Source organism: Schistosoma haematobium, chromosome ZW (genome assembly GCF_000699445.3).
Source record: "Schistosoma haematobium chromosome ZW, whole genome shotgun sequence".
In the NCBI taxonomy this organism is placed as follows: Eukaryota; Metazoa; Platyhelminthes; class Trematoda; order Strigeidida; family Schistosomatidae; genus Schistosoma; species Schistosoma haematobium.
The window spans coordinates 13,478,361-13,550,449 of NC_067195.1; the positions used below are offsets into that span (position 1 = coordinate 13,478,361).

Below are 72,089 nucleotides of genomic sequence, written 5' to 3' on the forward strand. Positions count from 1 at the left end.
AGGAACTGATACATCTTAATTAAAACTGTGATCCGGATGAGGTAGTTGTTAGGACAAAAACTGATGGAAAATAAAAATGTTTTACGCTCTCCAAAATCCTGAGAACTACATTAGTTAAAAACATTGATTTATCTATCGATTTTAATGATATCTGATAGGGAAACCATAAGAATAAGTTTTACACAGAATTAATACAAAACTCATTCTGTCTGTTATGCTGTAAAAATTTCACACTTAGTTAATACATGAATATTATACTGCATAAATGGTAAAAGCCGAATTTAATACAAATAATTCTCCAGAAAATATAATCTCTTGTCATAAACAATTGAAGAAAATCCATTTCGTAGGTCATTTGTTTTTTAATTTAAACTTTTTTCATCAGATCACCAACAACAATGTCTCAACAAATCATTCGTTTGTAAAGGCTTCAATCTTCATGTTTCTGATGTTAAGTACTTCAGTTAATATGTTTTTTTGGTTTATGTACATCCTGAGTAGATGATCTCAACACTACCATTAAGTCACAAATTCTTAGGAGCAAAGTTAAATAGTGATTAACAGTGGAATTTAGGACTCGAATTTTGTCTTATCTAAGATTCATCATATGGATGTACCTGTACCTTAGTATTCACAACAGAACTCGAATCAAACGGTTTTCAACTCATATCAATAACGTGTTATCTACTTTAATTAGAATATGAAGATCAACATTAAGTTGCATGTATTTCAAAACTGAAATACATTTTGACAATTGGCATAATATTGGCAGTTTATAAATTTTTTCTTTCTTTCACATTCATCATTCATCACTCATCTTAGTAATGAATTATTTTGGTAGATAAACTTTAAGTGTAAAAAACAATTCCACATTTACATACTTGTCATCTTTTTATGAAACCATGTGATGTAATCTTACGATAATAACTTGTATAGTTTATTCTAATCAAAAATAAATTCTTTCACTTGGTAATCATTAACTTCACATGAAGATTATAAAGGCAAATAAATTTCACTTGACAATGGTAAAATTCAATAAATACAATCATAATCTCACATATTTATCAACCATTAACTCATTTAATTAATTCAACAAATCATTGGAAATCGATAGTTTCATTGGTTTGATATCTTTCCTTGGTGACTGTGTAGAGGTTTTGTATAATTTGTATGATGACTTTATACTCAACAACAGTGTACAACTATAAATCGACAAAGAATCAAACCTGCTAAGTTATCTAATAGAATCTGATAATCGAATCATCTAGTTAAAGTTCTGATGCCTTACATTTCTCAATCACAGTCATTTTATAAGATGATAAGAATTTTATAATAGATTTTTATCAGCGAGTTTCTGTTTTAGTTCCGAATTGATTGGTAATGGTGAGAAATGAGATTTCAGTGATCGAGTACCTACTGATCGTCACAAATACTAACAGTCCTATAACAAAAATAAGTGATTATCTTGTTATCCTTAAGTTTAATAATATGAAACACATTTTGTATAAAACACCATAAGATGGAAATCATAAGGTGTTGATCAAACTAGATAATTCATAAGTTTCCTAGGTTTCCTGTGTTAACTAGATCCAACTGCAAGTAATTCATGGTCAGTACATGAATATGGGACTCCGAACAAATTTCAACCAGTATAGAAGTCAGAATCTTCAATACTAACGTCAAGGCAGTTCTAGTGTACGGAGCGCAAACTTGGAGAACTACTACAACCATCATCAAGAAGGCACAGGTATTTATAAATAGTTGTCTACGCAAGATACTCAACATCCATTGGCCGGATACCATCAGTAACAGCCTACTGTGGGAGAGGACAAACCAGCTTCCAACTGAGGAGGAAATTATAAAAAGACGATGGAAATGGATAGGACATACATTACGCAAATCACCAAACTGCACTACGAGGCAAGCCCTAGCTTGGAATCCCGAAGGGAAGAGGAAAAGAGGAAGGCCAAAGAACACATTACTTCGGGAAATATAATCAAATATGAAAAGGATGAATAACATCTGGGAAGAGCTGGAAAGGATTGCCCAGGACGGGGTGGGATGGCGAATGCTGGTGAGCGGCCTATCCTCCCTCACAAGGAGTAACAGGCGTAAGTAAGTAACATGAATTCTCCACCTAGCCAACATTTTTTGTTCATTTGTCTGTATTACAGTTTGTAAAACTGGAAACAGAGGGGCTCATCAGTATACACTAATATATGGAATTCTACAATAGGATAAAATAGATGTTCAATGACTCCAGATTTTAAACAGTTGTCTAGATTAATTCAGTTCACGATGTAAACTACATAATAATGAAACCTTGGAAATAGTGAAACATAAATTATTTATGCTTACTCAACTAATTCATGCACTTGGAATGTTTGCGTGTAGTAATGTTACCATGGTAACATTATTGGTGTATATTCCATTTCAAGAAATACTTACAGAGATTTGCCAGTAATTTTTCCCTTAATGACCAGAAAAAAATGAAACGCTGCAACATACTTTGTATTATAGATAAATTGATAATTAAATAAATAATCAAAATGTGGGTCATTTCTAGAGTTCCACGTAACTCAGGACAGAAATCTTTTAATGAAAATGTGCTAATTTTTACTTTGTGATGAAGTTGTTATTTTGAACTTAATGTAGGTCTATTTTTTTGTATTATTCAATAACAATAGCTCAGAAAGTGAAAATTGTATGATCGTTCTAGGTATGATTATTACTTATTAAGTCTGAAGACAAATGAATTATGAATTAAGGTTTTACTAGTGTGTTATTTATCAAACATGATGCGTATAAAAACAGATATACGAGGCAGTTACGGTTAGAGAAAAAGAAGCTCCAACACATTGATGATTAAGTACAGTGACATTTTCAATGTATCTAGAAAGCTTATAGGATTTTAATTACAACATAATCATTAAGTGATCATTAATAGGTAAAATTTCGTAAAACGGATTTATAATGATAGTTTAATTTGAATTTTGTCAGTCAGTGAAAATCATTAAATGCTGTACTATTGTCTTATCATATTTTGAGATTTATCAACGGTCAGTAGTCGTAACCCATCCAAGGATACAACTAAAGTTCTTTTAAGTTTGCAACGATCGTGTTACCTTTAGATCAATGAATAATATATTCCGATTAGCATTCTCAATTCACATCAGGTCATTATATTACACGACCTCAATTAATGTATTCGGTGACTGACTTTCAAAGAAATTGCACATAATCTTTCGTCAACCACTGTTTGTTGCGAAGTACACGAGGACATACATGAATATCAGTGGTTTTCAAGTATCATACGGACCAACTAAATTTTAAGGTAACTGATGCTTCTTTATGAGATTCTCATCCACGTCACCTGCCCAGCTACATAGTCTGAGATGTCACTGAACTATTCAACCAGCTTCTGGTTAACTGTAGGATTGAAATATTTACAATTAACCAATTACAGAGTGGCAATCAACGTAATATTTGTCTAGTTCTTCAGTGCCTATGGAATTTCATTGATACATATGCCCAATGTCCAACACTCTTTAACCAAGTAAAAGCATATAACTAATCTCTTACAAATTTCGCTGACTCTCTCGATGAGATCAGTTCCAATTGTATGGAATCTTGACATGTCACCTTAACATATTTTGATCACAAGTGTATTTGGCGAATTACTTTTTGATAACTCATTTAATTCAATCATTTTGTTTTATCTCATTTTAATGCATTAGTCCACTATCATGTTCATAATTATTTCTTTCTAATATCACTGTTTTTACTGTTCATTTGTTCTGATTTCTTTTTGAAAAGTTTTTTTTGTCTGGATCATCCAGTTTTATTTTTCATAACATAATTATGACTTAGACCACAAATATACAAGTGGAATCGGGTGAATAATATCGATGATATCGATGACGTAGATTATGGTGACACAAACTATAAACCAGGAGTTCAGGATTGATAGAATATATAATACGACATTTTTATACGATTATTAACTATGTCCAATCCACTAATAAACAAATTCATGGTCAATAGGATGATTATACTTTGATGCAACAGAATGATAATATACTAGCCAATCACAACTTAGTTATTCTACATATATATTAAATTTAACCCAATGGTTTATCATATGGTACAAAGATATATTTATCCTGGTGTAACGAAAATTGGAAACTTCGACAAAACAAAAATGTTTCGTTTAAAAAGTTTCTTTTTGAGATTTGCAATATTTAAACTGCTATTTTAACTGAGAAAACAAACAACAACAAAACATAATAGTAAAAGTGTTTGGAACCATTTTGTCTTAAATAAATGAAAGGATGTTTAATACACTTTTACAATGTGAATTTCAACAGTAATAATCAGAATATTAAACAAGTGTATTGAGACTATGTTAATCTATTTTATAACGTATAGATTAACTTTTAGACAGTTAATATTCGTTACAAAAACTATTGGGCATTATAATGATGTTATTTTGTACAAACTAGTTTCAACTGTTCAATAGACCCATAATATAATGATGTAAATAAAAACAATCCAATGAGTATAAGTTAAATTTTATTATGTATGGTCGATGTTTAACTATCTAACTTCTTATTTGATTAACATCTATAAATAATAAATGTTTTATGGAAAACGTTCATATTGTAGGTAACCAATTAAACTAATCTACCTTTATATCACATTAAGTCGGGATCCTGTGATCCAATTATTCATGTTTAGTTAGCTTGTGATATAATGTTCAAATTACTATATATCGTTACTGATATCCAATAGTTTTGCTTGTGACTTCCTAGATGATCTAACAAGTTTTAGGAGTCGCATTTTAATGTCAAGTAATTCAACATCATAATTGTTTTATTTTTGTAAAATTTGTAAAATTAAAAAAAATAGAAACAGCGCAAATGGAACATAACAAATTATTTCTTAAATGTAAAGAATCATAATTCATAGAGAAGATAAATAAATCAATCTGAGTAGAATTATATTATCAAAGTTGTAAGTATCACTGGGAAATAGTTGTAATATTGTTTGGATTCAGACAAAAAATAGTATGGTACATGACTAAGAATTTTCTGAATCTCTTGAAACATGTATATTGTAAGCTGAAGTTGATAGTTTGATAGTTATTCCAGAGTTCTTCCTTTGATATATGAATTTATGGATATTATTTGAAGTGGAGATCGATACGTTGTTGTTTACTTTTGAATGATATAAAATAAGGGTAATGCTACTAATAGAAATGGAATGTTTAAAAGTGGGTAAGTTAAAAGGGAATAAAACGCCAAATATATTCTAAACATTTACGAAACATCATATCAACTGTAAATATGTGTGACATTCAGCTTACTTTAGGCTGCGTTTAGCCTGAAGGTACCTTGAAAGCTGGGGAACTGTGAGGATCAGTTGTGTGTGTTAGGTATTGTGGAAGACAATAACTGAAGTGTAGTAGGAAGCAATTAAATTAAGAGTCAACATATGAGGTGTATGGGCTAGTGAGGTAGATATTTTACTATTGAACATCTTCATTCATAGTGCTCTTAGTTTAGAACAATCTTATTGGATAATCCATTCTACTGATCAACGAGTGAGCACAAACCATTAGATCACTTTTATATGGTACTTTTAAATGTTTCAACAATGTATATAAAGGGTAAAATTTTACCTAAAGATTAATTCTTTGTAATTACAGGTTGGACAGTGTTTTAATATTCTTCTACTCAATGAAACATAAGATTCTGCAAGTAACAATAACATATATAATTACTTCCCGTATTATTAGCTCAAATCCCATTCGATTCTCGTACTTTCAAAAGATAACCCTCCTTGAACTCATCTGACTTAATTTAATTTGGTTAACGAATATTGCGTTGCTAACAATACATTGATTGACTAAAAATATTAGCTTAGGAAAAATACAAATTTCTAGTGACCACACCCTGGTAAACAGTTTTCAAGCATCATGATATAATAACTCTTATCGATGAGAATTGTAAATTGTACAACTGTTAACCGATTATGTAAAAGTTACTATTTCTTTGAGAATAGTACTTTCAAAACTAAATGAAAAACAAGAAAGTTGCAATACATCATTAATAAATACACAAACTGAGACATTAAGGCTGCTGCTCATTCTTTCAAAATTAATGGTTTTCTCAATTACAAATACCTACCCGGAGAAAACAGAAAATGGGACATTTTGCATGAAGATCATAGGAAAATTCAGGGGTATATGAAATAGTTGCTGATTGTAATAACCAACTTCTATAGATCTGAATGATCAGCTTTCCGCTGACAAAATTTCTAAAAAAAATCAGAAGTCTAATATCATTCTGATTTTGAAAGCTTGTCAAAAATATCCAAGACCACAATTTCTAAATGAGAAAACTTACAATAGATATCAGTGCTACACAGAGATGATAAGAAACTATTTCTATGATACAATCAATATATTAAACGCAGAAACCCTATTTGTAACTGATCAAATGTTAGATTATGTAAATATTTGTTTACTAATTATTTGCGAATAAAACTAGATTTTTTTTAAAAAGATGTGCAAATGAATGAGTAATTTTTGGAAATATATTCTCTCATCTGAATGATTTAGTCATAGAACTTTTATTGCTTACCTCAACAACATTCTTTAAAGAAGATATTAGGATTTCTTCATAATGAACTAACACACTGTTCTGTAAAAATAGAGTTAAATTAGCTGTTATCCATAATCGTACTGATGTCGTTTATACATATATTTTGAATGCCTTCTCCCTTACTCTAATCTAATAATTATCTATCCTTAATGACTAACGTATTGAAATGGGTTTTGTATGTCTATTGATTTATAATCAAACACTTATGCAGCGTTTCCAAAAATTTTCTTGATATTCCCTTAGTCCGAAATTTTGACGTTTTCCTAGTTAACTTCATATCTATTGATATAAGCGAATATAAGTCGAAATGTTTAACAGTTAATTGATGCTCGTATAAACAAAGATAAGACTCAACAATTTCGAAAACTATTCTTATTACTAAGCATGAATGTGTAACTTTTAACTGTTCAAAAGTAGGGTTCTTTTACAAGTCCTTACTTCAAAAATGAAGCCTCATTATTAGCGTAAATGTTGTTAAAATAAAATATGCGAGAAATATATCTGCTACTCAAATCCTTAATCTTGACTTCCCAGTCACCTTCTATATCCCCAGACTACTCCTACACTTAAGTCTCGAAAGAAAAGGAGTGAAGTAAGAATGGGAGGTTTATTTCAAGGTTCAAATATGTACAAAAACAGGGTTACTTATAGATCTCCGAATGACCCTGACTTCCTAAGTCTGTCGAAATACACATTTAGTAAATAGAAAGCAATTATCGACTCAAAATTATGACATATCTCTCGTTCTTCTAAGTAATTCTGGAAAGTCTCTATTTGAGGATGATTGGATGAAATCTTTTCAACTTTTTCTCTGTTAATGAGAGTTTTCAACAGTGTATGTAGTCTTTGTCACCTTTTGAAGGATCTGGCAACAAAAACCACTGAGACAACACCCATTGTACTTGGTAGGTCTAGAGGTTGGGTGTTCGTTCAAGGGACCGAAGCCCACGGGTTCTATTCCCGCTTGCGGGATCCTGGATGCACACTTCTCAGTCCAATACCACGAAGAAATGGGCATCCAGTGTTTTCGGGTTCCTAGTAGCAGTGTAACATATGTCGATTCATGATTTAAATAAAATCCAACCATCTCCACAACGCTTTACTACACTAATCACACAAACTATGTAACCTTCAATATCATTTCATGCAATTCTATTCAATGAGTAGTTAGTATATTTTAACATCTTTTTTCCAATAAATGAGCCATCCAGATAGGAAAATAGTGCTACGAATGAGACACACTTAACTACAATTTATTGTGTATTTTTAGTGGAACTCAATTCACCAGGACGAAGTTTGTATACTTGACCTTTCAGTCGGATTGGTGTTATTAAACTATTCGAGTTGAAATCGCGTGCACATATTTCGTTCACAGATTAATAAATGTAAAACAGTGAACTGTAGTGTTGAGTGCAGGCTGTTGATGAGTCTCGCTTTAAAAACCGAAACATTTGTGCTTTAATCTGGTTGATTCTAAAATTAGTTCTACAACACATAAACTATCAATCTCCACTAAAAATACCATGTAATCAACAATTAAACATATATTTAATAATAAACCATATATATTTGTTTGTTTATATGTGAATCTATTATTTAAAAAAAATAGAACATTTGTCAACAAAGGTGGGGAAAAGATTAATAACGAAAAAATATTAGACCGATCGAATGAAAATATTGAGTATTTTGCTAATTCGATGAAAAGTAAACAACTTAAACTGGTGTTTACAACCTCGTGATCAACAAGATCGTCTCTATAATAGTAGTAAATCCGGTAATGAAAAAACGTCACAAACAAATAGTTATCTATACAAAAGAATGATGAATATGTGTGTAAAAGAAATAACAATAGTAACAGTAATACACAATAGAGTAGTTCTTATGTTTATATGCTGCATAACAGCAGATATTACTACTAATAATAGTAAACGTTGAGTTGATGCTGATATTTATCAAAACAAAAAAATCGGAAATGTGTATTTTGGGTAATGAACGTGACACAAATCCGTCCGTCAGCTGTTGTTATCTGATGTATACAGGTCTTTAATAATGTTTAGAAATATTATAGAGCATTAATTTGATGCTTACTTCTGTTCACATCAACATACCTAAATAAATTGGATTTAAAAAACAGACAACCGATGAAAAACAAGCAACTAATCACTAGTTCTTTACAAGGTATGTATGCTTAAAATTGAATAATATTGAAAACAACATAGAAGTCAGTAAGTAAACTAAAAAAGCATCGAATTTATCAAGGAAACAGACGAGAGACAACATCCCAGTTAGATTAAATGAATATAAAAAGAGGAAGGTAAAGGCAGAGTAAAAATACACTATGATATATGTGTACATATATTATATCTTTTTTTTAAAAAAAAAAACAAGGATTCAGTTAACAGATTACGTTTGAAGCATTTCCATGGCTATGTATGACTATGAAGGTAAGAAAATCGATACCAACAAGAAATAAGAACAGTACAAAAGTAAAATTGGCAAAGGACTAAGTATGATTTCATCATCGTAATAAGTTCAACAATAAATGGAAGTTTTCATGAAAAAAGGCATAGTATTAATAGCATTGGTAGTAGTATGTTAATGAATGGTGATCCCAAAATCAAAAAAGCAAAAACAAAGTATTTTCTATAATTCCATGAACGTAAGAAATGAAGCACCCTTCTCTCACTCTCCTACAATCGTCACACAAAATGTCACGCAGGAAACAAGACTAGAAATTATAGATGGTCGAATGAAATATGATCATGTTACTTCAAATCAATTAGGGTTCAGCAAAACAAAGACATGGGAATGAAATAAACTATTTGTTTTTGAGCAAAAATAATTCCAAGAAAGAGACCAACTTTATTTTATTAACATTAGTACTGATGGTTGAACAAAAAGGCATATAACAATGAAACACAGTAGTAGTAGTAGTAGTAGTAGTAGTAGTAGTAGTAGTAGTAGTAGTAGTAGTAGTAGTACAGAGAAAAAAACTTAAAAAATCATAAACACTTTAAATAATCACAGAATGTTTACATTATCCTGATAATATTTACGTGTTAATCTGGCATAAAATGTAAGGATGAACAAGCAATTTTATAGTGCTTGCATCACTAGATTTCATTTCACACTTAGTGAAAACATATTCAACAATCTAAAAACAGCTTATTAGTAGGAATATTAATGATAATATGTGCAATTAACTGTCACTATGTTCTGGTTACGCTTGACATAATAATGATGATGATTTCATTTTTCAAACAAAAGAGAGAACATACATGACAAATAGTTGAACGAAAATAATAATAACAAAATGAGAGACACGAAAGACAAAGGAGTTTCACAATCGAATGAACAAAGAAATATAAAAACACTTCCTTCACAACATATATGGTTATGTACTTGTTATCAGTATGCTTTGTTTATGATAGAAAAAAAATTGATGATATGTATTTTCGGTGTTATTAGTAGTCTATTGAAAATAAAATTTATAGATAAGTATATATATATATATATATATATATATATATATATATATATATATATATATATATATATATATAAGTAAATAGAAAATATCTCTTTTACAAAGTTGTATATGTATAGTTTTATCCAAGTAATAAGTAAATCAGTTAGTTAGTTGGATGGACCGGCAAACACTCATAGACAGCATGAATCTATGATCCACCCCCTCCACTTGCAATCTCCAACAATGATGGATGTCGCTCAATAATTCGTGTAATTAAATCGTCAATATATTTACGCAGTTGTTCATTTGCATATTTCTCTTTGGATAATAATTCGACAACCTAAAATAATTAATGATTATAAATAAATATTTACAGATCAACACACGTAGGTAGATTGTAAACAACATGGAAAATGTTGAAGACATTAGCTGTTTTTCATAGGCCTTCCTACTACTGCATCAAGTTTCCATGGTATATATATACAGAGCTAGTGAATCATGATTAGTGATAAATTAATTGTGAATACAACCTCAATCCTATAGGTAAATCGAGGCCCAAATAGATTCAATAAAAACGTTTCGGACTGCGAAACTGAGTGACACAAGTCCAACTACATCATGGAGTATCAGCTTAATCAAGATAGTATTGATAAGTCTTGTTAATTTGAACGCTTTATTCGATTCCTAAGCTAAAACTACGCAGCTACCTGAACTCAAGAGAAAAGGCGCAAAATAAACGAAAAACACTTTACTCCAAAGGTTCATTTTCGTACAGAAAAACACGGGTATTCATAAATGTTAACATTTGTTAAATCAACATCATATTTTGGCCAATCCGCTAAAAGACATTATGCTACTGACTAATAGTAGCACGCCACGTTGATATTCTAGAAAGCTCCATCATGCTCTGATTGGCTAGGACTCTTCGGCTCCTTTAGGGCCTCTGGAGGCTCCGTTGCAGCTCTCGGAAAGCCGACTAAACAAGTAGACACACCATTCTAACGAGCGCAGATTAGTACAGAGACCTAGGTCTAGAGTTTTTTGACAGCTGCTTTCAACCACTTGAAAGAATGAAGTATCTTATGCCAACTTATTCTTCAAGTAAAGATTTCTGTACTCAGCTTGAAGCTACACTACTGCTGCTACCTGATAGTCCGAAACTTAAGTACGCGAATATTAGTTTAAATTTATGACATACAGGTCGAGAGCTGAATGGTTTTTACCAGTAAACGACCCATAGCATTCACAAGTGTCAACTGCTACAAAGTCATGTTCTCATTAACATATCGATAAAAAAACCTACTGATTTGACAAAGACCTGCCTATTGATATTAGTATTGAGGTTGGACTACTCATTGTGTCGAGGATTTCATCCATTATATAACACCTTTTAAAGTTGTATAAAAGTGCCTGACCTAATTTATATTTATCTCAGATTAGAATTACTGGACAGTGATCAACATTAATATTGTAAACTTGAAGTATATTTTAAACCCACATATTTATTAGCGTCAGTTTTATTTACGAGTATTCATGTCGCTTTAACTGTGAGTTAAATATTTTGCACAAAGTACATACACAATAGAATCCAGACACAGTGGACTCATTTGTTAATTGCTATGTTGATTCACTGAAGATTCTTCCGTTGAAAATGTAGTTTAGAATAAATGAGTATATTCAGTCAGAATACTAACAACACATGATTTATCGACAAAACGCAATTCGGATGAAACCCGAATGGTCCGTAGGAAACAATATTAAAAACTACTATTACACTAACATTTATTGGATTGAGCATAATAATATGAAATAAGGGTATTTTTTAAATACAATAATTAACTATTTTGTATATTGAAATTGCACACTAGTTAATTAGATTTAAAACGTTATACTTTTGTCATTATTTTTTCTAATAAATAATACCTCTTAAAATAATACTTTGATTTATTTTGGAGGCACTAACTACAAATTTGTAATAAGCTAATACGGTACAAATCAATAGTTCAATCAAACAGACTGTGACCCATTTTCCAACAGGATCCTACACTAAATAGTAGTAAATATACACATTTTTGTCTAGTTAAATTTGAGCTACAATTTTCTAGACTGATGTTATTCAAGTGTTCTAGCCAAGGTGATTAGAGTAAGAGGTACGGATCTATTGTTTAGAAGTCAGATTTTTAACATCTTAACTACTGCTCTACTTAAAAATTAAACTAACACATTCACTGGATATCTGAGTGTGAAACACCCTAACTGTAACAGCTAATGATACTAGCCAATTGATCTAATCGAAGTAGGTGAAGCGTGGCTCTAACCTGAGACGACTGAAAGTCTAATGCCCTTAACTATTAAGTCACCATTCCATTAGTTTATTAGTAATTGAAATAATAAAGCTAGTTAGTAATAGCAAATTAAGGTAGATGGTTGAACACAGAGGACCTTGAAAGATTCAAGACCATCTCCTAGAACCTAGTACCAAAAAGTATATGCATTGATTATCATTCAGTGTTTGATACCTTTGAACACGAGATCATTATCAGTTGACTGACCAGACAACAATTTAGGTAAAATTCCATTTTAAAAAAAAACCTCAGCCGCTAATGTCATGAGTACAACACGTAAATTAACAAGTTATGACAATGATCTGAATATATATATATGAAGAGCAAAGACTTTAGCAAGCAAAACTTTATTGATTTTTTCACCTTGTTCATCATCATCTTATTCGTTACAAAAGATAATAAGTTGAACAGTAACAGTGAAATGGCATCAACACATTAATTATTGAAACTATTTTACTATGCTTTGTTTAACTAATGAAGAGATGATTTTATAACACACAAGATACAATGCTCTTCTCTTACATACATTTATATACATGCATATGTGTGTAAGATCATGTAGACGCACACAAATCAAGCATCACATGATCAATATGTACACATCATTCCGATCAATGAAGTGTATTATTGCACTATACTAATATATATATATATATATATATATATATATATATATATATATATATATATATATATATACATTGATTCGTAACATAACCAATATCCGAAGACAATTAATATTGAGTCATCTTTTCAACTATTCAGTTCAGTTATGAAAATAACGAGATACCAGAAACACTTACAACTGTAAATATACCGGTTCTATAAGAGGTTAATCGCGTCCCAAATAGCTCAATACTGGTGACATCTCAGACTGTGAAACTAGATGACGCCGGTTCGAATCCTACAGGGACCATATGTTTCCTCAAGATTACAGGTATTCCTTACTGATGAGCGGTAACTAGCACGTGACCTAAGTCCAGGGTTTTCTAGTGATTACTCCTGACCACAAAATAATTGCAACAAGCCTTAAATATCTTGCGAGTTCCTACACCAAAAATAAACGCCTAACAATTTATGGCGCTGAAAACAAATTTAATTTCTTAAGTATACTATCTACTGTCGATTGATCTGTAAGTTGATCGCACTATATGATATAATCTGATAGAAGTAAATGATGATAGGAGTTATTATACATAGATAGTATTTGACTTTATCCGGTCACAAATATTATTCATTTATTTTAAACTTAATTGACTGTAAATAAGCATAAATTGATTGATTACAAAATTGATGGTAACAAAGAGTAAAGTATTCTCTAGAAATGAGTAATATTATATTACGCTATGTGAAACAATAGATGAGTGGTTTTTAAAAAAACATGATTTTTAACTCACAGGTTGTAGTTTCGACTCCCATACACACAGATACGCACACCACATACTTTATCAACCATCATATAAACAAATGTTGTTCAAAACTGAGTACACAAGATTGTATTAGGTAAATTAGTTTCTTTCAGAAAAAGTTTGGTTAAAATTCAGTTGTCTGAGTTAAGGACTGCGACTGATCAGTTTCTTTTAGTATATGCACATACTGGTCGGACTAGTCACAAGCATTTTGGGGGCACAGTTGGATAGTGACTAGCAGTAGAATTCAGACAGTGCGTTTCGTCTAATTTCAACCTCGTCAACCGAATGTACCTGTATCCTAGTGTTGACGTTCAAACTCCACGATTCCATTTATAGCCACATTGAACTTTTACATATGAGTAAACTAGGTTTATATATACGTATAAATCCAAATCCAATAAAAAATTAATTAGAACCATACCTCTTCTTTAGTACAATTATCTATTTCAGAAGCCCAACTTTTCTCTGATGAACGTATTAAGCTTTGACCTTGTTGAAGTGATTGTGTAAGTAATTCTTCTTGAGCTTCTTCCACTTGTTGTCGTAATATTTTATTTTCAGCAGTTAGTCGACGAACAATTTCTTGAACCTCTTGATAACGTGCTAACACTTCAGTTGAACCAGTGCTAGCTGCGGCTGCTGTAAGTGTACCCGAACCTGAACCGACTCGACTTCTTCGTTTACCACCCATAGAACCATTCAGCTCTTCTAATACCTAAATATAAACAGAAGCACATATATATAAATTATTGTTTGTGGATGTAATTTTTGATCTGTAGCCTGTATTCATAATAGAATGATCACAATTGGGATGTGGTGGATGCCAATCACAAGGTTGTTTGTAAGTAGTGTGCAACGGGAATGTGGCATCAAAGTTGCAGCAATTGTCAGATGGAGTGAAGACACTCGGTGCATCGAAAGCATGGGATTGGCAGGAAATTTGGAGGCCACACCGAAAGATGCAAATGGACGATTAAAGACTATGTGTATGTATTCTGTAAATACTTCTCGTAATATATATGCATTCCTCCTGCCTATTACATTGTTTTACAGCGGTATTATTGAAAACGTCAGAGAATTAAGCAGCTTGTTTCGTACTAGTACAAGACCATACAGCAGTGCATAATTAGCACCCTCCAGTGGTTGAACTCAGCCGTCACGTTTCGCTAAAACTAATCAACCCATAGAATTGTCGAGCTGTCGTCAAATGGCACGACTTAAGCTTTTATTAATTTGCGAAATAGAGCGGCAACTATCTAATATTACGTATATTTTAAAGATTATCTGTATAGGGGGGATCTTGGGGAATAATAAATTATACTAAGATCACGAACCGGCATAAGTTAGGCAACCGGTGAATACCAGGGAGTACTGAACATCTATTTCATCTTAACATGTGCATCCACAATCTTACCAATGATCAAACCTAGGACCTTCAGGTATCGCACTGACCATTTAACCATTAGACCTCTAAGCAAGCATTCAACAGCTGTCCAGTCAGTCCTCCATGATTTTCAGTGGTCGTCTAATTTAGGCCATTTTGTCATCTCAGTAAAATTTCGAAAATTGTAAACAGAATCAATGAGATACAACTAAAGCTAAGTGAAAGCAGTTTCAGAATTATAAACAAACGTAAGATGTGTTAAATGCATCTTATACGATCAACTAATAGAAGAAAAGCATCATTATCAGCGATTAACTGGAAAAAACAAACCAAATATACACAATGCAATATTATTACTACTTATTCACAACTATAAGAAAAAGTGAAGTAGATGAGTTTAGAAGTATGTTGTATTTCTGAAAATATCAGAAGCCATAAAAAAGGTAACAGTGTTATACTTCTCAACAGTGTATCCCAAATACTCCTATAAAAAGAAGCTATAAATTAAGGTGACTGAACATAATTCATAGATATATTTTAAAAAGAAACTAATACACAAATAGGAATAATATTTAGGTATTTTTCGACTTAACCACATCTTTATGCATATTATCGCATTTTCTTTTACCTGAAGTTCAGTGGGACCAATTACAAATTGAGTACAATCTAGTCATAATACATCCACGTATGTGTAGATTTCTGGAACCAGTAACAACCTTCATCTAATCTCACCCCCACAAAAAACTTCTGAATGAAATAAATTAAACGACAAGATTATTAAGTGAATTAGTTGAAATCCCCACTATCAGAACGAAAGAATTATATGTAGAGTTGGGTTTTAATAGTACATGATTTATTGCGAAATAATGGAGAAGACTTCCAGTACAAGTGGATTTTTTCGTGACATTGCATTTTTGAACCAGATTAGCTTAACTCTGTAGCTTCCATTATCACTATATTTATAAATTAAACTTTATATGAAGTAAACACTGCTAGTATTGTCCAGAACAATTATTGAAATCTCTACAACTCAACCACTTAACTCTGAGAACACAATATCGAGTAGTCCAATAACTAACTACAATTTCATCACATAAATGTAGTTTTTAGTGTGTTGTTTTTTTTTAAAAATTTAGTAATTCTTGTAGAAAAGAAAAAAAACAATATCAATTGTTATATAGCACCACTACTACTAATACTACTAACTTGATACCAATTACTGGTAGGCATAAGTTAAGTAGATCATTGTTTTCTCATGTACTTACATTCATTTTTAGTACTTTAACAAAAAAAACTTCCCACAGAAAAATGAATTAGAAAATTCAGAACATTATTTTTTTCCTCTCACTATTAAAATTATTATTATTATCACTATTCAATCCGTACAATATACATACTTTCTTTTTATTCACTACAACTCAATATACATAGACTACATGTTTTCAATTCTTAATGTGTTTTTTTATTTTGCACATAAACCGTGAAGATTAGTTTGTTTATTACTCACATCACAATACAAAACTTTTTTATATAAGTACATAATACTACATATTTTCCCTAGTACATGATTATTGCATTTTTTTCTTAATACAATTAGTGTATGATATATTTATCCCTGATTGACTAAATTTGGTGTATGATTGGGAACTTAAAGCAATTGGATAACTAGTAGAGGAGGCACACCTAAAACTTAGGTGTGCATCAAATTCAAGACTTTTAGAAATCGTGAGACGAGTACCTAACAATGAACTTTGTGTTATATCAAGATTTGATTAAAGTTGTGGATTTGTAAATAATAGACGACAATCTTGTGACTGTACTGGTTAAAAACCTTGAAAGTCTTACCAGTCGATCACAGGCTGGATGGATGTATAGCAGTTGAGGAATACTATACTAGGACAAAGCAGCTGGCTAGTGCACTCTGGTTTTGTTGACAGTGACTTCGTTGGTCTCAATAAAGTTGAATCAACATGTGCCATTTAAACCTTCCTCTTCCAATGTATGCACACTGATGCACATAGAACAACAGACGGATAAGACTATGTATTTGTAAAATTTTGATATCAAGGTATGTGTCTAAAACATATATTCAAAACTCCATAATCTCAAAATGAAGTGATCATCCTCTCAATCCTTAAAAAGGGACTAACTAATTTATATCCATACATATGACAAACATTTTGAACTGCTGAAACGCAAACTAATGCTCAAAAGATGACAGAACCTTATACCTGCAGAGACATTTATGTATCCGAGTAGTCATGTAAGTGCTACTGGCGAAACGGCAGATGAGATTCAGTCAATGGATGGTAAAAGCCATAAATCCTCAAGCTGAACTGAGCAGTCTTTGAGGAAATCATGATGTTACTTTGACTGTAAACATCGGTATCCGTGATAGCACATGTGTTAGATCCTTTAAAACCATCCCGAGCTCGGATATTTGATGATTCTCTGTGCTCAAACATCGAATTCTCAGAAGAATTGCCGATATCCGGTGACAATACCGATGTTTGACAGTGTTCATTCTGACAAACTAACAATTCAATTGGTATCACCATCTTAAAACACCGAATTCGGTGGATTAGTCATGTTTTACTAATCAATTTGTGATATGGTACCACAATCTCCCGATGTCCTAGGTGAGAATCGTTTTATTATTAACAAATCTGAACTCCATCACAGTTACGACTTCTCACTCAAACTTGAGGAACATCTTGAAGTAATTAGTTGTGACTGGCGAAGTTCAGACGAATACAGTCTAAAAATTAAGAAATTATTCTTCACAAAAACCATTCAAATAATCCTTTATTTATTTAATTATTATCAGAAATCATAACGAAAACAATCAAGTATTAATTAAACCCAAGTAAGTAGCAACTTACATGTACCGCATGATCACGATCTTTTCGAAGAACTTCCATTTCTCTAGTATGTTTAGTCGTTAATGATTTTAATTCTTCTTGAAAACTACGTGCTTGTTCTTGTGATTCAGTTAATTGTTCATTGGTTCTTCGAAGATCCTAAACACCATGGCGAGATGGATATTTTTAGAGCAGAAATAAATAAGACAAAAGTTATAAAACTTATAAGTAAAAATATAAACAGATATGCATTGAAATTGTGTGTGTTTTCATATATGAATATAAACCGGAAATAAAAACGACATGAAATGTTCACTTATATCAATGTATGTTAGCATTAACGGATATAAATTCAATCAAGAGAAGAACGTCAAAATCATGAAACGACGAAATACAAAGAATCCTAGAGGATTCTCTGTAAGCATGGGTATTCAGGTAAATTTTTAGTTATCAATAGAAATATCAACACAGACCCTATTTACGAACCTATACAGTAAATGTCAACCACCCATGCGGTCAGAGGTGAACAGAAAAAATAAACTTTCGACAGGAATACAAAGACAAATAAAGCGGGTGTGAGAAAGGTATCGTGAATTGACTTAATTTAAAACTGTACACCATTGGATCCCGGCTCAGTGATCTAGAGTTAAAGCGTTTGCACGAGAGACTGAAGGTTCTGGCCTAGAACCTCGGTTGTGAATTCGTGGATGTGCACTGCTGAAGTCCTGTGGTTGAACGAAACGGTCATCCAGTAATTCCATGTTTTCAATGGTTATTTGACTTAAATTGATTCTTGATATAAACTATATATGTATACACATATATATTGACCTATATCTGACCAACCCATAGAAACAACTTTTAGAACATATTTCTTTTTCAGCAAAGATAAAACCATAAGGCATCTTAATTTTACTAGACTCTGTGAACATTAGTTCAGTGGCCTATGTTCCATGAGGGGTAAAAGACTTGCCTAAGTGGAAACATTAGATATTTTTAAAAGAAACAACTTGAATTTAAGAATGTAAATCATTGAATCCAAATTCAGTGATCGCAGTATGCTGTGCTGATATTCTAGAAAGCTTCATCAGATTTTGACTGAGTGGAGACTCTTCGGCTACTTTGTGTTTATCAAAAGCCATTCCAACAGACCTAAAATTCCCGGATTCGACCCACGGTGATAATGTGAATACGCAATGTGGAGAATCCCATACTAAGACGAAACAACTTCCCGGTACTTTATGGTTTCTAGTAATTGTCTCACTAAAGTTAATTCATGATGCAAAATGAAAACAATCTCCACAAACACATGCATACTGAAATAATTTGTTCGGATATTATTCATGTTCTTTATATTTAAATGTGTTAGAAACAATAACCTGAGGAACAATAGAAAGACGCACATAAGCGCACATGTACAACAATCAAAAACCGATTGCCTAAAAGAAAACAAATGGATTTAAGGTTATCGTAACCACTCATTGTCTTTGGACTTTATCTACAAAGATACACGAACTTCTTTCGACAATTATTCTCTCACACGTCTTTTGTTTGACTGAAGAGTGTTTGTAAGCAGCTAACTATACTATTTGTAAAGATTTGTAATTTCGCCCGTTTCTGGCTGCAGTTAGCCGATTTCTACTAATATCTGTGCCCAATCTGAACGGATCGTCTCGATATTGTCTTCTGTTACACGTTTTTAGTTTATTTGTACCATGGCTAGCAGTGAAGTTTAGAATATGACCTTTGTTCTAGTTGAGACTTGTTGGTAGGATGAAATTATCCTACTGTTATTGTTCACACAGAGACTTGAATGTTAACATGTTATTCATTAAGCTACTAAGTTCAGATACCTATTAACTAGTTCAATGGGTATGAAGAGTTCTAAATAAGACGAAACGCGCCAAAGATCCTACAGCCAGCCACAATCCAAGTCAATAAGTCACTCACTCTATTTACAAACTATTCGTCTTTTCGTAAATGTTGTAGTATATAGATTTAGTAAAGATTTAAAGACTCAGATTTAGTCTACAATGCTTTTTTTTAAAGGATTATGTAGTAGTTCCTCGTTCTTCCGAGCATAGGAATAAGCGACACTGGCATAACAAATGGTGATGGGGATTGTGGAATAAAGAAAGACATGACAACTGCCAACGGGATCAATTTACCAGTTTCAGTTTTTCAACATAACTATGTGGTCCAAGTTATAACTTCGTTGTCAGTTCAACCTACCCCTAAACCTGTTATGTTCAGTTATAAATATACCTCTGCTTTCTTTTATCAAGTCGCTACTACAACAAATAACGCAGTTACTAGTATAAGAACATGTTAATTTCAGAAGTAAAATCAATGCTACAGTTTAATGAAGATGTGTAAATTAGATCTCATTTAATGCTCACCGATGCATTGAAGGAATATATGCTCAGAAAATCGAATCCGGAATCGCAATCAAAAATTATAGATACGTTAAACGAAGTAACTGATACATTTCCTGCAGCAATAAAGAACAGTTTTGTGATTGAGGAGAAGGTCTACAAATTCTGGTGATATCATACCAGATGTTGCTTATTCTCACAATGTATCTGTTTGTAGTGAAAACCTTGGTCAGTATGAAGCATAAGTTCTCAATGGGTCCAAATCTAACTATATTTCCGATGGTATGATGTTTATTCTCATAATCCATTCACTTCTAGTCAATGTGAGAAATATGTTCTAAAAAAGTCACATTCTGATCAAATTCCAGATATTATTGTAGCAGATGGTGAGTGCTCTCACACCTCAAATATATCACGTAGAATCCCTACCTAATGCTATGATGAATCAATTGAGACAACAAGTGTTCACGAAACAGTCTCGAAACCAGAATGCCCAAGAGTGATGTCGTTCACACAATCGGAAAATTTAAATTTAGTCCCAAAGTCTGGCAGTTCGACATTCGGGGTAATGCTCAATGCTTGTAATGGTAGAAATGAAGATTTGTTTGAGATGAAAGTCTCTGAACCAGACTGGGTCAAAGGTTCATGCTTACCTCAGGAAGCTGAGGTCAAATAAAGATAATAAGTGTGCCAATTTCACTTCTCCAAAAATTTTAAATACGATCAATTTGCACAGACTATCCAGTGTTTTCGGAAAATTTATGATGAGTAGTTAACAAATTTCAGTATTTCTTACAGTTATCTAAAAATACTTAACTCATCTGATGATATTTATTTTGTTTATTCGGACAAATTGAATGTCACATACAAAAAGGTAAACCTTGTTTTAGTACATCAAAGTCAGTCCAATTGCAATATCCCTGTATGTAGAAATATCCCATTCTAATGTTTTGAGAACAAAGAGAGCCTACATGAATCACATGCATTTTTACTGACAAGTCTAAATGTAAAATGTGCTTATTAATATAATGGACGGAATAATGAAAGGAAAGGGAAAAATCACCGTGTATAATATTATCCTTACAGGTCAAGATCATACGCTCCAATACTCTCATATAAAGAAGGTATGAGTAGTGTTAAGACAGTTCAGGTCACATTATTTGTAACGTAGTTATATGAAGATCCAACATTGTTTCGCAGGGGAGGGAGAATCATATATGTATTGAACGAAAGAGCAGAGCATAAATTAGGTCAATTTCTTAAATGAAGCTGGAAAAACCCATTGAGACCTAGGAAACGACTACGCGACCGGCAAGGAAGATCCTAGCGGGTACGATAAAGAACAACAACCCCTCGAATGGACTGTCCAGGGAAAACTTATTCCTGCGTATTCCATCAAAAAAGAAGAGAAGGTTATGGTGGAACGAAAAGGTAAAATTGCATTCTTTTGCTCATTATAATTTTTGTTTAACATTACTTCCACTCTAATTCAATGTATTGATTCAGTCAGTCAGTCAGTAACAACGTAGAACTTCGTACGTACGTACAGCAGTTCGAGTTGCCATATCACATTAGCACAGAGATGTAATGATTACTCAGTGTAGTGTTTGTTTTGGTTTCCAATATGATATTTTATTCGATATAACATTAGTTTATTTGAGTGTGATGTTTGTTGGAGATATGATATACTTGAATTACATTAAAATGAACTATGCTCAGCATGATATGCAGCATGTTATTTGTTGTAACTCTGGGTATTTTTCATATATGTGATTTTATTCTAATTATTAATTAAAATAAGTGTATAACTAACGTATGAGTGTATTTTCGACTAAGGTCGTCGTCGTGATTTGGGGTTAATAAATCTTCACTTGAACCAGTCTTTGTGTTCTTATTTTCGTGTCGTGGGAATTGCGGTGGTTAATCGTTCTTTCGAACATAAGAATACGAGACGCGGACATAGCAGATTACCTATACACTAACCGACTGACAGCATTGAAACAAGTATATATTTTTGTAGATAGACTGATGGATCAAATACAAAACTTTGTCAGATCATATTCAATATAAAAAAGTAGCAAATCTGATTTGTATATAAAATTTACCATTTTCAATTGATATCGAAAAGGAATTGAAAAATCAACTGGAAATTATTAACCCCTTTTTACAAATCAGTTTTACGCTACTCTTAGACAATCACGTGTCCATAACTTCTGATGAAATTCTACCCATTAGATTCGCGTGAAGTGAATTGCTTGTTTTTACGAAAGAGGATATCTGGTACGAATGTAGATCGTTTACCTAAGATTTTAGAAAACCCGAGTTTAAACTAATGATATACAATGAGTAGAGAATTCTACAAGTGAATAACGTATGGATATAATTGGTAAAGATGGCAGTCTTTTGACATTGTAGCGTTAATAGTTCTTCGAGAACCATCTACCTCAGTTTAAACGTCCGAGTAGTGTCCCAGCTCTCACATACACAAGTAGTGATGATAATAATCCAGGGTACGTTATGATATAATTAGTTAGTACTCAAACAAATTCGTCATTTAAAAATCGCTACCAAAGAAATATAATATTTACAGTACATAAATATTAACTTAAATTAATAAAGATATTCCATCAACCTACAATAATATACGTTTGGTTGTCTGCTTTGATACGAGCTGACTGAACACGTAATTCGGAACATTCACTTTCTAAAGAAATAATCCGAGCACGTAACGTTTCTGATTCTTGAGTATGTTCTCGCGAAGAGCGTGACTAAAAAAGTGTTTGGACAGAAAAGAAAAAAAGTATGGAAATATCAATGAATCATGAAATATGTTATGGAAAAGAGCCTGACAGTCACTTGAAAAAAGTTCCAACCGATATGTAAATAGAGTTTAAGTAAAACTTCGATAAAATGTAGTTCCGTATTTGACGCTTGAAAATTAAACCATAAAAGCCCACATCTTCAAATGAAACCACAATGATACCATAATATGGTTGATGTTATCCACAACATTTCAAACATTCAATAAGTACATGGTGTATCCAGCATTTTCAGTCATATTTATTTTCATTTGGTGAGTGAGTACTGTATATCAGAATATAACTTTTATTAAAGATTTTAGTTCAACCTCCGACTTCCACTAGATGTGGGGGTAAAAGTATGGTATATAGGGAAAAGCTAATCAGGATCGAGAAAACTGTCAGCTTTATGTGAGAAATTCAAATACCATAAATGATGAGCAGTAGAAATGTCTTTATACAATGCTCAAAATGTTAAAAGTCATAGCAGTAAATTAGTTTTTGCAACCATAAAGTAAAATTGATAGTGTTTAATGTACCGAAGGTTGAACGTTTTCTAATATATATTGTTTACAACAGGCAAACATTGACACTATTTTTAAGTAGTAACCCCAAACCCTTAATACTGAATCAAACCTAAACATGGTGGCACTTCATCTAATAAACGAACTAAAATAGCGCTTCAGGAATTTTTAAGCAAAATTCATTCATCCATATGGCCTACAGAGCATTTTCGAATGATAGCTGTTGTCAGTTAGTGATGAAAACCCCAACTGTTAACTCCTTATCCTAATCCTCATTAGGAATAATATCGGGACTCTTGCAAATCTATTTAGGTACTTATATGGGTTCGAGAAGATGGACACTTTATATCCGTAAAGACAGATTTATGTCATCGTTTCTTCAATCTGTAGGCAGAGTAACCTGTAGAGAACCTTAATAGAATTATTTAGAAAGTAAAACCCATTTAAACTTTGCAATATTAGGACTTTCTTTTCCAGAAAGTATCTTATTTATAAAAGTTGCTTTCTGATTAGCTAAAGAATTGGCTGAAAATCCGTCGTGGTCTGTTTAAGCCCATTCCTATATCATACTTTTACCGATTTGTATTTTTCATCTAGGACCTTACCTTACCTGAAGTTGCGTTACACATTAACGTGTTCATAGCAGACAAATACAAATAATTCCAAACAATTGAAATGAAATCTTTAGTGAAGATAACCACTCGAATATATAAAAATCATCCACAAACTGAACAGAAAGATGGTCGCAAATGTTGGATACAAAATACTTATTTCAAAGTGTCGCCTGGATTTAAGTAAAGAGTTGTACACAAGAAATTTCTTTTTGAGAAAAAGTGGAGATTTTTTGACAGAAATTAAAGATAACAGGGATTGTGTCTGACATAAGTTTGTCCAAATTGCAACCGCATTCCAGTAAAATCACCAGTAATGCTCTAACTGATATACTTCCAAAAACCTCAACACAGGTGAACACAAACAAAATAATTAGTAGCTGTTAGTATAAATATGCACAACATTACTGATTGTCTTGGAAAACATATCTGGATTGTAATTACAGTAAAGTGTACATAAAACTCATACCCAAAATTTTAAAGATCAGCGAAGCCGTCATTCTAGACAAAACAATGCTATCAAATAAACTCTACTTGGCAATAAAACAAAATATACCGAAAAAATCGACGAACAGTTAATATTAGCGATCAACTGATAGAAAATCATAGATGAGTACTCACTTCAATTACAGTATACAGAATGGAAAAATATGCCACTTATTATAGGTACTGATTTTTAGTGGACTCCTTTTAACATCTCACTGGTCATAATGCGCACCACTGATATAAGAATAAAAACACTGCAACTCAAAAATCTCCCAATTCAAACGAAACACGACTGAAGCAAAAAGTCTCTTGTCAATGAGATAGGTGTGAAACCAATAATATGTCTCAGCAGAAAAATATTTAGAGATGTCATAAAAGTTGAATGGTGAACGTCCAAATGAACTATAGTTGTCACCTACTCCTTCAGCTATCTTAACTGACAGTACGAGGTTGTGGAGACAGAGTTTTATTGAAATCACAAACTCCATACCGATAATTATCACATGCGTACTACTAGTGACTATCTTCTACAGGAAAGCTCCAGAATCCTAGTGAGAAGCTGTAACAAGTGGAGTTCAATAGTGTCGCGTATGAGGGAAGTACCCAGAGAAAACAACAGAGGGTGGTTGTGTAATATCGTGGATAGACTGAAGTTAGAACTGTGCATGATTGGACCACAGCTCAGTGGTTTAGAAGTTGAAAGTTCGTGAACGGGGCAAGCCATGAGTTCGAATCCCAGTCGCCAAACCTCAGACAAGCACTGCTGAGTCCTATACTTAGACAAATCGGCTGTCCAGTACATACAGGTTTTCAATGGTTATTTAACTCAGATCGGTTCGTGACAACAATAATATTCTGAGTTGTCGTGTTGATAAATATTGACACACGTAACAAAGTGAAGGCCTGTGAGAAACCCCACGTAGACCATCAAACGTAACTGATAATCACAGTGATTTGAGGATAACAGCTAAAGGCTAGATAGGGAAGTAACCGGATAGCTATCTTGATAAAAATAGCCCACGTCGTATATATATGATAATCACTAGAGTACTCAATGTACAATTGGACAAAATATATAAGTAATAACAATCACTTTACTTCAACAATATGCCTATATCATAATCATAAAACGAAATTTCTCCTACAAATAATTGTTTTTACAGAGAGAGAAAATAACCAGCCTAAATTTCTTTCCTTTTATGATCATCATTATCCAATAATTTGGGTGTAAAATGATGATTACTACTGGCAACCAGAACCAAAAGTCTTCCATGCAATGAGTAAACAAATAGAACAACAATAGGCGAACTATGTAAATATGTCACATGAATCCATCATCTGTTACATACTAAGAAGCTCATACAAACACACATGCACACATACATACCATATACATATACATATATACAACTACATACATACCAATTGCATGACATAAACACTTAATGCTGAGGAGTACACTATTGGTGGAAATATTCCCAAAAGTAGGAAAAATGATCTTATACACACGAATAATCCTTACTATTTTCATAATTAGCCACTATATTAACATCAAACATTGCTACATTTGAATGTAGGACAATGAGCATGAAGGTCTTATTTATTCACTCATTTACCAGGTACTCATTTGTGTACTTGGCTTCGAATACGACTTTATATATGAAGGCTAATGATACTGTCCGATTGTCTAAGCCAAAGTAACGAAAATAGAGGGGGTTCCAACTTGCAACTTTACAGCTAAAAGTTGAACGCCTTTTAACCACTGACCCACCATCGTTGCTCAGTAGTAACCTAAAGGCAATCCATTCACAAAATAAGGTGTAATTGATCTATAAACTGAATCATTGCAAGGATATATGCAAACGATTGAGAAAGAGTCCAACATATTAAAATGAAACAATCAGTATCCAAAGCTCATGTATTGATTGCCAAATGGAAGTCACGATTAGAAATATTAATTATGTTACCCATGGCGAAGGCGATATATCCGTCTATCAATCGAAGGACGAGTAGACCGAGCAGCAGTTCGTTCTGTTCTACTTTACGGCTGTAAAACATGGTCATTAAGGGGAGAGAATACCCGTAAACTACTAGTATTTGATCACAGATGTCTTAGAAATATTGCCAGAATCTGCTGAGTTCACCGGGTAAGTAATAGAGAGGTTAGACGCAGGGTATTAGGGAATAACGGTAAATCAGTTGATGAGGTTGTATATCTCCATCAATTTAGATGGTTGGGCCACGTGTTACGTATGCCTGAATACTGATTACCACGATGCGCAATACTGACTAGTGTTGGACACGGTTGGAAGAAAGCTAGAGGCTGCCAAACCAAAACGTGGCATCAGTCTATGAAGTCGCTAACTTCTAGTCTGAGCCATGTTGGAAGATGCAGACTACTTGGTTGGGGTCCGCGTGACTATCGTTATCAACGGTTGAAGACTCTGGGTGACATGGCTCAGAATCGATCATAATTGCGTGGGTATATACACTCTTTGTCTTCCCTTAAAACGTGAGATAAAAATTACTCTATACCTTTCTTTCTACGAATTAATTCTCCCTTCCTGTATTATATCCTTATACACAATCTTTCTTTTATATATCACTACTATTCGTGTTAATCTTGTTGTGCTAATGAGGTGTTGCAACTTGGACTGGTGCATATATGTCCCTGGTCCTACGTTTTAAATGACTGACTGAATATAGAATAAAAGTTTCTTTTAAAAAGATGAATTGTTAACATTTTACCATTTAGTGTGAGTGATTTCTTGAGAAAAAAATATTACTAATATACTATTTTATAATCATGTTGAGGTATCTGTTTTACTAAGGAGATAAAAAAGAAACCAATATCGACTAACCAAAATTGATTGCATATGCTGTCGTTCAGCTTCTAATGCACGGCTCGACCTTGCATCAGCCTCTTTAAGACGTTCTTCTAAAACAGTGATTTGTGCAGTTAAACGAGCATTCTCTTCACGTAAACGATCTAAGCGCGTTTCACTTTCAGTATTTCTGTTGATTTTTAGACCTTCTACACGTTCTTCCATTCGGCGCATTTGATCCTTTAATTCAAAAGTGAAATTGTGAAAAAAATTTAGATGTAGAGAGAAGATAAATTCAAGTGGCATGGGACCAATTGTGAAAGTGAGAAATGGTGAAATATATAAATGGTAAGCAGAAAATAAATGAACAAAGTTAATTACAGTTAAGTGTTACGCAATACTTCATCACCTGAGTGTATTGGAACCACCAATTGAACAATGCTGAGGTTAGATAAAGTGTACTAGGTAAAAAAATTGGTTGGTAATATGCTGTGGACCTTCATCAACTGAAGTGGTCGGAACATGTATCACACTCCCAACCATCATCTACGTAGATGTACGATGTTATCTTGGTGTAGAGGTAGGTTGGAAGAAAGCTAGGAGCGATCAAGCCAAGACATAACATTTGTCCGTGAATACAGCAACTGTTTGACTGAGCCGTGATGGTAGGTGCAAACTAGCAAGTTGCCGTCTGTGCAGTCGTCGTAACCGATAGTTTGAGACGTTGAATGATATGGAACAGAATCTGTGCGAATTTTACACAGAAGCACTCACTCTTTGTAATCCCTAAGATTTTGAGTCTTAAAATCTTTTTATTCTTCCTCCTTGAATTATATTTTTCATGCCTGATATTCTCTTCTACCAATGACGTTGCTGTTACTTCAATTACTCGCTGTGTTTATGTGGTATGTGAAGTTGAACTGATCATTCACACGTGTGCCAGGTTCTACATTACTTATAACTAATGTATTATATTTCAATATAAACACATAATGACTAACAGAAGTACTTACTCGAATCAATTCAAAATTAGACTCCATATCACCGAGTAATATATCCGATTGTGAAGCGCTCGCTGGAGAATCTGGACCATGATGTAGACTTGATAAGGGATTTGCACTGAAGATAAATAAATAAATGAGCGGTCAACAACATAAATATTGGTAGAGAAACTGGGAAGTAATGAAAACAACTAGGAATGTTTATAAAAAAGCCTATAATTACTACGGTAAAAAACAATCAGTTATTTGAGTTACAATAATAAGAACAACAATGCAAACCGTAATTAAGCAAACACGAATGACAATATCTTCAAAAGTACAACTTGATGAAGTCAGTGTATTATGTACATTATTTAGTACGTAACTTATTCTTGGTATCTTGACGTCAGATGTGGTAAATTGTACCGGTACACATTTGTACCAGAGATTCTGTGTTGATAAATGATGAGAACGTGATTTCGAGAAAATTTGATGAGTTAAAAACAGACGACATAGAGATAATATGGCGAGCAAATAAAGAATGAGTCAGAACAAATAAGGAGTAACAAAATCATGCCAATAAGGAGTGATTAAATTTCAGTATTGAATAACAACAATAAGGTAATACAAATTATTGCGAATAAACACTATGCCGGGTGAACACGTTAACAGATATTTGAACTTAGAAGCTAAGTAAATAAATCGTTGGCGATTGAGACAACAGAGGCACCGGGTACGGGTTCGAACGTGAGCATTAACACTAGGATATGGGTATGCGCCTACACTTATTATTTTCCCCTGAACACTGTCAAAATTCTTGGCATGCGTGTGCATCATCGAGTCAAGCTGTCACACTATATGTCCACGACAAGATGAAATTATGAAGACAAATATCAGAATAGTAGTAGTAACAGTATCAATGATAATAAAAATGCCCAAACATGAACTATTTATTTATTTATTTATTTTAACACATAGACATTGGTACAAGGAGGCACCAAATACATATGCGCCACACAAATCTCATTCGATATGTGTGAGGGCTGTGATACTGCCCGGGTGCCCAAACCGAAGCAGGTAAACATGAACAAAATAACTCAAAAAGAAAGAACTAACTCATGGAATAAAAAGTAATAGATAATTTTAAAAGTAGCACACTAAAGAATAAACAAACATACAAGTACAGTATCGATAATATACCATGTTCATGGTCAACATATTATAAAGGAAAAAAATCATCATAGATTATTTCAGAACATATAGAATAAATCGCGTCACTTGTTGAACATAGAAAAATACCATCGATCAACGTTCAATTATTTTACTCGTATTATTTCCAATAGTGATTAATAATAATAATATTCCACAAATAAATTTCACACGAATTTACTCTCATATTGAGTAAAACAAAAAGAACTGATTCATGAGATAAATAGAAGAGACTTAACAATGTTTTACTAATATATATATAAAGAACAATGTAGCATCACGCTAGTGTGTTACCACACCCTTTAATAAAAACAGCATCGATAAAACAGAGATAGACAAACAATCTTGAGAGGACTAGAAATTATAATGATGGCAATAAACTACTATTTTACTCTTAAAATGAAAAAAGTAAACGTGAACACCGCTATCCAAGTAGGAACATTTTTACGATAGGTTTGACAATTATATGAGACCACTAGGTCTTGTTAGCTAGAGAATTCATGTACTTTTACAAGGTCTAAGCCTAAGTGATAGGAACACTTTATTGAATCTAGTCATTATTTAAATCATAAGATGCCATTCAAAGTGCAGAATAGTGAAGGACAAAACGGTGGATAACGAGACAGTTTGTTAAAGTGTGAAGTAGAGGGAAATTAGCTATTTACTAATAACTTTAAAAAAAACTAATTGAATAAAAGATCTTTCCGGAAAATACTTGTAGTCATCCTTGCGGAGGACTCTTCGAAACTAATGGTTAGTAACATTGGGTACCAAACATGGGGCTAAAATCAACGTTACAGTGGCTCAACTAGTTATATTCATTCACTAACTTTCACCAAATCTTGAATTAAGTAACGCTCCTCTTAACTTTACATTTCTCGGTCTAAGTGATTCCTTTTAAAAAATTGTTTTTTTCCTGCTGAAACTTTGATTGCAATTGATATGCGTTTCCCATTTCTTGCCTCTCTCATGTGTGATATGCTAATCTGACATCTAGCAACTTAAACCAACACATATTTGGTGAGTAGTCTTAAGCTGATGAATGGTTGAATAAATGACAAATGGTCAAAATATCTTAAACAAACAAAGAATGGGGCTAAGATATTGGAAGAAAAAGTTGAATTCCTCCATACATGTCCGTGTAAAACAAATAACATATATATTGCACCATTATTATGCTTTTTGTTTCATTACATGTTGGTTTTGATTTATCATAACTAACTGTTCCACATTATGGATTGACTTTGGTTAGATAACCACTGAAAACTAGAAACCAATCCTAATATGGGACTCCTCAATACGGTACATCCATGACCTTACATAAGATCAAATCCAAGACCCTGTCTTGCTCGCGAATGCCTAACCTCTAGACCACTGAACCAGTATCATATGGTGGCCATGTCTAACTTCAACCAACTCGACATACTGAGCGACCATATCTCATTACCTGTAGTGGGTAACTATCTCACATCCGACATAGTCGGACTGCACTGGTCAGAGTTTTTCACCGGAAATCCTAGAACGTCATTTCGAAGTTATCCACTAGTGAGCGCATGATTACTATCAGTATAAGGGGTTTGTAGAGATTGCTGAATTTTTATAGTTTACATCATGAACTAATTAAGATCAGCCTGTGATGTAAACTGTGAAAACTCTATTCAACAACTTCCACAACCCCCCTATGCTAATAAATATAAAATTCACTTTAACTTAGCATTTATGTTGGTATGTAATAACCGACAATAATAATAAAAATAATGATAATAGTAACAGTAATAGAACAGGTGATCATCAGTATACCATGCACACATATACACCTAAATATGATCATATTCTCACTATTAAAGATCATACTTCACATGTATTCAAAGCAATATATAATATGTATTTATGTGAGATTACAATAATACAATGGAAACATAATACCTATGTAACATTATATTAACAGAATATAGGAAATTGAAGAGATAGAGAAAAAGGTAATTTGTAAGCATGTATATATCCCAGAATATACGTTAATTAACAACAAGCACGTCTACGTTCTCTCTCCTTTAATCGCACACTCATGAAATGACTATCTACTTGGAAATATGAATGTTAGTAAATTCGAAACACCTTGTGAATAAATAAATGGCACGTACACAGTCTGAAAACAAACAGTTTCACGAAATTTCCTTAGCGACTGATTCAGCATAATGATGTAAACCTTAGTTGCCAGGCCCAATTTTTTTTATTTGAAGGCCTTGGAAAATGTCTTTTTGTATATTGTTGAAAATGTGTAGACTGTTGATATTATCTGATTGGTAAAACTGAGATAGTAGATGGAGTGGGATTCGAATTTGCAAGCAAACGGTGTGAATGGAAGTCTTCACTTGAGAGCCATTCAGCAAGCAAAAGTAATGCTTTTCACGCTCGATAAACAATGAAATATATTTGTTTCGCAACTATATCTTACCCACAATGCCGCCAGCCCCGAAATTAATAAATTCATTCAGTCCTACTGGTGACCAGTCACTGAGAAGTGATCAAGTTGCAATATGGCCACTAATTCAAGTAACTCGATACCACGTGTACTATGTTTAGATATTAGATGGTTCATGGTAGACGACAAAAATCCTAGGATCCAGGTTTCATGCTATTTAATACTCGCCAACAAGGTGTACAGTAATCTTGGAGGAACTGATGCGTTCTGGTCAATTAAATCCCATATTACCCAGCCTCACAGCCTGAGACAATAATACTGAGCTGTTTTGGCAGCGACTGACCTCCCGCAAAACTGAAATATTGCAATTCCACATTTTTTCCCAAACTTTTATGCAATATTCAGTCATAGTTACTTTACGCTAGCTGACTTTGCAAATTTAAACAGGTCTAAAACAGAGAACACTTACAACCCCTAAAAATTACTAAGAGAAAGAGATAATTGAGCATAAGGATTTGAAGATAACCACTTATATATGGTTGAAAGATTAGAAGTTGAAAATGGTTGTCATCACAGATTTTGATATCATAATCACTATATATCAATTATGGTGGAAAGATGAGACGACGGTGAACTGGTATGACACGTTTTTCTGAAGCTGTTTTCTATATTCTTTCGTGTCAACTGTAATAAACAACAAAATAGAACAATGTACAGAATAACAGGAGAATGTAGGTCAGTGCGAATCGCCACATATCATGTCAAAACAGTTAGAAGAGACTAAGTTACAATAAAATCAAGGGAATGAATGATAATGACACTAATAACGGTAAAGAGCTAGAACGGAAAATAAAGCAAAAGTGTACAATAGGATTCGATGTTACAGAATCAGAGGAAAATTTAAAAATCTGAATACGTCTATCTAACAGTCAATGAATATTTTGACCCATGTAAACTAACACCAGAAACCATACGATCATAGCTTGACCACCACAGTACATTGAGGTCGGTGGTAGATGCGTATGAATGATAGCTGCTGGTAAAAATCAACGACTTTGCTAGGCAATTAATCATTTTTATCTAGCTACTGCCCGATACACAATAAGAATATCATGTATTCAATGATTTTATCATACACAAATACTCCTCAAGGATATCAATAACATATGTACATCTTTTATTTCCAACACGCGTTCGATCAACTAACAAGCTGTAGGCTCGAATCTCACTTGGTCTACTTCGATTTTAATAATCCAATATAGTGTCATTAAGCTTCGTTCAAATAACGTGACTTAGTCGAATACGTAAACCTGTACATAATTGGATAAATGAGTTACTATAAAATAAATATACAATAACTAGAAAGTACATTTTCGTAACAAGTTATCACCACATAAAACCTATGGATGAAAAAAAGCAACCCTATACTTTTAAAGAAAAATCTAGAACAGTGGCACTAAGTGGTCTAACATCAAATAATTTTCATGCAATGCAATAAAGCAAAACAACCAGAATTTGTTTTTCAAACAGTGCGATTTATGAAAATGTAAACAGGAAAAATTAAATTACCGTCTATCTATATTAGATAACAAAACATTTGTGCTTATTATCAATATAGGAAGTGATTATGGAGATTGTAGAATTTCCACGAGCCGATCTTAGTCTAGAGATTGTGTCCTAGAATGAAACAAGGTCCTAGGTCTGATTCCCGTGATAGAGTCGTGCACTTCTAAGGAGTCAGACAATGGGATGAAACAGGGACCTAGTTCTTCCTAGTTAATTACAGATGTCTAGGACCAATTCTTGAATTAAACCGAAGATTTGTCCTTAATAATATAGTACAATCAGAAAAGAACAGACTCAAACTGAAGAGAACTGTTTCCATCTAATTTTATGTAGAAATTTAGCATCATCCACGAGATGTGGAACAAGAAAAAATTAGGACAAAAAGGTAAACCCTTATGCTTCAAGCACTATCTTTAGGGAAGAAAGTCTCTAGGAGCAGGACTATATTATAGCGACCACCTTAACATAGCCCCTTTTGTCTTCCGTCCAAAATTCAAAATGCAGTGAAGGATAGTATGTATCTTAAAGAACGCTTTTTAAAATTACTTCCTAAAATGCTTAAAGTTGCTCAAAATATCTTTCCTATAATCATATAGATGTGACATTCTACATAGGCTAAATCAGAGGAAATACCTAGACTAACTCCAGATTGTATTTGAGCATACTTTGTGTGATTCATGCAATAGCCAAGGGTATTTTTGTGACTTAAAACTATTCGCTCACTTTGAAGCAATATCTCAACCTTAACCGTAACTTTAAACCCTCATAAACTTAACCTTAACTCCTAATCACATAACTACTAACCCTAGCTCCCAGCTTTAATTCTTGCTTCTACTCAGACTCCTAATTCGCTTTTTCATCAAATTATGACTATTTACCCACCCTCGTTTTATTAACTTTTGTTATAAATCATTTTATAATTAGGCTGTTTTCTAATCGGTTGACAACCATTCAAGGTCGTCGCTACTATATGATCCTAAAATCTTTAGGTATCAATTGGTCAACCAACCAACATAGATCCTGGTAAATACGTGCATCTGTTCAAGTCGTCACACCTCATCATCGGAACAGTGAGATTAAATTATCTTAACAAATGTCGGGATAGTTTAAATAGCGACAGTACTAGCCATAGATAATCTGACCCGAGAAGAATGAACGAATTCGCAGGATAAAAATATAAAAGGTAACTTTAGATCTCAAGATCCGAGGTGCAACATCTGTGCTATTAGGATTGATTCTATGTCATGCTGGTCGATGTTTCAAACCATTGGTTCCGATAATCACATAGACACCAACCTACCAACATCCCGTGAAAAAGAGAGGAGAAAATATAGTATATATATTCGTTTATTTATTCATCAGCATACGCAGTTTAATTATTTCTTAAAAAATTAATTATCAAACATACCAAAAAACATTGTAGAAATGCTTTTGGAGGACTTGACGACAACAACAACAACAGCAATGACGATGACAATGACAAACATGCGTAGTTTACCGACCAGAAAAAAATGTTATATGCATGAAACACTGTGAGACTGGAAATCCCATATATATGATGTTATGGAACCGTGTCACTACTACTACACACTGCGATACACTACATACATACTCAAATACTGGAAACACGTTAAAGGACAAGTAACTTTGTGTGATAAATGAGACTGATTGACTAATGAATCTGTGAATTAGCTATCGTCGAAAAATCCCCAACTACTCAGTGAGAATAAGATTGATTAGGAAAACCGATGTAGAAAGTGAACGCTTGACAAATGAACGAAAACAATGTTTTAAAAAAGTCTTGGATAAAACTGAAAGTAAACAAAATAGCACACAAAATGAAATATAAACTTGGAGTTTTTTGTGTTTAACTTCTCAATGGTTGCTTAATTGAGGTTATTTTGTGGCGAATTCTATCATTGAAATAAGTAAATACTTAGAAACTATCAACATCTACAAAACAATATAGTAGAGGAAGGACCTTGTAACATCTGTTCATAGAAAACTTATTCAAATAATTGTAATCTACTTTGTATCACAGACTTCTTAAGTTGCATAGTCATTACAGTAAACCTAAGTCATCGTAAAAAGAGAATTCATGTACACGGATTCACGTTTTAAGGAATTCATTAGGCCAGCAGAGGTAGGTGTATTAAGCTCTAAACTAAACAACTGCTAACCTGATTGAACCGAAGTAATTACAGCGAAGTTCGAAATTGTAGCTTAACACAATCTAAAGTCAAATAATTATACAGTTCTTAATACATCTACCCAATTCGGATCAGACCGACCAATTTGATCCAGCAGAATATTTCTTGATACTTTGAATAAAAACATGCTTCTGGCTGACAAACTGTTGGAGTTGATCTACACATCAACATTATGACTTGTTGAGGTTGTCACAGCAACAAACACTATTGTGACCTTTCACAAAATATTATTTTAGCGTGATAATACCACCTAGTTGACACTAATTCCTATTGGTTTCTTTGTCTTGCAGAATATCAGATATACTGTAATGTTTGTTCATTTCATAGTTTTTACTTGAAACATAAAAGTTGTCTTACGAAGTCTAATCTTTTCTCTTTTTACTTGAGTACAGTTGACAAACGTTGCTGTTCATTGGTCGTTCGATCTATATCCAATCGAGATAGCTTCCCTCTCTTATTAGAAGGCAGATCACCCCTTATCCCTCACCAATCGTCGTTATTCTCGAACTCAACTCTATACAAACTACAACACGAACAAATTAAACTATACCCTATTGTATAACAGAATAATGACTGAAGAATTAAACTTATCGTCAAATAGGTGAACAGTAAGTTGATTAATGAATGAATACATGCTACAGTACATATATGAATCAAGTTGTAAAATGAAAGAGAGAGGAAGTGGCTAGTGGTAGACAGAAATATATATATATATACAAAGAGACTAAAACTCCTTTTTTTCCACAGTGCACAACACTTACAGATAGCCCAAACTGTACCTAACAAATAATGAATACAGTTGAAATGATGTTGGTTCAAATGAAGTGAGTGAACAAAAAAAGAAATCTGTTAAATAAAAATGTTTGTTAACAATTAAAATAAATCCATCCTTATATTTAGAATCAGTACTTATTTGACACAGATTATTCGAAAAAATTGACAGTGCATTAGTAGATAAGTTTCAAAAAGATTGAGTTTGCTTTATTTGAAATTCGTAAAAAAAATAAGAATTTATTTTGTACAACTTTCAGAAATCATCTAAAATTTGTTTCTGAGAAGAGAAGCGAAGGGCCAACTATCAAAGAAAGTTTGAATATCCATTCCTCACCCCTAAAACAGAATAAATAGACTTTTGCACCAATCTGCTACTTGACTACTAGATCAATCAACACGTACTATTTAGTTTAGTCTGAATAATTGTTTGCTCCATTAAATTTTATACATATTCACAGGTTTACTTTCTGTGAAATGTTAAATCCTCTACAGACCCAATCATCAATTTACAAATGATAATATATTTGATAAAACAGCAAAACACATGAAACACAGTTATATTTCTATGTTTAGAAAAAGTCAGATTACATACAAATTGTTAAATATAGATAAAACAATAGGACGGAGTTGATCTGAAAAATGTGATGTATTTGCGCTACATATTTCAAACAATTTGATCACATATATATTTGTTCTTCGAAATTTATAGAGCAAATATATCACATTTTTCAGATTAAATTCGTCTTTCCATTGTTCTATAGAAATTTATAAAAGGGACTAATTGGTTTGAATTGTTAGATAGTCGAATAAAAATTTGATTAGATTACCCCGTTTACTCTAATTTAACTCACTTTACTAAGTGATAAATCAGTGTACGCGGCTTTAAGTCCTACTTTATTTGTGAGAGCTATTGATACTACCTGACCGCCCTAATGGGATTTTACTTTGACGTGTTCTCATTTTGTTTCTCAAGAATGAAGAGAACCAATGAGTAGGAAACTACAAAAGAGAAAAAAGTAGGAACTTACCTATGCTTTGGCCAACTGCTTCTAATCTCACCCCGTTGCAAACGGGTACTACAACTTATGTAAAGCAATTTCAAGTTTTCGAAACAGGTCCAATCATCAACAATGCGGCCAAAATAGTGGTAATTATAGTAATAATAGCGACAACAGAAGTAGGCGAATAATCATCATTATTATTGATACAATGATGAAATCACCCAGCGGCAATGACAGGTATGAATCGGGTTAGACAAACATAAGCAATAATGATGATAATAATGGTAATAACAGTGATTAGATTGTGAGTTGTCGAAGAGCAATACAGCAAACAGTGTTAGAATTATTTGATTCATTTTGTTTTTAAAGAAAAACGAAAAAAAAGTCAAATATGAGGTTTAATCATAAGAATAATGAATTTCAAATTTAGGGTTAAACCATGGTACGAGTATAGTACTTAGTGAACAAAGCTATCATTGTACTTAACAGTGATAAAAAGTAAACTACCTGGATGAGAAACTATAGTTAAGTTAGAAACAAATAAATAAATAAATACATTTCAATTAAGCTGTAATATATATATATGATTTAGTATGATTCATGAAGTTACAATATATTGTCTCAAAATCTGTTATTCGCTTGAGTATTTTGGGCAGGATTGTACAGGCTGAACATGCTATTTTCCAAGAGTATTCACTCGATTATGTCAAACGCTTGTCAAATCCACACTTCCTGTATCCCCAAAAATTGGTTTTGACTTCAGTAAAGTAAATCAAGATGATCTATTTGACAATATACTCATTCCTTGATACCCAAACGAATATACGTTTTACACAATATATGATGTGAGTAAACAACGATAAGGTGAGCTATATTTATTATAGAAATTACCAGATTACGATACAAAAGGTGTTGATATCTCAAGTTATAAAGTTGCTTTTTAGACATTTTAATAAATAAGAAAATGCAAGTCGCTGAAGCAAGTTGCTTTTTGCGTTACATATGGTGAATAAACTCGCAGTTACGGTTCCAATAATAAATATCAAACTCAAAGATATTTCAGTTTGCACTCTTCATCTAATGAGTACTTCATGTATCACGTAATAATGAGTATCGGCACAATGGTGAATTGGCTGTGATCAATTCGACACCACCAACCTATGAAACACTACACACTTATAATGGTAGACAGTGAAGAATATGCTGATTATTGATCAGACTATATGGAGCAGAACAGGATAAGATAGCGTTGATGGATCTACTCATTTCATAATTATTTTCCTAAATCGTGGTTTTTTTCATTACTTGTTGTTACTAGTTTTCTTTTTATTACCCAAACTTATCTATGAGAGATAAAATCTAACCCATCTCTTTAGAACTCCAATATTCCTTCAGTGAACCAAACACCGATCAAGTAATTAAATAATTACTTCGTGAAATTAGGTAATGGTATGAAAAAGATATTCTTATCGTAATATGACTTATTTGCACAATAACATCAACCAAAACACACTTTTACTAAAGCCGGATATTAAACATAAAAGAACCATGGAAAAAACAACACGAGAGACAAACACATTAGCCTACTTGTTTGGTCCATCGGCGCTTAAGGCAGAGTCAGTGTCAATATCAAATAAAGTTGGATCGTGCATATGCACACCACTATCATCAGTCTGAAATTCAAAAAAATATAACTACAACTAGTAACTGTCTAAAACTAAAGTCAATCACATAGTGTAATAAACAACAACGAAATCAATTTCAATCACAAGTGATTTTTAAAATGTGACTGTGAACTTGTATCATCTGAAGTGACTGGGGTCACTTGTTCTTGTTCAAATAAACACGTTTTGTTTAGCTGCAAAATATAGTAAAATAGGCAAATGCGGGGCTATGTCTTGAGTATGACTAAGTCCTTGGGGAAACTTAAGTTCAACCTAATAACAGTGAATTCCCACAAGTTATCCGAAAACCCCATCCGTCCAAAATTAATATCACATTAAATAAGGATGGCCAAATATATATATCATTGTGGAGATAATCAGAGTTTGCAACACTACATTTTAAACCCTACACTAAATATAATACACACTTTATATATCATATATATATATATATATCATTCTAACAACAATACGGATTCGGTTACCTTGTCATAAACAACAAACTTCGAAGCTTATATCCTTTAGTTTGAAGCTCAATGCACAATCTTTTTATGTTATCATAGTAAAGATTATGATATCTGAGAAATCTCAAGATTTCATCACCGGCAGCGGAATCATCAAACAGAATCACTGTTCGAATAGTATATCTCTGTTATTTACAGTTGAACAAAGTGTTCCTTATAAACAGAAATGCATGACCAGTGAGCATTTAATTAGTTTCCATAACAATATTTCATGAATATAATGAGACGAATGAGTGATCTTGTTACGCGTACAGTACTAGGTAAGTCTCAAATTGGTAAATTTCCAAACCTCCATTAGGTAACATGGTTGGGAGACATGTTGAACACAGAGGTTCAACGCTCATTACGAAGCGTTACGCTGACTAACATAGGAGTCGGCTGAAAAAGCTTTAAGGGAGGCCAAGCAAAGACATGTCATCAGTCCATGAAGCTACAGAATATCGGACTGTCATGTGCCTTGATTTATATACTTTATGGTTTAAGACATAATCTTTCATCGAATCTGAAGACCTTGAGTTATACGACTTAGAATCAGTCACAGTGGTATAGATATACTCAATTACTACTTTCCGGTATTATTTCGTAACTCTGGACTACTAATTCATTTTCTTCACTTCTGAAATGTAGCCTTTTGGCCTATGTGTGTCGCCATTAATTTACTTTCTCTTTATAGTTAAGAAAACTAACAGTTAACTAAAGTATAAGTAAGGTGTATTTGTATTACGCTCATATGATTTTTATTTGTTTTTAACATGTACAAGAATGGGGATAAAAAGCGTAAGTAGATCAAACAATCGTCTGAGAAAACGTATGACCAATGAGTAATGGGCAAATTCACTAATAACACACACAACGTATTCAGTAGCGTCACAGGCTATACGTACAGCACACAACAGACAACAATATGAGGACAAAACGTACCTTGTTCTCCAAACCGTCTGAAAGGAAGCTCGACCTTACAGATGCGTTTTGCCCATCTGAATTCCTAGATAGGGAATTTGAGTGCTTTGATGTACTGTCTTCATCAACTAATTGTATACTATTGAGATGAAAGGAACCTTACAGTTTATGTTTCCCTCAAAAGCCTTCTTAAAATCTTCATAATGTATAATTCCGTCATTTTCTGGATCTAAAGTCTGCACTACTTTCATGATATCCTGTACACGTATTAATAGGTAAAAAAAGCAATTACGTTCGAAGAAAGTGATGATCGCCTTTCTCCATCAGCTCCACATGAATTATAAAATTCTTTAAAAGTTGATACGAATTGCTCCACAGTAATATATCCCTTATTTTCCGTGTCCAAGGCTTTGAAAACTAGAACTAGAGGATCATCCGTCATTTCCATCGCCTTATTTGGAATACGTAACCCAACAAATCAAACTGACGCACTGAGTCAGTGCATCAATTCAATTTCCAATATCATCAACATCTTTATCACAAACTTGTATAAAGCAGTTGTTTTTTTAGCTGGATTCTTCCTGTTTCGGTATGCTTACCGATATTTGTTGAGGACTGCTGAATAGTAGTCTAGCCACTCTAGTGGTCTGTTTCAAGTCCGTTTGGTAGTTATTTTTTATTTATATGTCTTGTAGTTTATGTGTGTGCTTGTCCCAGAGAAAAATGGTTTCTGGATACCAGAAGATAACAAATTACCAGTCAAGAGGTTGACTTAAGGCAATGTGAATATAGTAAAGTGATAATTCAACCTCTGAGAGATTACTGTTTCAAGAACAAACAAATAATTTGCTTAATTGATAATGTATAAGGAGACGGAGTTAGGAGAGTAATAAGAACGACAAGGGCGAAAGCAACCGAGATGAGGAGTAATTAACGATATGTAGCTCAACGAGAAAAATCCCAGGGTTTTATGCCTATCACTCACTTGGTTCCACGTCTCTTCACTTGGTCCTAGATATTTGCGTCTCTTTTGAAGAAAGAGGATGCCATGACATTGTGAACTTTAAGGTGAGGACTTGTTCACGTTTTACATAGTATTAAGAAAGCCCTGATGTGGTTACGCATAATTGTTCTTACATAAACTAGTGAGTTGCGTTTTGCTTGTTTGCATCTTCCGTGTAGTTTGGGCCGGTGTCTTAGTTCTCCGTGATTCCAAGACCCAAACCACGCTCTAAGGAAACGATCGGGGGCGGATTTGCGTTGATGATGTAAGTGGTTTGTGTAAGATCCATTTTGAATGTTTTGTGTGTTTGTGAAAATCCCTCCATGTATATACTTGCACTTTGTTCCTATTGATTCCCTTAGTTGTACACTGTTGTCTTTTGATTACATTTGAATTGTTAACACTTGTATTTTTTATTGTAGTTTTTGTTTTTCTTACGCATTCACTAAGTCTGTGTTTCTTCCCGAACTGCATCTGTGTTGTTTTACTTGACACTTGTTCTTGGTGGTAGCCATATTGATTTGCTCCTCCTTTTGTGTGTTCTATCCAGTCAGGATAGAATAACGTTCATTTGTTGTGACTGGTAATTTTCCCTCAACTTTCATCAACTACTTTATTTATTGTAATTTAGATTTTATTGATTGAACAATTATTGGTTGAATAGCCGGGTGGTAATATTTGTTTAGGTAACGATTTACATTTAAATTGATGATGAATTATAGAACCGCTATTTACCTGATTACTTGTTTTGATTTCGACGGGAAAGGGCGCTTGTCTAACGTACCTGGAAGGCTATTCAGCAGTCCAAACCGTAGTTTGGATCTTACACTCAGGCATCTTCCTAGAGATCCTACATTTCTGAGCTTGGGTAAGAGCGTATTGTAGGAGGTCTTATCAAAAGCTTTGACAAAGTCGACTAGAATAGCATATACTGGTTTTACAATGCTGAGCAACTGGACACTGCTAGCAGAAGATCTGTCACTCATGACAAGCCTTTCCGAAAATATTGTTTTTCACTGTATAACACATTTCCATTGTACTTTCGAAAATTTGTAACACAAAACTCGTAGAGTTAAACAGTGTAGAGCTTAATGGATATTTGATGAGCTCTGTATTATATGATAGGGTGGCCGTTGCATCCTTTTAATACGATGGTGATCTGCCCTAGCTGAGCGACATTTCGATTATAGTTGCTAGCGCGGCAGCAACGCACATCGGGAGTTATCTCAGTGGTCGGTAATGTAGTTCATCGGTCTAGTTCATTTTACTGTACTCAAAGAACTCAACGCTTTAGTATTTTGTAGCTAAGGTCCAAGTTGAGTAAGTGATATAATAACATTGCTTTTAACCCTAGCTCTTAATTTAACATATGCTCATGGGATAAAAGAAAAGCTGAGAAAACCATTATGGCAAGTAGTTGGTAAAAAATCGAAGAAACAGCGACTTCAACATTCCAGAGAGTCCTTCGCCACTGGAAGCACCAGATGTTGGTGTGCGTAAGGAGCACCTATAGATGCCACCCCACTAACTTAAGAAAGACCTGAGAAAGTGTGAGAACTATAGTTTATAACCCTAATGTTTGTACCGAGAAACGTTTTCGACAAAGTGCTTGTGATCTAATTGAAAGACTAAAATGTTTTGAATTATTTGAATTATAGCAAGAACTAAGAGTTCCAGAAATAACGCAATTGGATTAAGAAGTAAGACACAAGCACAAGCGAATGTATTGTATTTGGAATTCGAAATCGAGCATTCAACACGTAAAAAGGTATTATTAGTTCGTTCAAACACCACATCCGCCACAGCTTAAATAGAAGTATAAGTGTTTGTAATCGGTTGTACGTCTTCTTGTTAAGTTCATCCTCAGTCTGTCCGACATTGTATTGGATAAAAACTTTGTAGTATCTAGAATGTGCTGATTAGTATTGGAATTAACAAACGAAATCGGAACAGACTCACCTGGAATTGTATACAACCAGCATGTTGGTTTTGTAATGATATCATTAATATCTAGAATTCGAACCATAGATTTTTCAACACTATCCTCCCTCACGAAATAACGTTGGATCTTTATATGCCAAAGTTATGAATAATGTGGCTTCATTTAAAACATATTTCTCACATTGTTTAGAGTAAACATTAGAACTGTTTTTGTGATAAGGGTAAACAGCAGTTGATACGAAATCATCCGAAATGTAATCAAACTCGAGGTCACTTAGTACTCGTGCTTCGCATTGAGCAGGTTTTTCACATGGATCAAATGCATTATGAGGATAGGTAATTTATGATATGACATCAGGATTTGATTCTTCTGAAATATTCTTATGAAATTCATTAGGACTGTCATTGCAGAGCGTAGAATCGTTAGAAAAATCAGCATTTGAATTATAGCGCGAACTAAGAGTTCCAGAAATAACGCAATTGGATTAAGAAGTGAGACACAAGCACAAGCGAATGTATTGTATTTGGAATTCGAAATCGAGCCTTCAACACGTAAAAAGGTATTATTAGTTCGTTCAAACACCACAAAGACTCAGTAGAATATCAACAATGAGACCAACAAGATTGATTATCTACCGACTGAGATGCGACGCGAAGGATTGATTTTGCGCAATCGGTTGAATGGGACTAATCACTTTACTGTAATAAGAAGACGAAGATTATCTTCGTCTTCGTATTACATTGTCGTAACCACTATACATCAAATTCCCTGATTATAAGAGTGTAGATAGGAGACTTAACTCAAAGTCCTTCATGAAGGAAAACTGACAGATGCAGATGTGAATGAACAGGTAGCCAAAAAAGGGCACCATCCCTATAAATGGAGAATATCCGAAGATCAAAACAACTGTCAATCAACACCAGATTCCACATTTTTAGTGAAGATGTCAATACCGTTCTATTGCATGGAGCTGAAACGTAGAGAACTACTACAACCATCATCCAGAAAATATACGTACTTGTAAACACCCCTCTATACAAGTTACTTCAGATTCGTTGGCTGGATACGATAAGCAACAATCCACTATGACAGAGAACAATCCAGATGCCAGCCGAATAGGAAAATAAAAAAGGAGCTGGAGGTGGATAGGACATTGTGATATTTAGAAGTATTAGAATTGTCGTGCGAACTAGAAATCCCCTAAATTGTGCAAGTTACGAAGAATAAAACTAGATGAACACAGATGAACGTATTGTATTTTAAATTAGAAATCAGGCGTTCATCAAGTACAAAAGAATCATTAGTTCATACGAACACCACAGTCACACTCTGCGGAAATCACCAATCTGCAACACGAGGTAAGCCTGAACATGGTATCCTGACAGCAAGAGTCGAAAAGACAGATCAAAGAACATGTTTCGCCGAAAATTGGAGTCAAACATCAATAGAATGAAAAGCATTTAGCAACAGCTGGAAAGAAGAGTCGAGAAAAAAGTTGGTTAGCGACTCCTGGCCTATGATGTATGTCAAACGAGGTGTAACAGGCGTAAGTAAGTAGTAAGTTGTATGATCCCGTACTACAAAGATGCATACAATTATAGAAATAAATTAACATTGAATTATAGCGTTTCCTATCAGTTGATCCAATGGGATCTATGATGGTCAATAAATTACAAGAAGAGGTAATGAACAGTTACACCAAATAAGATAAAGCAAAATAAGCAATCGGAGCAAGAGATCATTACAGCCACAACACATATGAACTAAATGACCATGACTAAACCTCATGACGTCCTAGTCATTCGTACGAAGTGAACGATAAATTATCACAATCGGTTGTAAGGAGTCAAAGTGATATCCAAAACTCATACTGTAATGTTGGACACAAAAATCACAAGTAAGAAAGAGAATTATCTACTTTGAACTAGCTCAATAAAAGAAACTGGACAAGATGAATAAGAAATAGAAGAAACTATGATAATATGAAAGAAGTAATGCACGAAAAAACTTCTTACACATTCTAAGTGCTATCAACAATGTCGTACTACATACAATTTTCAATACCTTTATATACTGTATGAATGATGTAAAATTAACATATGAAATCCAGATTTACGAAATCCCGGGTTATACAATAAAACAAGGATGCGAGACCAAATATATGCCAGACATATTCTGAACCAGAACATCGACTGAGTACATTGACAAGAGCGTGGATGGTCAGGTCAGCTTTCGCCAAGGTTGACTGAAGTCGACGGTACCAAACGGGTGATGATCGGAGGCGTGGGCTCAGGATACAAAAAAATCAAAAAAAGGGAAAAGGTGTAGCATGCATGTAGTATAGGAATAGTCCTACACCGTATCCGTTGATTGCGCGGTTAGTCGCGAAAGCGTACGGGTAGGCACACTCGGCGACCAGAACGTGAGACGGTAATCTCGTTTGTGCTTCGTGAGCCTACAACCTCATCCGAAGTCAAGGGCAGCGTGGTCTGCTGACCTGGACGTGAGACCGAAGTCTCGTTCGTAGATGGTGCAGATGACATGTGCTGTTGACCGGGACGTGAGAATGAGGTCTTTGGAGTATCTAGCGTGTGACCTGAAGTAGATGTAGGTATCTCGCTAGTAGGTTTGATAGGTCTAGCATTGGGTCTCAAGTTATCGAGTAGGGCACTGTCATCGACGTGTGCTGGTTTGAGACGATCAATGCTGACGACCTCGACGCGGCCATGGCGACCAACTTTGAAGGTCATTCCGTCACGAGAAATCACGTGAAAAGGTCCTTCATAAGGCTGCTGCAGAGGTTTGCGTGCCGAATCTACTCGTATGAAAACATGTGAACAGGTAGATAACTTCTGAGGGAGAGCGACCTCTTGACGTTGTACAAGTTCAGCGGCGGAACATCGGATATCTGCCTTCAAGCTCGTTCTGATACCTAAGAGGACGAGCGGTAAGGTTTCGTACCAATTTTTGTTTTCATGTGCTCGCAGAGCACTTTTAAGTTGGCGGTGAAACCGTTCAACTAAACCACTTGATGCTGGGTGGTAGGCGGTTGTGCGTATGTGTTCCGTACCAAGCAGCCGGGTCAGTGAGAAGAATAATGCGGGCTCCAATTTTTGTCCTCTGTCAGTCGTGGCAGTCAAGGGACAACCATACTGAGCTGTCCATCGTTCTACGAAGCGGTGAGCAACTGTCTCCGCTGTGATAGACGTGGTCGGAATAGCTTCGGGCCATCTTATAAAACGGTCGATGCGCGTGAGTATGTGATCATACCCATGCGATGGTGGCAGTGGTCCCACAATGTCTACATGAATGTTATCTAAGCGAGCATCAGGCGTAGCGAACGTGCCAATGGGGGCAGCTACGTGCCTGTGCACTTTCGATCGTTGACATTGTAAGCATTGCTAAACCCACATACGGACATCTTTATTCATTGACGGCCAGACGTATCGTGCAGCGATGAGGCGTAATTTAGCTGCGATACCTGGATGAGACAGTACATTCAGAGCATTGAGGACGAGACGACGGAAAGCAGAGGGTACGATGGGTCGGGGGAGACCAGTAGAAGTATCACATAGGATAGTACCTGAGCTAGTAGCTGGGGGTTCTTCCTGGCACTGCAGGGATATAGACTGTGGTGCTTCTGTACAAAAAGGATCGTTTGCTTGGGCGGCAGCTATAGCAAGAAGATCGAGCACCGGTAAAGTACCTGCATTTACTTGGATACGTGACAGAGCATCAGCAACATGGTTCGACTCGCCTTTAATGTGATGAAGGTCTGTCGTGAACTGAGAGATATAGTTCAAATGTCTGCATTCTCTTGGTGAGTAGCGGTCAGACTTGGTATGCAGAGCATACGTTAAAGGCTTGTGGCCAGTGAATAAAATAAAATGGCGACCTTCTACTGAGTGCCGGAAATGCTTGTGATGGCACAGTAGGCTGCTAGCAGCTCTCTACCAAAAGCGCTATATCTCGTCTCCGTAAGAGTAAGGCGTCGTGAAAAAAATCCGATGCATCAACCTATATACTGAGCGTGGCTGATGGGTCAGTATGAGCGAGGAGTGTGACCTGAGTCAGAGCCGTTTTGATATCTGAAAATGCAGTACGTGCGGCATCGTTCAATTCTAATTTGCGTGGATTACTGCGGAGTAAATTGGTTAATGGTCGTAACGTTCTGCCGCGTGTGGGATGAAACATCGATAGAAGTTAACGAAACCGAGAAATACCTTCAGTTCCTTGAGTGAGGACGGCACGTTAAACTCCCCTATTGCACGTACTTTGTCCTCGCAAGGTAAAATGCCCTCTTGCTTGATGGTGTGACCTAAGAACATTATTTCCGGTTTGCCTAATTCGCACTTGTCCGGGTTGACTACTATTCCATTATCCGAAAGACGTTAGAATAAGAGTGTAGGATGTTGATATTGTTCATCTACGTTTGATGATGCGATTAGCAGGTCATCAATATAGACGCGAACAAAATCTAAGTCTCGTACTATGCTATCGATAAACCTTTGGAAAGTTTGAGCAGCATTCCGTAATCCAAATGGCATTCTTAGGAACTCAAACAGACCAAAAGGAGTCGTGATAGCGGTTTTCTCGATATCTTAAAGAGCGACTGGGATCTGATGATATGCTCGTACCAGATTGATCTTAGAAAAGATAGTCGTGCCATTGAGCGATGCCGTGATGTCGTGTGTGTGGGGGATGGGATAGCTATCAAAAAGTGTAACTAGGTTTAATGCTCGGTAGTCGCCGCATGGTCTCCAACTAACCCCATCTTTTTTGCGCACCATGAAAAGAGGTGAGGCGCAGAGACTGTGAGAAGGACAAATAATACCAGTAGCTAGTAAGCTGTCAAACTCACGTTTAGCGAAAGCTACCTTGTCCGGTGCCAGTCGGCGTGGTCTTGCCGTGACTGGGGGTCGGGTGGTGACTATGTGATGTACCACACGATCGGTCACTAATGAAATCTACTCAAGTGGTTTAGTTGATTTGGGGAATTTCTCGAGTAAAGCGTGGAATATATCATCACGTGACTAAAAGGTACCTGAGATTCGGTACGCGTTTGTTCAAGCTTTGAGGCCCATGAATTCGCTGTTCGACGAAGTATCAGTTAGCTGTAGCCTACGTGAATTGACTAGCAATTCGTAGTGCTGTAGGAAATCAATACCGAGTATGGCTGTGGGAACATCGGCAATGATGAACGCTCTCAGATACCGTCGTCGGTTACCCAGGTTGACTGTGAGTTGTCGTGTAGCATGTGTAGGAATGGCTGAGCCATTCGCAGCGCGTAGTTGAAGCGTCGTAGCTTGTGACCTACTGTTACCAAGAGGTACGACAGAAACTTGAGCACCAGTATCTACTAGGTACCTAGCGTTCGTTCACATAAAATAAACCACCAACCTGGGTTGAAGATCCGGCGAGTACGGTCGCTTTTACTCGCCGGCTTGAGAGTTTCCCACCTTTTATGAGCATGGGGTTCGACAACGGCGGGCACCGGACCCGAAGGAGCGGTAAAACCAGCACCAACCTTCCACTCACTTCCGAAGCCGCCTTTTGGCGTGGCTTGGAAGATGCCCTCGTTGGGCGAGTGGTTGCGGCTTTTCGAGAGCGGCATCTGACTCGAGGGACGTAGGGTTCGGGTATGTTGCAACGGTCTCGAAAGCTAAGACGTGTATGAATACAACTGTCCCTATCACCTTGGGCCGGGAAGTGACTAGCGTCCATATTCACGTTCAAACGTGACGTTGAGGCAACTTTGTAGTTGTCTCAGTTGCTAGTTCTTGCCAATATTTTCTCTGCTATGAGGGCCACCTAGTTGAGTGGTGCGTCCACGAGCAGGGCAGTGATCGTTGGTTGGATGTGTGCTGGTAACGACTCGAGCCACAATTCCTTAACAATTTCGGAATCAGCTGCTGTAGGTCCTGCAAGAGTTTGCAGGCGCGTGAGGTAGTGGCTTGGCTTAGCATCACCGAGAGGGCACGTGCTAATAGTGTCCTCAACGGAAGGAAGAATGGAAGAATAATGGATGTCTTTAGTACAGTTAAACAAACAAGTGCAGTAAAACAATCACTGGTACAATTGGTTATAATAATAATTGTTTCCATTAAACCAATTGCGTTCTCTTGATAAAAGTAGGTCACAACACATCAGTAACAGGTGCAGAATCTATACAAAGGGAACAGATTCGAAGAATCGCATCAATTCGAGAGAACTTTTATTGACTTCTGAAGCAAGACTCTATCTCAGCACCTCATTAAGATGAATTCGGCGTGAAAATATGAAATAAACTGTTAGTACTGTCTGAAAAATTTTGAATGAAAGAACACTTATGTATGGCACCCACTAATGAAGTGTAGTAAGTATAAATAGTAGGATTGATATAATAACTATTAATTTTCAAGACTATTTAATTCGTAACGTAGTAATCATGAATGAGCCAGTTTTCTTTACGAAGAGAAATCAGCTAGTACACTCGGAAGAATGATACTTTTTATTCAAGTTAGGTGCGGAATGATGTACGAAGAAATCATCATTACATACGAACATCACATTACCACAATTCTGAGAGTTTTCTCAAAGATCGTACCTTTGTAAGTAGAGCTATATATAAAAAAATCCAAAACTATGTACATGGAGTGAATAGACATTTGGATATGCAATTATATTCCTCTAAAACAGAACATGAAGCAAAACAATAAGCTTCTGATTATGAGTATCATGAATAATAATAACATCTTGATAAAAGTCAACACTTTTGGAATCATTATATCGTTGTTAACAACGACGTAACAACTCAAGAATAAACCAAATGTTTGAGAAGCAATACATAAGAAACTGTACACTAAGCGTCCTCAATAGACTATATGATAGGATCAAAATCCCTTATAGAAACAGCTTGGGCGGTTGTAAAGGGACTTGCACATAAAAGTTACTGCGTCTCATGTTCCTTGGACCATACCAAAAGAATACCAGAAACTTTCCACTATTTTTCAGTAATGTGGTTCGTACTCTTCATAAAAAGAAAAGAATGTAAGAGATATTTAGGGTAATGGGTGCTAATGAGGCAAAATCTCAATGTTCGGGAGACCAAAAATTTTGTGCCTCTGCCCTGCACAGGTCAAGGTTGTACTTAAAAAAGCTATTATGGAATCTGTAAAAAACCCAAAACGCAAACTTTCGTGCATATAACAAAGGACGAAGAGGAGAGGTAACATTATAGCATTATGCGGAATCAGTAGTACTAAATTTGCAGTAGCAACTAAGATAGAGCTTAAGTATTTCCTAACTAAATTAACAATTTAAAACAATTAGTCACTTTGATAAATTTCGATAATGCAATGAGAAGACGTAGTTTATCAGAATTATGTAAATTAACAATAAATTAACAATGTTTGAACCGTGGAGATACCCTTCCCTCTGGTTCATATAAATCTGTGCTACTCACACTTTGGACGTTGTGACCGTTAAAGAACTCAATGTCTTTAATCTATTAAATTAACGTGAAATAGGTAACTCTCTGGGACCGATGAAATGCACCCTAGATTATTAAACGAATTTTCAAACTTTATCGCAAATCCCTTAAGCAGATGTTTTATTCTGTTTGTAGTCTACGGAAAATCACCAAAACAAACGGATAGCATCTTGCTATTTATAACATAGTAAAAATTGAGAAAAGGATCACCAAAGCAAATCTATCCACAGTCAACAGTGATAAATTCCAAATTCCGTTTTCAGAACCATAGAGCAACTTTATTGAGCTCCATATGAATACACTATCTTAAGACTATTTGTATTCTGAAAAGACTGATCTATTTATATTCTTTCTGAAAAAAAATTAAATGAAGTTTGTGATTTCACAATAATAATGTCAACATATAACTAATAATAATGTAAAGTACTCTAATGTTTCAAGTTGTTCAGTCTATCCATATTTTGTTATAATAATAAAATTATTAACAATTTAGATCACAATCAACTATAGTGGATTATGTTTACATGCACATATATAAATGTACCTTATCAGATAACTTGTCTACATTCCTAAAAATAAACTATTCTTTCATATACTATCATGTCATTTATATTAATTCATTATTGTATATAAGATATAAATTATCAACTATTCGTTGAATTATAAATGAATATATTTTACATGTGATATTGTTCATTTATCAGTTAAGTTGGTGTATAATTTAATTACTAATTACGAATTATACTTTCATTAAGAACTTTTATTCACATTTCCATTGTATAGATTGAGAAAATCTATATTAGTTTATCCATGAGGATAGTACTGATATAATTTAATTGTCCTTTTCAGATTGGACTTATGACAGACTGATATCAATTAGTGTACCATTGAAACCAGGGAGTAATGGATAATTATTTCGTTTTAATAAGAAATTCATTAATAAATCTTCATAAAACTCATTTAATAGTTCTTTATTGAAACAGTTATGAAATAGTTCAACCCTAATATAGGGATAAGCATTAAAATAACATGAATCGAAAATAACAAACAATTCGTTCTAAAATGACGTAATTAGTTATGGAATAAACTTGCAAATAACAATGTATAGCATCAAAGTTGATACCTTGTGTATGAAGTAAATTAGTATCAGTTAGTATAATTATAAAACTTACATATGTTACTTGAAGAAGATATGATAAACAATCTAATTGTAATAAGTCAAAATGTTTGGTCATGTGGTTTGAGGAGATTAATTCACTGTTTTCTTATATAATGGACTAATATTAACCCATAAATTGTTGAAATTCAAAGAGAGTACTAACCAGTTAATACGTACTAGCTAAGCATCTATTCATTCTCTCTATCTATCTATCTATCTATTTCTCATAGGAGATTGAACCCATGATCATCAGATTTCTCAGCGTTACACTGAGATTGTGCAAATTATTTAGAAACTAATTTTATTGAATTACAAAAAGTGAATAAATTAATCTAAAATAGATCTCAATCATGACCGAAACTAGTACAAGTGTATAAAATGATCAAATAATATATCATGAAAGAGAAAACTAACACAATACAAATTAAATTGTCCCTCAATAAAACAGAATTATGAATATCAAGAAGACAGAGTTATCTTTCTACCATTTATTAAAACAAAAATCATATATACATATTTATTTCACGCCATTTAATTGTTCATCGATGATTTTTGTTGTTGTTTATCTATCTGTTTAGTGGTTAAACAATTAGATAGATAATTATTTCTTCTAATTTTTAACTAAACACAATTTCCTGAATCGAACGGTAACCTTGAATAGTGCTACGTGTCATATAAAAGCTTTATTCCCTTATATTAATTAACAGAAAACCAATACTGTTAATGATATAATCGGGTGATTAGTATAAATTATATAACTTTCGAGGCTATCATACGAAGGTTTATTATTTATGTTTTATTGTATAACTAGTAGACACTTAGACTGTTATATATTTATATTCCCCTATTTTTAAGCTTTCATTTAGTCCTTAAATTATTATCAAATGTCAGATTTATCATTAGTTACTACTCTTTCACACTACTTACGACTAGGTTATGCAAACGTAATTTTCTAACTGTATAGCCGTGATCTGAGATATTTCAGATATATTGAGTCATAATTGCATGAAGTAAAAAACTAAACTGATCTGCTTCCCATCCTCATCATCTGACTGAATATTAGGTTAGAAAGAGCTCATGGTTGCTGTCCATTAGTTTATGAAAGTTGCAGTTAGCTTCAACAGTACATCTTTCGACATATCTCCACTAATATTTCAACTTGTATATCCCCGCTTAATAGGATCACTTAATTGTCGAATTTCCTGATGATGAATCCATTTACCTAAATAATCCTAATGGCCTTCATTTAACCAATATACTTACCAAATGTGCTAATGCCAATTAGCTCATTAAAATCGTAACTGCCTTCCAGACTATTTAATCAGAATAAAAGAAAAGCCAGTTGACTTACGTTGTATTCTATAACGTAAAAGTACATAATAATATACATCAATAAAAAGACCATAATGTACCATAAATGCGAAGTCACAATCAGTACATAATTAGATTATTTGTGATGAAAAAAATGGGTGCATGATTAATAAATTATAATTTATGGACAGCAAAACATATATCAGCAGTTAATGAATAAAATTAATTTTTATACAAAAATGTATGTAATAATCTAAAGTGGAATAGCCCTCAAATTTCTACATTTTTCATTTAACCCCACATATTTTACACAGGTTGGTCTTTGATCTAAAACATCTCAAAAAAGAAGTGAACTTCACTGAGCTATGACTAAATAAACATTGTTTTATCATTATTCAAGAAACAAATAAAATATTTGATTATAAGTAAACTAATTCTTTCCAAGCAGAATACTTATTCGTTGTCATATTGTAGTGAATGCTACTCATAAGGATGGTTGTAAGTAGTGTGTAGCGTAATGTAGCCACCAAGTTGCAGCAACTGTCAGAGGGATTGAAGTGTTTCAGTACGTCAAAAGCACGGGGTTCACACAACACATGGAGACCAAACAAGAAGACGGTTTAAACCGCGAAACACACCGAAAGATGCACATGGAAGACTGAAGGCTACGTATAAGAATTTTCGTCTAAATTTGATCGAACAGTTTCACAGTATATGGGCTCCGAGTTGATGTGAGACATTAAGGAGAAAGAATATATTTGTAAAGTTTCAGTGAATGAATTTGATGTAAAATCAACGTTTTGTATGGCAATCTGGTCCAACCTATTTCTAGGAAGTATAATCAACCGTCAAAATTATGGAATATAAATAAGTACATGGTCCTCTGGTTTATTGTATACTAAACAGTACATCCAATCACGTTAACAATGTTTAAAGTAGGTATTTACTTTAGTGTGAATGAGACATGTGGTGTAAGACGAAAAGTGTATTAAGATAACAGATTGTGTGTATTCGTAAGTGGATCTGAGTTGTGAGAAGAAATTTCATTCACTATGTATTGTGTAAATACTTTTGATTTCTCCTGCCTATTACATTGCTTAACAATGATGCTTACCAGTCTAACTATGTAAAAAGTTTACTTACTATTGAGACTCGTAAGCGAAATATTCAGCTATATGTTCAGGCTCAGTAATAAACTGACATGTTTACAATTAATGATTAGAATGATTACATGCATGATTATTTAATATTCTGAATGTTTTGAATAGACTAAATATAAACTTTATTATTCCACAAAACTCACTTTGAACCATTGTGTTGTATGATTTTATCAAAAAGAAACATGACACTTAGCTACATGTGCTTAGTTATTTAGAAATCATAAATCATCGTCGTTCAATTGTACTTAACTATGATTACAAAAAGTTTGTAAGTCAGACAAGAAACTTAATACTTCCATTTTTCGATGTTCAAAAAATGTTATAGCATTTTAGAAAATTTTACCGTTCATTTGGTGTGTCAGTGCTGTATATTAGATAATGATTTTCACTGGGGACTTTGTTTTTTATCATCAAAATCCATATACACATGCCTTCTATGGACATGCCATCGTAGCTGTCCAAAACTTTGTGATGAACAAAACAAACAAAGTGGAAGTTATAGTTTGAAATAAAATTCTTTATGAAAATCATTTGCGTATATATGACATTCACTCTTTAAATGAACTAGGAAGTGCTAGTTGTTGCACATGTATTGGACGTTGATGGGCGCTAAAATTCATGGACACGTATCCTATATCCCGAAACTATTTCTCTTTTCAATACTTTGAGTAAGACATTAACTTGAGTAGTAAGTAAATTCACAAACTACTTGTTAGTAGTTACAAAACAAGCCGAAAATTTGTCTATGAATGATGATATGATTAGGTATTCGTCTTCTTTCTTTCAAGTAAATCTACGTTGTAGCCTCCTGGAGCAAAATATAGTGAAAAATATTCAGAACCTTTCATTTTTATATTACCTAACTGAAGTATTCATAAATCACGTAAACGAAGACTTGAAGAATTTTTGATTGATTGCTCATTTGCAAAAGATAATCTGATGATGCTGTATTCTCTAAGCGTAGTGGATCGTAGTTTCCTGTAGTGGTTTGTAGAACATCATCAACTCCAATTTCATGCAGAAATAAACTTTACAGTTGTCCTGCAAGCATGAAATAAGTTTGTTTTAATGGCTGGTTATCTTGGCAACTTCAATTATCTTGTTTCTTTGTCCTCTTGTCCGTCATTTAGTTCAGTTAACCTCCGATCATGTGATCATCTGAGCTCTTCTTTGAGAACTTATAAATTGAAATCGTATTCGTATAGCTAGCAACTACAGAATAGTACAAATGCTATGCTCCGATGAATCTTCGAACATTTTTGAAATTTCCTCTATCCAGAATTTCGAGACTTTGTCAATCGAAACCGTATCTGTGGTTGTCAGTAATCACTAATATGAACAAAAACACACCGTATCGTTTTACCACTAGTCTATGTTTCTGTATGAGTCCTTATGCTTTTTGACACATTTTGTAATCCTTTCATAATCAACTATTTTTATCAGATAATGTCATATCTAGAATGAATATATATCTTATGTGCACATATAATACTGAACGGGTTCAGGCAAGGATACTCGGATAGTGAATCTGTGTAGATCAAACGAATTCTCTACGCTCTAGAGAGCTCAAGGTTTCTTGTTTGAGATAACAGTTGTTCATGGTTAAGTGGCACAACACCAATAAATTTCAGAGTTTCATAAGAGTTCAATGATAGAGGGATCTTGTTTATGAGTGTCCGAACAAGACATTACATCAAATAAGTGATCTTTGTTCAAATTTTAAACTTGATATTATTTCAGCTGACTAGTTGACATCAAACCAAGTCACTGTGCTATCAGAACGGTAGAAATCTTTTCCGCAAAAATAGTTTTCATACTTCAATAAAATACCCAAATAAAATAGTAATAATATAAATTGTATGTGCGTTTGTGTGTATATGTATGCACCAAAAAAAGCGATTAGGTTATTTAAAAAAAAGAATCTGAAACAAACCAGTCATGTAACGAACAAGTGGTCACTATAGTATTCAAGTAACTAAAAAATAATCACAATGAAAATAGTATAACTAGTTATCGTACATTAGATTAAAAAGTGTTCAGTCGTCCAATTAATGGTTAGTTATAGGCCATTACTATGACTGTTTTTTCAATTTTATTTTTTATTCTTCTTTAAAGTCAATATTTTATTGTCGTAGTAGCTGATTCAATTTTTGTGTTAATAAACATATACATTTTCGATAATTACATATCTGACCTTAGTTACACAACCACTGAAAACTAAAAGGTAATGGATCGTTCTTTCGTCCTAGTATCGTACTACTCAGCAGTGCACAGGCAAAATTCTATTATCGATTGAGCCCAGCGTATTGAGGTCTTGCAGCAAGCGCCTAACTTTAAAACTTTATATGCATTCGTTAGACTAATTTGTGATTGACGAAACAAATTTTTGTTGAGGGGTTATGCTGCCGTTGTGGCCTAATCAATTGTTATAACCAATGGTTGAAACTGATGAGTGACATGATTCAGAATCAATCACAAAATCTTATAAACATTCAAGCTTTGTTTTATCTTGAATACCAAATTATAAAATTACATTATACTTAACTTTATGTTTACTTTCTTCCGCAATTATCTTATCCGGTCCTGACCATTTTTAGCGTTACTGATACTGTCAGTATGTTCACTACTCCGTTACATTCATCTTACTATTCAGATAAGATGCGACAACTTGGATCAATGTAAGTGTCAGCTTCTATGTTGCTTGTGACTGAATGACTGAGGAATTACAGAAAATCATTAGTGGTACCACTGAACAGTTGAAATGTATGAGAATAAACGGCAGTCAACAAAACTGATGTTATTAGTATAGGGTTGTGGGGAGTGTTGAATTGTATTGAAATTATAAGCCGATGTAGGTTTGACCAATATTTTGAATACGTACAATCATTACTCACCCGTTTCGTTCCAGCATGGTACACCTCAGAACTGTCCATTTACAACCCAATGTACAGGAATCGGACACAGAACCATCAGTCTCGCTCACGAACATTAAGCCTCTAGACCAATGGATTGGCATCCAAAGGTATCAATGTTTGAGTTCAACCAATTCATAATATTCGCGATCATCCTTCATTGCATTCCGTGCGTAACTGCTTCACATTTGACACGGCTGAACTCCATTTGTCACTGCTTCTCACAAGAACTCCGAGAACTCCCTCTCGAATGTAAACACTGGTGAGCACATGATAATTATCAGTATAGAGTTGTGGAGGTTGTTGAAGTTTTTATTGAGATCATGAACTGATATGGAGGCTAAGCGTACTACTGATTTTAATGATTAGAAGTTCTCTGTGTGAATTTAAGATCCTGGAGTGGTCATATGTGAATATTGCTATGGAACTCCAGACTAAGATGTACGCTTGATCTGTTTTAAATCTTGGTTTTCAACGATTCATCAACTGAGAGGAGTCTGTGACAGATACAATCTACAAATTTAAATCTAATCTACATAAAATAATGCTGTAATAAATATACAAGATTTAAAATCCATTTAACTGAGTTAATGGTTAGATGCAATGAGAAACAATAGCTGTAATCGTAATATTTAACTAGTTTTATGAACACGTAGGAAAATTTAACTAGATAGCTTTAATTAATCTTAATAATGTATAAATTCCTGTAAAAATATTTATTTATAAAATAGTGACTAGCATTTTAGTTCATGACTTGTGTATCATCTTACTTTGCACATGTCATTTAGGTGTACCTCTATTCTAGTATTGACAATCATATATGTTTCACGAAATAATGACTATAGGGACTCAGTAACTCATTGAATAACTTGATGGGCACTTGAAGCAAAAGTTAATGATTTCGAGTCTGGCTGTAAAAATCTACAGCTGATGAATCTTGAGTAGAACGAAATGTGTGTACTGAATTCTTATAATTGCTATCAATCAAATTTGCTAAAACGTGTAACTAAATGGTAATATCGAGGCGATCATCTGAGGATACGCTTATCCCAGAAGATACTGATTAATTATAATCTTTTTTATTGATAACAAGAAAACATAAATGCTTATAAAGAGTTGTAGTATACAGTGTTCATTTCAAAATTTTCTTTAGATGCAATAGTTGTTTTCATTAATTATTGGTCGTTTTAAAATTTTGGTTGAGATTTTTCAGAAATATGTCACTTAATTCTATTTATAGGTAACTATAAATTATAGTATTTCATATTTGTGTTTTTTCCTCGTAATCAGTAGTTGTCGGTGTCTTTTTTTCTTGTCATTTAGTTGGAGGTTATGGAGAAAACAATAATTTTCTTAATATCAAAAATACAACTACATAGTTGTCTTTTTGTTATGATGATACGATATATCAATAGTCGGATAGCAAGTATAGCATATAAAGTTGATGTTCTTAAGTGATCTAATTCGAAACAATCCCCCTTGATCTGATTGCGGGGATTTATTACAATAATTCGAACAGATTTGCAGTGGTAATGTACGTTGTTACGTTTTCTACTTGATAATGGTAAAATACAGTACACAACTAACGGCACTCGAATGTGTAGAACCCCACAGTCGCAAATCAGGTGACAGAAGAAACAAGAGAAGTGACTGTTGGGTAAGAATCAAAAATGTACGGAAAAACATGGGTATTCATAGTTATTAGCGTTGGCTATAACATCATTATAATTCAGTCAATTCGCAAGGAAGCAAGTTATGCTACCGTTCAATCGTAGCATGCCACGTTGATATCCTAGAAAAATCTATCAGGTTCTGATTGAGTGGAACCTCTTTCGCTCATTTAGAGCCTCTGGAGGCTCCGTCTTGCTTCTTGAGGCGGTCTCAACACATTTATCGATGACAAGTTGTATAGTTACCTTTAGAAAATTATACCTCAAAGACAGGAAAATATCTGAAGACAATGCTTGGCCTGTCACTACAAGGAATCAGTATTTAGAAAACAAAACACTATGTGCGTGCACATGAAAGCGAAATCAAATTACAACGGTAAAGTGACTTAATAGTTCGTTCAGTTCAATCTAGACACATAATGGATTGTCTAATAAGGTCGTTTCGATCTTTTAGTAGCATGAATCGAAATGTAGAGTAGATTTTTTGCCTAGTAGATTAATAATCTAAAATGTAGATTTCAGCTTTAGACTTCTGACCCCATTCGTCTGTTTTCCGTAAAGAAACATACTTAGCATACTAACATTGGGATATCTGATAAAGAATGGGTAGCCCGGAAATCTTTATTTAAATAGAACGTTGTGGTGAATGGCTATCAGATATTGTTATGACGGCAGTCAGCTGACGTCATCGGTTGAGATGATTGAAGTGAAGTTTATTGTTAGGTCGAGTTCAAAATTCCAATCAATCTAGAAAATCAAGGTTACGTTTTACAAAAACGCTCAACCGAGGTAGTGTGATCAGGTAAACTATCGGATAACAACCACTAAAAAACAAGAACACACCTAGATACTATCTAGCAATCAGCACTCCATTAAGTTTTATTCATCGTGAATAATTAAATTTTCGAGTTAAATAAGTAGTGAATAAAAAAAATCAACATCTTATTTAAACTAATTACTTTAATACTTAAATGTTGACATGATAGAGATTTATTAGCAAATTTCCATTTGAATACAATTACTCTTTTATATTATTAAATTATAGATAATGCTATTTACTGCAATCCGAAATATCTTTGCTGAAATGTTTGGGAAAAACCAACTCACAGAATCTTTTAAAAAATATATTACATCCTTGATCTGTTTACCCACTTTTGTGCAGAATAACTTGTCTAATCTAGATTAAGAGCTTGACGCAATAGGATGACTGGCTTAACCTTGAGGCTAGTATGAGTGGGTTTGAAGTGACACCAACTACTTGGAGTAGAGAGACGAAAGCTGTTCTATCACCTGATTGACTGACAAGCACGCGAGTGAGAGAAGACAAGCCAAGTGGAACACTACTCGATTTATTCTCAATTCCGATCTGGTTCCCGATTTCGGACTAGTGTAAAAAGATAAATGAATAAATAGATGACGGCGAGATTATATTTTATGGACGAAACAATCAGGTATAAGATAACAGATCTCGACTTTGGGCGCGAAATTCATTTATCCATTTGGATAAATAGAGTTTTGGCATGAAAGCTGATGTCAGTTCGTGATGAAAACCCTGAATCTAATTCTTACCTTACCCATCAACTGTAAATCATAATTATAATTCTTCACACAGGTTTATAACCCTCATTTGGTCCTAGTTATGAGGTGGCACTCTCAAGGTCAGTCTAGCGTCTCTCAAAGGTCGTCCATAAATTATAGTCTTACCGAAAATACAGTACAAAAATTACGCTTAAATTACAATACTTTTGGAGCAGAAACTGTTACGGCAGTGAATGATACATCAAAAGATAGCTCATGGTCTGTAGAATAAACTAGGAACAAAAATAGATGTTACTGTTTTACGAGCTTTGAATTAAACGAAATAACGTCCTAAAAAATAGCTTCCGTTTCTCTGTTCACATAAAAATATTTTATGTTACTAAACATCGAACTGTCATCGCTAGTCACTCTATCATTTGTGAATTTGTCAAAGATAAACTCCCACTTTGGATCAAATTATTCTGTATTGTTAAGTTTTCTTACTCTTGTCGAGTAAGTTCCATTTATCACATAAGTGACGGCTCTCTAAACGCATCTTCAAGAATTATTTCGCGTTGTGAATGTACAGTACTGTATTGGAACATTTTGTCAATGGTGGTTACACTGCTTCGTCGGGTTTATTTTTTAAAATGATCTAACCGGCGAATTGTTTTGGTTCGAAAGAAGCAATAAACTTGTGAATTGTAGTTGACTTTTTTCACCTGAAATTTCTCAGCACCCTTTTTTTTAAAAAGTGAAAACCACTTTTCATTTTACACTAGACTAATCTGTTGCTTTATAAGCAATAAATACAAGTTTACCACATGAGTCAATGTGAGAACAAAGAAAGAAGAAAATTTCATTCATTGAATAGCGTTTAATTCTGTTTTCATTCGGAATTTCTAATTTGTAATCTATGTAATTATTACAAACATAAACATGATTATTAAACTTAATGGCTAAATAGTCTCATTATTTGTCCAGTTTGAAATAGATGTTTTTCAGTAGATGGATGTTTCGTCCTTAATAGGACTCGTCTAGTTAAATTCTGTTCATAGTCTATACTATGAAAGTTCTTTAATCTCCGCTATACTGGAAATAAAAAAATGATTAAAACGTTTTATTTGTGAATATTTGTTTAAACTTTTGGCAATAAAGCATTTTTTAAAAATGAACTCAATTACTTCAGATTATCCTATCAAGTTAAAGTACTAGTTATTATTTCATTATGCACTCCACATTTGATCAAATTCAATCAAAGTTTATCTAAAAATATACAGTAAATCAGCATTAAGGATTTTCCAATGAGAATTGGACAAAAAGCAAACAAGAAATTCACAAAATGGCGTAAGCTATCAGTGCAGATAATACATTAAAATAAACGATTCTTTCAGGGTGCATGAGTTGTTTTAATGAGAGCTGTGAAGCCGTGCAATAATGATGGAGTGTCTGGTTTATCGGTTATTTACTGTGATGGTAAAAACAACGAACTTATGTGGACAGATGTTTTGTCTTAATAAAGGACAACTCGAAAATGAACGCCTACCACCCAAGAGATGTTGAACTGAGGATATTAAGGTCTCATAGTGAATCCGTAAATTTTGGAATGTTTATATGTTCGTCTTCCCTGAATATAATATATATGTCATCTATATTGAACCCTGTTAGTATGAACGACTATTTACTTTCTGTAATTCGTTTTATTTGTTGGAATCCTAACTTCTTTTATACAAAGACATATTGTTGAATAATGACTAAACATCTACAGGAGCCATACAGATAATATTCCAGTGCTTATCTCATAATATGCAGATGAAATCACAACATTACAATTGATTTATTAAGTAGTCGGAAACACCAACTGATATCCATCAAGTGGACGTGACTGTTACATTCTTGAATTAGTTGAATCCACAAGTTACAGTTTCTGAAAGTTAATCTTTAGAATTTGGTCACTAGAAAGAACATAACTTCAGTCTACAGTTAGGAGATTTATGAAAATTTGTTTATTGAAAGAAACTACTAGCTTTGTCGTTGGTTAACATCAGTGACTAGCTTGGAGAAGAGATGTTCGGAATTTTAGTGATCAGCGGGTCTGATTCGTGTCGGGGGTGAAGCAGTTACCAATTGGAGACAGTGGAAAATAGTCGCACAAAGTTGTGGATTGACCGAAGTCAGATATTAACTCCGTTGCATGCCGATCCATTGGTCTAGAGGCTTAATGTTCGTGAGCGAGACTGATGATTCTCTGTCCGATTCCTGTATATTGGGTTGTAAATGGACAGTTCTGAGGTGTACCATGCTGGAACGAAACGGTTGCGTAGTGACTGTACGTATTCAATATTGGTCAAACCTACATCGGTTTATAATTTTAATGTATATCAACAATAGCCACAACCCTATACTGATATTTTAAAATGTCTAGCAAAACTATTCCGTGCCAAAATTATTAAAACAATTATTAATTAGGACTTTCATTTTAATCGAAATATGGTTTGTTGGGGTAGGTTTCATCCCAAAATAATGTTAGTAATATTATCAACTGACCAATGGGCAACTATATTGTCGTTACGTTGAAACTATATAGCTATGAACAGTCACCACTTTAAAAATAGTCAGACCCAATAACTTGGTGCTTATTTGAGAGTCAAGATACAATTTCGACACTGTGTTTGAAACCTCACTTGGTTCACATTCTCAAGTAGTGACAGTTGACGTTACAATGCAATCGACGTTCAACGTTTTATCGGTGTATTAATGTCTCATTTCCAGCTTGAATGATTTTACTTGACATGATTTCAATTTTACACAACAAATCACATAAATATTCGAAGGATAAAGAAACTCCAATTATAACCGTACTCAAATAATATCCATAGGTGTATATAGATCTTGTCATAAGCTATTTAAAATTACTGTGAATTGAGCTCGAATCTCGTTTTTGCGGTTATTTATCATCATTATCATTATTTATATTAAAAAAAGAGTGATACATATATATTTATATGTAGCTAGAACAAACATAAATAATCTGAGGCATTTTACACTATCTAATATAAAAGTTGTTCTAGGAAAGTATTTTATTATTTAGTCAATGTTACGTAATTTTGAAATACACGGATACATAGAATACACATGCAAACAATCGAATTCGTCAAAACAAATAAATATTAGATTTCATTCAAAAAAAGATTTATTAGACCATTAAAACTATGTTGATGATAAAAAGTTATGCTAAATAGTGACACTGTGGTATATTCAGCAATAAAAATAAATATGAGAATGGTAATAATAATAATAATAATAATAATAATAATAATAATAATAACAAGAGTAATAGGGATAGCAATAATGATCATATGAGGCGTATATAATAATTGTGATCCAGTTGGTAATGTTTGATTTGATTTGTGTGCTATCGACATACGATATTGGTTACATTTTCCAATTTCCTATCAAACTTAATAACATTTTAAGAACTATTCATATTAACACATCTGTTGGTCATTGATAGTTAGTATTTATTCAGTAAATTATTGATTAATTAATATGAAGTACTACTAAGTTCAATATGTCAGATAAATCTTCATTCACTCACTTAGTGCTCTTACTTGTATTATCCAATTTACAATTTCTCAGTGGTAAGTGCCAAATTCCTTATGCATTTCCCAGATGAAACAATAGAAATAATCAAATTTCACAAAATAATTAGTTATTATAAATAACTAAGGTGATATATTTTATGGTTAATGTAGCTTCTATTAGGGTATATTTCGCAGAAGAATTGAACTTAGATTTCTCATGCAAGACCGATAGGTCCTGGATTCGAATCTCTCGGGGCGGGACCGTGGATGCGCACTGCTGAGGAATCCCGTACTAGGACGAAATGGCCGTCCAGTGCTTTCAGATTCTCCATGATGGTCTAGCTTCAATTCACTCATTAATTCAAGTATTAAACTACTATAATATTCACAAAACCCCTCTCTGATTACACTAATAAGAAAGCCATTTTCAATTCCCTCAATAAATGAACAATGTAACAATTAGTAAAATTCTATTTTATGATGGCAAATGACATTTTATATTTTATTAGTCACCTCAATCTGCTAAATGGTTGTTAGCAATTGATAGGGAAACTTTGAAAATGAGCTATCTGGAGGCTTTCTCCAATCACTTCAAGTTAAGCAAAGTATATTAAAAAATTTTCAACTTATTATTAAGCAACAACATAAAAACCTGATCGATAGAATCGGATCAATATAAGAGAATGATAGAATATGATATTGTTCACTGTCAGTTTCAGTGTTTTAAAAAAAGATGAGTAATCAGTATGATTAGATGTAAGAAATAATAATCTGAATTGATTGTCTTCTTGGTGTTCAGAGAATAACATGACTTTAATTCAAATATTTAACAGCTAAATTAAAAATAAAGTAATTATTTTGACATTTGAAAATTATCATACATAGGTATTGTTACCTACGAAGAACAATATTTTATAGCTAAAGAGTATCTAAGATTTAGTAGAATGTACTATCCACAATCCTATTCTAACTATCGAATCAATTTCACAATCTGAGACGTTACCAGTAAGCTAGATAATCTTCATTCGAATCCAGGCGAATATAATTTGTCTCCTCAAACTTATAGGTACTCATTACTGATGAATCTCATCCAACATGACACTCAACTTCAAGATTTCTTGCCGACAATTTCTAACCACTTAACATCTCAACGTAGTGCAACTGATATCAAGTCACACAAACTAATGGCTACATTGTAACTTGAACAAGCATAATAATTGTTACGATTCACTGATCAGTCAATTCCAATCATACTTATCAAATAATTACTTTTTGCTAACTGGTTCAATAGGTTATTTAAAACTCTTGATAAGCGTATTTTCAATCAAGCCATTTTAGTCTAGTTAAGCTGTTGATTACACACTGTGCATCTTAATTCGATAATTCTTATTTACTACAAGATGCATATTACAACGTACTGGTCTATTTTCCACTTAAATGTAGTTTCCTCTTTCCGAAATTCTATTTAATTTATGTTCCACTTATCAGTGAGATTAAGGTTAAGTTTTGGTTTTCTAGTTGCATTTATTGCTCCTTTTCTACGTGACTAAATTTTTTAATCCTCTACAAATCACCTAGACAGCAGTAGAATTTATTCATTTGATCTTGCTTGAACTGACTATAAAGAATCCACAGTTTAATTATAATGTATGTTATGATTTAGCCTTTTGATTTAAATTTATCATCGGTTTTCATTAAAGTATCCTGATCAATTATTGTACATTAAATGAATTGCCTACCAAGAAACACCTTTGCTTAACGTGACTTTATTAGCTATCAAAAACACAGTTAGTAACCGTCGACGAAAAGCTGAGAAAAAATGTGCGTTAGCCCAAGTTGTTGTATTATATAAGCATAACGAAATTAAATTAACAAGTTGGATAGAAACGGTATTTAAAGAATGTATTATCGATAATAATATGAGAAATTAGATATGGTTTTAAAAAGCAGAATGAAAAGCTATGTATGAAGAAATACTGAAACTCAAGAACCAGGAGAAAATAAATGATAAATGTATCAGTTTCTAACCGTGAGACACAACGTTCCCAAAATTTCTCTGTGGTTATTGCGAGCATTATAGTCAGGCAGTCTATGTCTACTAACATAGCTCAGACGAACGGTCAATGTCTTCATGAGCTAATGTTACTTCTTTGAGAAGCCTCTTCTAGCTTTCCTACAACCTACTGCTACACTAGCTAACATTAATTGTTGAAGTAGGTGATGTTTAGGCATACGTGACAGGTGCTCAATAGGAACCTTCAGACTTCGTGGCGAGTTATTGACCATCAGATCGTTTAGCTGGCTTCGGTCAATACATGATATTGAGAACCAAATGGAGATATATGTTTGAAATTCAACAGACAAACGTAAATTCCTCTGATTACCGTTTTTCATCAGAATTTTGAAAATTACACCTTACAATTAGTTTCTAGTATGCTTATAGTAAATGTTAACATTGCTCATACTATATTTTGCTAATTGTAAGCTCTCTTTTAACTTAATAACTATTATTACGGCTTTCATTATTCATTTATCATAAATCATTTAAACTAGCAAACTATTACTTGGCTCTATGTTATAAAAATATCATATGTATTTACTTTTTGAGATTTATAAATTATAATAGTAATTTCAATAGTTGAATTCATGAGTCAATTGAAGCTAGACCACCCTGGGAAACCTAGAAGCAGTGGACGGCCATTTCGTCCTAGTATAGGACTCCTCAGCAGTGCGCATCCACGATCCCGAATCGCGAGACTAATAGGTCCTGAGTTCATATCAGATACTAGAGGTTTGTTGACATCATTTATTAGATTATGTAATGTGAAGGTAATGTAATGTATATTATTTAATTATCTATTAATCATATAAGTTAAAATACACTACAATATTTCTTCTTATTTTTTTTCTTTGTTTTTACTGAATAGGTAAAACCTTAATTTAAATTTTAAACAATTCCATCATGTAAACATTTAAATCAAATGAATAATAATGTGTAAAATGTACTTCATGTATTTATTATAATTAAAGTTATATCTTTGTTTTAATAAACATGAGTGAATATATATATATAACACTGAGATTGAAATAGTTCATATAAACATAGTTACTTCACTTAGAATTATATGTACGTGGTTGATAAAATCTCGGATCATAAATGAAAAAATATATTTCAAGCCAAGAATATGTAACATATTTTATGATTGGTTTCGTTGCATAGTATCAATATATATATAGGATCTCAATAAATAATTAATAAAAAAGCAGTTGAAATTAACTAAATGATTTTTAGGTATGAGTTTATCCATCAGTGGTTCAACAGGTATTCAGCATTTTCCCATTGATTAAGTGAGTGAGTGTTACATGTAACAGAGTAATTTTCATCGTAGATTTTATTGCAACCATCTGAAATTATATACATCTGTCGGCTATGAATATGTTGGTGTAGCACATCGTAATATGAAGGATGAAATACACTAATATAGTGAGGTTAGAGCTCGAAACGAAATTACTTGTGAAAATTACACTTCAATATGTAGTATTCATTCAATAAATGAACAGAAAATTGCCCAAGGATGTCGGATACCTCATATTATTGAGCGTTGAAAAACAGATGAATAAAGTAGAAAGTTTTTGACTTAAAATTTTACTATAATAATTTAAATCAATAATTAGATCAGACTATGAATTCAGAACTAATTGTTCATGATTGCTGAATAAACTGTTACTTACTACTACATGTTCAGCGGAACAAGACTGGTGTCGATCAATACAAAGAAGGATGCAAGACCGTAGATGAAGAACTTCTGATTCGACTACTAATTTACAAACATCAAATTGCATTATATATATATATGGAAATCATACATTAAGTAAATTATTGGCACATCTTTTAGTTGTCCTGTACATAATTCTTCACTCTTGAAATTCAGTTGTTATTCCAATTCCTCTTTGTGTCCCTTACTGTTGTCTTTAATCCAATCATCTCAATCTTCTGGTGACAGGCATTCCACTTCCAACTGCTGCTGCATGCTACTTATGTCTGGCATACTCTAACAGACAAATATGACTAAACTACTAAGTTATTTACTATGCTTCTCATTATTAATAAAAATACATCAAGCATATCTGTATATGACAAATAATTAGAGAACAGATTTCATCTTTTCATTTATTTGTTTAATTTTAACACAAAGAATGTTAAATTGATTATACATTGTATGAATTTACATAAACTACTTAAAACTTAGGCAAAATTAAGTACAATAAGAGATGAGATGATTAAAAATGGAAGTGAGTTCAATTATCGATGAAGTTATCTATGTAAATAATGATTAGAAAAAGATTATCGAAAATCTGACGAGGAATAAGTTGAGAATAATCTAGAACTGTCAAACTAAAAGATTTGTTACATAATAAATGCAAAGAAAAAGACAGTTCGAATTTCCCGATGAGCGAATAAAAATCACACAATCAACGCTAACATTAGTTTCTTAAGGGGGAATAGTTAACAAATAGCTAAGATCAAATAAAAAAATAAATGCATAATTAAATTAGGATGAATGTAAGTAATTCGATATTGTAATGAGTTTGTACGTGAACTTCAATGAAACACTTCGTTTCAGAAATAGTTAAATTATATTTTAATTCCTTCCACTTTTGTATTTTACATATTCTCAACATTCGTCCCTTGATTCTTACATAACTACTAATAATACTGACCTTACATCGAAATACTTTGTAAGTTCTCTCTTCTTATGCATTATGCAATGTAGCAAATGTTTTATTTATCGAGTAATTACTTTCGATGGAGTTTTGTCCTCTGAGCTGGATGGTTTAGTCGTGGAGTTTTCATCGTTCTTCTGAACGACATCATCAGCACAAACTTCAGGCAGAAGTCTACCATCCAGCTCAGAGAACAAAACTCCATCAAAATCATCCACCTGAGCTACAAATCTACTCCACCATCCCAGTAATTACTTTGACCATTACAATCCTATTGATTCCAATTACTCGATATTATTTTATAATCAATGGGTCATTATATAATAAGTACATTACGCAAATAGTCGATGAATATTATTTCATTGTTATATTACTGTAGAGCTGTGATGAAAAAAATTTCCTACTTCTTATTCATTGTTTTTAATAAATATTAAATTGCTAATTTTCACTAAACAATTCTTTCCACTGAAATTCAAAAGTTAGTATTGCGTCTTTCAAAAATAAACCCTCAATGAAGACTAATTGTTTTGAAAAAAATAATTACTAAAACACTAATATATGGATAAAGGACATTCTTTTGAATAACTTTTCTTCAGATTCTATATTGGTATGTTCAGATTAATGACCCAAAAACTGTCCAGGTATAAGGCAAACTACACTATTTACGGTTATGGTATGTGAATTTAGGACTGTGAAATAGAATCAACTCGTTAATGTTTAAATGACTAATATGCAAGGCTAAATTGAATCAGCTTATACGTTAGCTATCATTTGAAATGAATTGATATCGAAACGAGAGTAAAATTTGACTATTTGAGTACTTACTGTTTCTTGTCTAGTTCATTCCATCATGTATTTACGTTATCTTCGAACGAACATTATTATTTTTCTCACCTATAAGCTGATGCATACAAACATTACACACCAGTAAATTCAATATTAGTTTAAGAGGAATTGCGAAGATTTCAGAACTTTCCTAGTTAATATGACGAACTGGTTTTAGCTAGACCACCATTGAAAACTTGGTACTGGTGAGAATCCTTTACTAGTGGAGTTCAGCAATATTAGACGTGAAAAGGTTACCCACTACAGTCTGAGGGTTGAGCAATGTCGTAAACTGAGTAGGGTTAGACAGTACATAATAGAAAACCGGCTCAGTAGTCTAGAAACAAGCATTCGCGTGAGGGACCTAAGGTCTTCGATTTGATTTCTGAATTTGAGGTCGCAAATACGCTCTGTTAAAGAGTGCAATACTAGAACGAAACGGTCTTCCGGTGCTTTCATGTCTTCAATGTTGGTATAGTTAAGGTTAGTTTAAACTTTATTCCTCCAACAATTCTAAATTTCATAAATTGTACTTTAAAATAGTGTTTTTGCCATAAACTTGACTTTTCCCTTTGAAAAATAATTTAGATTCATAACAGTAGAACGTCATGAGAAATGATGAAAGTAATACTCTTCTTTCACATATCTTTATTTGTAATATGACAGTTGTCAGTTAAGCATCATGAAATATGTGCATATTATTGAATTTGATACGTTTTGAGTTCCAGGTATCTGGTAGATATTCAAAAGTACTGCGATGTATGGTTTCCTGATGTGTTTTTTTCAATATATATAACTTGGCATGAAGACGTTAGGATTATTTAATGAAATTAGAGACATTAAAGAAGTAATTAATTTTAGTTAGCTAGTTAGTACTGCAAAAATCAAGGTACGCTTCAAATACATGAAATTACACTTATCGGGTTACATTAAAAAGCAATTTACAGAAGAGTTAGTGAACACAAATATTATTCACAAAATGTAGAATTTCAGAAAATGAATCTATGTAATAGTTTGAAAATATTGTCTTTTTCCTACATAAATACCAGAATTTCTATTACAAAATAATCAACTGAAGAATACAGCATAGTAATAAATATATATATTTGTTATATCCCAATGAGTAAAGAAATGGTATTCCTGACGTTTCGTGATTTAATGCAAGTCACTTCCTCAGAGTAAATAAATAATCAAATTAAAATAGCACAAGTTTAAATAGTATAAAATAGACAGTGATGAATATTTTTGGTACAATCCAAATCATAATAGGTCTGAATATGTCAATGTCAAGTAATGCTTGGTTAAGGTGGACTTGTATGACCTGTCATAGTATTAATTTGTGTGTCATAGTATGGGTATGAAAAAGAATTTTAATGATTGTCTAAATCTAGCCACATAACGAAAACCGACACATCCAAATCAGTATATGGATTTTAACTCTTCACATCTATTCAGTGCGAAGATTCCCCTAGACCTGAATCTTTTCAGAACGATAAGTGGGATCATTACATCAGAAGGAGACAAACCGAAAGAAAAAGAGAATATAATAAACATCCTACGTTTTAATAATTTTCCTAAGAATATTATTCAAAACATATTAAAACAAGAATGTCCTACTGTAAATAACAACCCTTATGAAAGATCTTGGGTCGGTACTGAGGCTTTACCTTATAGCCAAGGTACAACAGAAGAATTACAACGGATATTGAAAACGTACAAAATCAAAGCTTTCTATAAGACAACTAACAACTATAAGAAACGCTTTACTTTACTTACTTACGCCTGTTACTCCCAATGGAGCATA

At 33.5% G+C, this 72,089-nt stretch overlaps 1 protein-coding gene across 2 annotated transcripts; it reads right to left on the reverse strand.

The window, feature by feature from the left end:
• Positions 1 to 8,215: 8,215 nt before the first annotated feature.
• Positions 8,216 to 41,509, reverse strand: MS3_00002814 (uncharacterized protein). Of its 2 annotated transcripts, XM_051210453.1 has the most exons (11): positions 41,298 to 41,509; positions 41,169 to 41,262; positions 41,027 to 41,133; positions 39,505 to 39,590; positions 37,945 to 37,998; positions 28,769 to 28,874; positions 27,792 to 27,995; positions 23,148 to 23,279; positions 18,158 to 18,295; positions 14,313 to 14,606; positions 10,245 to 10,474 (listed from the first exon to the last, which is right to left on the reverse strand). In XM_051210453.1, the coding sequence occupies exons 1-11, from the start codon at positions 41,451 to 41,453 to the stop codon at positions 10,343 to 10,345; spliced, it is 1,503 nt and encodes a 500-aa protein (XP_051070448.1). In that variant the 5' UTR covers positions 41,454 to 41,509; the 3' UTR covers positions 10,245 to 10,342. The 2 variants fall into 2 exon arrangements, with proteins under 2 accessions (XP_051070447.1, XP_051070448.1); XM_051210454.1 differs by lacking the exon at positions 37,945 to 37,998 and having other exon boundaries at positions 8,216 to 10,474.
• Positions 41,510 to 72,089: the final 30,580 nt, after the last annotated feature.

What these genes read in the sequence shown, in the direction of transcription:
- MS3_00002814 (XM_051210453.1), bottom strand. Translation starts at nt 41,453, where the DNA reads ATGGAAATGACGGATGATCCTCTAGTTCTAGTTTTCAAAGCCTTGGAC. An exon ending in AGCATATGCAATCAATTTTG is followed by an intron (nt 23,280 to 27,791) that starts GTTAGTCGATAT and finishes ACACTTTTTTAG; the next exon opens with TCACGCTCTTCGCGAGAACA. An exon ending in ATCGTGATCATGCGGTACAT is followed by an intron (nt 14,607 to 18,157) that starts GTAAGTTGCTAC and finishes GTTTATATTTAG; the next exon opens with GTATTAGAAGAGCTGAATGG.